This window comes from Coenobita brevimanus, chromosome 97 (genome assembly GCF_032717465.1).
Source record: "Coenobita brevimanus isolate Jiangsu-jjx chromosome 97, ASM3271746v2, whole genome shotgun sequence".
Classification (NCBI taxonomy): domain Eukaryota; kingdom Metazoa; phylum Arthropoda; class Malacostraca; order Decapoda; family Coenobitidae; genus Coenobita; species Coenobita brevimanus.
Window position 1 is genome coordinate 1,542,471 of NC_137050.1, and position 72,089 is coordinate 1,614,559.

Here is a 72,089-nt window from a genome sequence, read left to right on the forward strand (position 1 = left end):
GGCTGACTCACGTTGTCTATATTTACAACAAATTCGGAGACACTGAGTGATAATTTTTAAAAATCATATCTTGTACTGTGGTAATCTTATTGTTTTCTGAAGTGGTATGTGTATCAATGTACTCATACATAAATCAGACATACTTATTCCATACTGCAAAGTTTTTTTTTTTTTTTTTTTTTTGTTCAGCGTAAAAAGTCCGTGGCCATCCAGTGACGAGAGATGATGTGCTGTCTGAAAGGACACGAGTTCGAATCCAGGTTCGAGTAGGGCACAAACTGATGGTCCGCATCCAGTTACAACAGGCATTAATGATTTTCCGCAAGACCCACCGATATGACATAAAAGCACTCCTTCTAATACCATTACACCAGTTGCGAATTAGACAACCCTAACATGAAACATTACGGAAGGTGGGTATAAGCGCCGAAGTGGTAACATGTGGCAATGTGTGACACGTTGGAAGATCGCTGGGTTTAGGGGAATGGATTATTAAGTCAGTATATAGATTCAGACACATAGAATAAGAAATGAACTAATTAGACAGCCCTATATGACATGTATTCAGTGAGGAGGGTGGGTAACAGGACCTAATTAGCGATATGTGAAAATATATGATACGTGGAATTACTGTTGGCACTCAGGGAAGGGCTTATTAAGTCTATGCCAGAGTCTGACACGCACAAAATAAATGAACTAATTAGCATGTATTCAGTATGGACTTTGTGTTTGAGCGCCAGAGTGGTGAGATGTGAAAATATATGGCTTGTGGAATTACTGCTGACCCTCAGGGAAGGGATTATTAAAATCTATATGCGGAGTCGGACAAAAAAAAATCAGACAGCTCTAGCATGTATTCAATATGGGTGATGGGTATGAGAGCCTGAATGGTGAAATGTGAAATTATGTGGCTCGTGGAAGAACTGCTGACACTCAGGGAATGGATTATAAAGTCTATGCAGAGAGCCGGACACATAGAACAATATGTAATAATGACAGGCAAGAGTGTCACCATGCAGATAAATACAAAGGCATGATAAAGACGACAGCGAGATTGAATGATAATGTGGAACCCTCTCGTAAATAATTGATCTCTCTCTCTCTCTCTCTCTCTCTCTCTCTCTCTCTCTCTCTCTCTCTCTCTCTCTCTCTCTCTCTCTCTCTCTCTCTCTCCAATACATAAACAAATTAAATTTACGACAGAAAATCGATTGTACATGTATTTGCGAATCCCACCCATGGATACTGGTTCTAGAGAGGGAGACGCCTTCACACGGTGGCACAAATGACACCGGACAGCGAGTATACAAGTGTCCTTCAGTCTCCTCTCTATTCCCCGATAAGTGGTTGGTAGACTGCAGGAAGAATGACGCCTTCAGCCTGCAGTCTACCGGGTTCATGTTCAAATAAGTCCACAACAACAACCCCTGGATGACGGAAGCTGTGCAGGTGACTCATTAATGCAAAACAAGAGACTGTGATGATAAAAGTCCATATTCTCGTAGGTTGAGGAAGCTCCCTAACACCTTCTCATAACTAAATGATTTTCTTTATTTTTACACCTTACTGCTCTAGTCTGCTTTACATAAATCCTTCCAATATCTCCATACCTTGCTTAAACAACGTACAAATGGATGCTAACCAGACATATCCAAAGATAAATCGCTAAGGAAGAGGTATCAGGGAGCTTCCCTACCCTACAAGAATACGAACCAAAGCTGTTCCCTGCATTAAGCTGTTCCTGGTTGCATCACATCGTTCCTCCTTGCATCATACTCAATCCTGTGCCAGCATAAAGGCGTTGCAGATGAGTCAGATAAGTCTTTGTTAAGGGAAGTCAGGCAATCTATTTCTTTATCTATCTGTTCATTATCCAATCCTTTTTTCTGTCTATCATTCTGTCCATCATCCAGTCCTTTTTGCTTTCTGTCTAACTAGCCATCATCCAGTCCTTCTTGCTTTCTAATCGTTTATCCATCACCTAATCCACTTTGCTTTCTGTCTGTCTATTCATCACCCAATCCTCTTTGCTTTCTATCAGTCTATCTATCACCCAGACCTTTTTGCTTTCTATCCATCTATTTGTCATCCAGTTCTTTTTGCTTTCTATCTGTCTATCATCCATTTCTTTCTGCTTTATCTGGAACGAGAGGACCTGGTGCTACGTAAATCAGTCCAGATATGTAGGGAGACGATAGCCTCGCTTGCCCATGAATGGCATTATGTGAGCAATAGATCCCAACCAGTCCTTGGATATTAACCAATACGGGTCCGATTCTGCCGGAGCGCCTTCACCCACTAAACCACCAGGCGTCAATTAGCTACATGGTTACCACCCAACGTAGTAAAAGAGTTTCCTGGATAAGGTGTAACCATTTGACTTATGGTTCAGTGTTCTTCCTACTGTATTCCCTTATATTACGTTCTTTTTCATTATTTTTTCCTTCTTAGTTTAATCAGAAACATATTTACAAATGATGTAAGCTCTACCATTTATCATTTAGTTGCAGGACTCTTTCTTCAGCGATGGCCAGAAAGATCCACGCATTGTTAATCAGGAATTGCATGTTATCTAATTCCTCCGGTCAGAAAAATCTCTCTTCAGGAAAGCACAGTTGTCTGGAGGTAAAAAGTAAAACAACAATAAATACGTCCGGGTCTGAATGGGTTAATATTGCGTTGTTGTTGAGTACCTGAGAAAGAGAGAGAGAGAGAGAGAGAGATCACGTTCCACAAGTTCCTCTCACAAAAAACTCCCACCAACACCCTAAGAAAAAGAAAAAATGTATATAACTCTGCCTCAGCATCACACCAGCCGACGTTTATGATTATGCTTTCTTTGGTGGTCTGTTCTTTCCACTTTCAGACGATGTATTTAGTTTTAAAAAGATCTCTTACTGAAGAAGTTAATTCCTTCAAGCCGAGGACGTCCCTTTTATTATTGCTGCCAGTAAGACGCATAAGTTTTCACCAAATTCTTTATTAATTTCCATAAATAATCAGGCTGGACTAGGTTGAAATAGGCTACTCTAGGTCTAAGTTAGGTTAGGTTGGTTTTCGTGGGTTTGGCTGGTTTATGTGTGATAGTGTCCTAAAGGTGTGTAAGGTACAGTTGAGAATGCTTAACGGACACCAGCTTGTGAGACCGTCTGTAAACACGTCCCTGCAGGCTTCTAGACGGTTCCATATAAAGTATATATTTTTTCTCTGTTTATTCTTACTTTTCTAAAATGAGTATAAAGTATCTATGTTGCATCTTCTATTAAGATTTATTTTAACGATCGTAAAGACGACAGATGGAATTATGAATCCCAGCTCTGTGGTTTAGAAGTTTCACCATATTTTATTCAGATGACGTGAACACCGTGAATGCGAACAGGGTTGATGAAGGCTAAATCCGACTTTTCCAATCCTAGAAGCCTGATAAAATTTATGAAGTCATCTTAAGATATCAGCAATAAAATAGATTACTACCATCATGAGTCCAAAGAATGCGTGTGTTTGAGTGATGAGAACCCACCAGATGTGTCTGCTGGAGCAGTAATATAGGCTACACATGTACTGTACATTAATAGATACATACATACATACAAACGTACATATTAATACATACATACATGCATACAAACATATACATACATACATACTAATAGATAGATACATACACACATACATTTTAATAGATACATAGAAACAAACATCCATCCATCCATCCATACATACATACATACATATTAATAGATACATACATACATACACATACACATACAGAGAGAGAGAGAGAGAGAGAGAGAGAGAGAGAGAGAGAGAGATCGCAGCAAACACAAACACACAAGGATGGTTCTGTTGAGGCAATTAGATCCGGCCTTGACTGCCTTGTGCTGCCACGCGGCCTTGCCTTGCCTTGCCAGGTCACTGACTCCTTCCTATCTTACCCCCTCATTATCTCCGCCCTCCCCACATTCCACTTTCGTCCCCTTTCCCCTCCTTCACCCCCATCCCCCCCACATCTCACTTCCTTCCCTCTTCACCCGTTCACCCCCACTTCCTCACATCCCATTTACTTCCCCTGCATTGCCTTTCACCCCCACCCTTCCCGCATCCCACTTCCTTCCCGTTTCCCCACAATCCCTACTTCTTTCCCATGCCATTATTTCATCCCTTTCCCTTTCCTCCAATCATCGCTGTCCTTTTCCTCCTTCCATTCCGTTCCCCTTCCTCCTATCTTCCCTGTCCTCATCTTCCTTTCATTTTTCCCCTTGTTCCTATCTTCCCTGTTCGTTTCTCCCTTCTAGCTTCCATCCCCCTACCTCTTCAACTTTTTCCTTCCTTCCCTCCTTTCCACTTCCCCCTGCTCTCGTGTCATCCCTCACCTTCCCCCTTTCCCCTACCCTATATTTCTTCCACTTTCTCTTCTTTCCCCTTTTCCTCTGTCCTGCTTTCTCGTCCTGTTCCTCCCCTCACTCTTCATTCTTTTTTCCTTCCCCACCCACCTTCCTTCCCCTTCCCCCTCCTTCCATCCCCCTTCCCTCCTCCCTCCGTCTCTACCTTCTCCCTTCTCTCCCTTCCTTCCCCCAGTCCTCTCTTCATCCCCTCTGTCTTCCTTTTATTCAACCATTTTCTTTTTCTTCACCTTCTCTTTCATCCCTCTCCCCGCCCATCCCTCTCTCCTCCTTTTCATCTCTTTCACTCCTTTTTCCTTCCCCTCCCGTTCTTTCCTTCCTTCTTCCCTCTCCCCTCGTCTTCCTTCCTTCTCCCTTTCCCCTTGTCCTCCTTCATTCACCCTTGCCTCCCTCTTCTTCCTCCCCTTCTTATGCACGCACACACAATCAGGCTCAAACAAACAAACACTGGCACGCCGACACACACACAAGTGAGTCCTCTCACAAAGCACACACACACACACACACACACACACACACACACACACACACACACACACACACGTTACGACGCACAAATATATTCAACACAGTATTTACGATGAGGTACCAGTTTAGATCCATCTGTGCCTGAGAAATACACTCTTTTTCATATGCATTGCGATTTTTTTTTTTCTTGAGGGGGGAGGTGTACAGTTCCAACTACGCACATTCCCAGCCCCACACCACCCTAACACACACACACACACACACACACACACACACACACACACACACACACACACAATTTTTCTTGGAACCAGATGAAGCTGTATGTACACAGAACATTCATAAATTCTGAGTAATGTATGATGCAACATTAACTGAAGGCTGGACATTGGCCTTGTATTAAAACAGTTAGGTAAGAATTTAAGAACACACACACACACACACACACACACACACACACACACACACAACAGATGCAAGTGACTGACTCGTGCCTTTCATTTGCTTATGTATTTTTTTTTAGAATTAGACAGTCAAATAAAATTTATAATATAGCTTTTATTCCAGGTACCATATGCATAACTTATTTTTAGTTTAATCTCTTTAATCCCATTATTTTTTAGCTTAATCTTGCAACTTCAAACCATTTTTTTTTTTTTGTAAATTTTTGAGGGATATCTAATGGCGACAGGGTTAATGAAGGCTATATCTAAACACCACATTTTGAACAGTCTCTCTTACTCTGAAAAAAAAAAAAAAATCGTCAGAAGTCGACAAAACTAAGCTGGGGGGGAGAAAAATTACCAGTTTGAAGAGGCTAAGTTGTGTAAAGTTCGATAAAATAGCTTGGTTGCAGAATGAATATATAGGTGACGTATTCTGGCTAAAAGGGTTAATGACCTTCCTGTAATCAATAGGCGTTAATCTAAGCCTTCCTTCTTCTTGGCGCAGAGGATTAAGTGTCGCTGCAAAGAGGGAGATGGGGGAGGGGAGGTGGGAGGTAAGGGAGGTGGGGAAGTGAGAGGTTCCTGAAATATAGCCATGGGATCTGCACCACTATAGTCACTCTCATTCACTCACACGTCCCCTCATCTCCACTCTACTCACCCGCCCACTCATTCACTCACTAACATGTCCCTTCTGCAACACTCACTCACTCACATGTCCCATCAGCTACACCCATCATCTGACTCGCTAATTCACTCCCACCTTCTCCTCCGCCACACACACTCACTCGCACGTCTCCTCAGCTACACTCCCAACTGACTCACTCACACAGTCACTCATCTCCTCTGCGTTTAGCTCACTCACTCACTCAGCTACGCTCAACGCATTCACTGGAATTGGCTGATAAATATATCAGAATGGAGTAAATGGGAGACTCCAGCTTGTAGTGGACTGTCTCGGTGTGATGATATATGCATACATAAATATTCGTCAACTCTGGCGCAAGTCATGCGATGTCCACTGTATATTATATTCACACGACACTGGCAATGGTTCAAGGGCGTCGCAAAAATACGCCATAGTTTGTGTAGCCTAACTGCATCACTTTACTACGCATAACCATAAGTTGTCGAGTTAGGAGATAGCAGTGACCAGAGCAATGCCTGTCTTTCTATCTCCACTAGGCCTACTCTCATACGTCTTGTATTACCCATTAACATTTAATTCTTGTAGGGGTGATGTATTCATTGGTATTGCTCGCTGAAGGCAGTCGACTAAACATTTTCTTTGGTAACCTTAGCCCAACGGCAGTTCAACCAAAACTTAAGACCCAGGTATAACTATCACAGCTCTCAGTTTTCTTCTACGAATCACTTTTGTATGTATAATCATATTGACTGACTATTTTCCACGGCGATATTTCTGATAGTAATTAAATACTCAACTACTGCCACTGGCTGAAATACTGAACATTACCTGATGACTAAGACTGATAACCTTTGTGCTGTTATGCCTTACTCGTTCTATTATGACAGCTTTATGACAACCATTCAGTTTCAAATTTCTGTATAGTAACTAACTTACTTTTTTTGTATTTCAGTAAAGATTGTTTTAGCCAGTGTTGAACTGAGGGAAAAATCATATCCATGGAACTTTGGTTTATGGGTAAAATTTCAGCAAGTTATAGGAAAGAAAACAAGAAAAATGAACTGAAAGCACTAAGGTAGTGTTAAGCAATCGCATCCCTCCGTGCACGGAGTGATAGAAGTGCAATTCATGGTTAATATCAGACAGCTGTGTTCCAGGAAAACAGTGCAAGAGGGAGGGGAGGGATAAGCCTTGTTCCTATCTACGTGCACTTCAGCAGGGACGGCAGCACAGTCATCTAAGTGGTGGGCGAGGTGGGTGTGGGGATGCATTTATAATGGCCACTGGGGAAGGCACATTGTGACTTTGATTTCACCGAATTTAACCATCCAAGTAGCTACATGTATAATGTCATTGTATAAACACCAGATATTAAGATCTCTGTCACTTAGGTCCCTCGTGTTAACATTCTGAGGGATAATGCATTACGAACCGCCCACACTCTGTCCGTACCATTGGACATGGTCAGGCCTTTTGTGAACCTATTTATGTATCTTGGTATTACTTCCAGCGACTCGTGGCCACCAAGTGTTTGACACAAGCACAGAACGTGCCCAAATTCTGTCTGTCTGTCTGTCTGTCTCTGTCTCTCTCTCTCTCTCTCTCTCTCTCTCTCTCTCTCTCTCTCTCTCTCTATATATATATATATATATATATATATGTCTATATATATATATATCTATATATATATATATATATATACTGTATATATTATATACATACATACATATCTATCTATCTACCCATCTATCTATCTATCTATCTACCTATCTATCCATCTATCTATCTATCTATCCATATCTTCACTCTCATCTTAAATGCCAGGACCAACTTGCCTAGCCCCGGGCTCCTACGCTCCTCATGGGGCAACGTAGGATTAGATGATATATATATATATATATATATATATATAGAGAGAGAGAGAGAGAGAGAGAGAGAGAGAGAGAGAGAGAGAGAGAGAGAGAGAGAGAGAGAGATAATAGTTTCTCGATTCATAACCGTAATATTATGCCACGTACACGAATAAAATTTTTGACGAAGGAACAGATGCACAGTGTGTTGAATAATGTTAAAACTGAATTAAGCTTATGCACCGGACAAGGATCACCAGTGCAAGTAAAAAAATGAGAGTTTAAGATTTGAAGAGAATAGATTCAGAAATCTACACCTTCTCGTTGACATAGTAAGAGAATTATCAGAGCAGTTGGTCCTTTCGTGACAAAGGTGTGGGTTACGGTGTGAGTATACAGTGAGATAGTCCTTTAGTGGCGGCTGTGGGCTGCCTGACGCCTCAACCCTTCACCCACCACGCCTCCTCATAAACTCTGACCTTTATGCTTTGCTTTCTGTCCCCTTAATCTGACCCTCATCTACGTAAATAAAAGTATTGGTATGCTGAATAACTCGCGACGAAGATATAGTGGACTTTACTGTGTTTCATCCATAAAATACCAGTCGCCTTTGACCAACGATTAATGTTACGCGACAGTGGCGGTCTGTTTCTCCGTTACTTCGTCACCACTCATTCATATCTTCCAAGAACTTCTTGTGCGTCTGCTTCTCATGTGTGAGGTGGAACCAGGATTCCGGGGAGTTTGAATGGTGAATGAGTGGGAGTGTGGCCCATTCAACTGGGCAAACTTTGATTAGTGTCTCATTCCATCAGGCACTTCCTGACTCTGAATCCTGCTTCACCCCCCCAAATGGTGGAAAAGAGGTCTGGATGATGATAATGATCTAACGGTTGCAAGAATGGGGTAAAGAAAAGACGATACGGTACTGACAGAGATGAGGAACCCATAGACTGGGGTGTGTCGTGATGGTAATGATGATTATGAACCACAGTTGCGACAGGTAGTTGATCCTAAATCTATTTGTCTCGACCCAGGTGCGGGAGTAGATACAATTTCTGTGGTGTACAAAATGTAAGACATAATGGAAATATGACTCTTCTTGTTATATTTTTCTATACCTTATTTATAAGCAGGGTCTCCCACCGTTTTACCATCCTCTTGCACTTACCTTTAGTCCTACTCTAATAATTCATTTTCTCTTAATGAGGCAAAATAAAAAACGGCTAAATAACTGTAACTAAATATTTGTAATTAAAACTTTAATATAATTTTTCTGCTCTATTAGTAAAGCAAAGGTTCAATTTAAAAAAATGTGACTTGCACTATAATTTTCTTTTTCTTATATGTTGACCGATGTTTATACAGACTCCTGTATATTGCATAAAATTTGTATTCGTCCAAAAGTTTTTCAGTCTGGCAATACTGCTTGAATGGGTTGGCATCACTTGATGTAAACAACATTAGCGACAGAGGAGCAAGCTTCATGTGAATGATGTGTTATACGTGTTAACATGGAAGAATCTGTAATTGTGGCCGAGAGTAAGGTGAATGAACTCCTTACTGATATCTTGGTAAGTTGATAATTATGTGTGGCGAGAAACACAGTCTTGTCAAGTAGCCAATTTAGGGGCGTCTGTTCTTGTTCTCCCACAGAGGAAGTGTGTTCTGTACTATGCTGGTACTGTTGAATAAACAGTGATCATAACCGATAGGCGTTTGGCTTCACCAGTGTTTGGTAAAACACTGACAAGGCCAAAATTACCATTTCCTTCTTGAAAGTCGTGGCGAGACATAAACTACCGGTAGAAATTAATGCTTTTCAAGAAGTGCTGATTTATTGTAATGATGTAGATCTACTTTATTGTCTTACTCCGTCACTGATATATGTGAAATACGATGCAAAAGGGCAAACATCAGTAAACTTTAACGAGACATAGGTCCATCTCTAAAAATAAGGTAATTTAGGTTAGGTTTGGATGAATGGGCACAGGTAAGGGTAATTCAAAAATGGCATTCTTAGTTGGTGTTCATCTGTCTTCACACACCACAAGATGAGGTCTGTTTGTCTTTTGGTGTCACAAGGAACTGTGAAAAAACATTTCCTTTTTATTTTTTCACTACTTTTAGAATAAATAAATAGCATTGAAACTTGAAAAACACACTCAGAAAATACACAGAGAATCCCATGAAGTGTTAAGAAAAAAAAAAAAAAAACTTTAAAATAAGGTGGTCTTAGGTCCCATTAAAGATTACCCAAACATCTGGGCCAGAATAAAGTAAAACAACTACGGTATATAGCATCATTACAGTATTAAGTGCTGGCAGGGTTGGCACCAAAGTGGGTGACCCGGTTTTGCCAACCTGGGTTTTTTTCAATAAAGCCCACGAATAAAAACACTATTTTGCCCATTTTACTTTTTTTTTTTTCAAAATAATGTTTTTCTATCTATCTATCTATCTATTGCCAGATGCCATAATCCCGTAAGGGGTGGCCATTTGACTTTGAGTTATTTGTTTTACGGGGAGGGGCACTAACCCTCCACCAACCCATTTGACACGTAGGGAGCACGTATGGTCTGGTTATATGGTTACCACCCAGCATTGTAAATGGTTTCTTGGCTTACAGGAAACCGTTTGGCATGTCACTCAATGTAAAGCCACCTGTAAAGGAAAGAAAAGCAATAAGAAGTGACAGGAAAGATGGGAGAAATAGGAAGAGAGGAGGGCAGGCACAGAAAAAGAATGATAAAGGCTAAGGAAGAAGTAGGCAGCACTACATCAAATGGGTGGATGATGGTTGCCACCACCTACCACTAATAATGTATTTAATCACATAATTTCATTGTAATATGAGCAGCTATTAATACGTTAATTGCAACTTTATTTGCATAAATGAATGTAAACATGGATAACTATGCTTAAGATTGGGGAAAACAAATCATAATAATGTATTTTGAATTAAAGGTAAATTTCCTCAGGCAGTTATCCTGTGGTAGGTGGTGGTGACCATCATCCATTCACTTGATGTAGTGCTGCCTACTTCTTCCTTAGTCTTTATCACTCTTTTTCTGTGCCTGCCCTCCTCTCTTCCTATTTCTCCCATCTTTCCTGTCACTTCTTATTGTTTTTTCTTTCCTTTACTGTTGACTTTACATTGAGTGACAAGCCAAATGGTTTCCTGTAAGCCAAGAAACCATTTACAACCCCGGATGGTAACTATATAACCAAACCATTCGTGCTTCCTACGTATCAACAAGTGGGTAGGTGGAGGGTTAGTGCCCCGCCCCATAAAACAAACAACTCAAAGTCAAATGGCCACCCCTTACGGGATTATGGCATCTGGCAATAGATAGATAGATAGATAGTTATCCTGTGAACATGAACTTTATATCCAGCATTAGCTAATTTTGTAACCTTTTAGGATTACCAGTATATAAGTTTGTTTTTTGATATACAGTAAAACCTCGATAACGGACTTTAATAGACCGGAATTTGCTTTCATCGGACTCGAGGAGCTACCGGACTAAATTCCTATACTGTATATCGGAAAAAGTCCGATAAAGCCAGAAGCAGCCCAGACTGCCTGACCACTTCAGCTATGTTCATCACAATAAGGTAAATAAAAGACATGCGTATCGGTGTACAGTAGAGTATTTTATTATATATATTAAACCATGTGATTAATGTAGTGAAGTTATAACAGTACAGTACTGTTCATAATTGAATAGTACAGTATTATTATATCTATTATACAATTTGATTAATGTACTGTAGTGAAGTTATAACACAGTACAGTACCATAATCGTAGCCAAAACAGTTTCAAAACCGTTCATGCGACCCGGACTAATGTTTGATGTATCAGAAAAAGTCCAGATTAGCATGGGGAAGTCCGGATGTCGCTTTTATTGGAATTTCGCAATTTTTGGAATGGTTTGGGCCCCAATTAGTCCGTTATAGTGAGGTCTTACTGTATATCGTTCTTGGTTAGTGAAGATTAAGGTAAATTTTTTATATAATTAGTACCGTACTTAAGTTAGGTCAGGCCTGTGTCAGGTTAGGTTGTCTCATAGTGTTACCAGTTCTCGGTCAGCCAAAGAAATTTATTATAAATATTGCTACGATACTTTTTTAATATAGGTTTGTTTGATAGATTTGTTACACCAGGGCTATTAATACTGTTAAGATGATGTGTCCATTCACTTAAGGAAGTGACTCTTCACTTGTAAGAAGAATGGGAAATGTAAAATTACCAAAGAAAGTTTCAGCAACAAAGGAAATGCGTCCTCCTTCTACTACTGCGTTGTAGCAGCAAAGGAAATGAGTCCTTCTCCTACTACTGTGTAGTGTGCTCTGATCTCTCTGTCAACTCTTAAGGTGTGCTGTCATGTTGAAACATGTTTTACAGTGTAGCAGGCAGCCCAGGGGTAACAGACAAGTCAAACCATGATCATCCCCCTCATTCAGCTCGTTTTGTAAAATTATAATATAATTGCCAACGGCCATGCCACGTTGAGTACACCGCTTCCCGTCCGGTCAGCGAAGTTAAGCAACGTTGGGTCTGGTTAGTACTTGGATGGGTGACCGCCTGGGAACACCAGATGCTGTTGGCGTCCCTACGTGTCAAGTGGGGTTGGTGGAGGATTAGTGCCCCTCCCTGTAAAACAACTCTAAGCCCTTGACCACCCCGTTTGGGACATGGCGTCTGGCAGTGGATGGATGGGATAATATAATTGGGCTGTCCATAATTAGGTATACACATTATTATTTCATTTGTTTTATGGTACACTTTGAAAAAACCCACCTTTGCCTGTTTTTGGGGAGTTATTTTGTGGAAAAAATGAAAAAACCCAGGTGGGTTAAGCTTTATTCAAATAATTTTTTTTTTTTTTTTCTTCCAACCCTGAGTACTGTTGCTTAATGGATTTGGGTTGTCATGAACAGCCATTAATGTTACTTAAACCAGTTATTCTTTTCTTGAGGTCAAAAGGCATTTCGGATGCTGGTATAAATTTAGCCACTCTGGCCCTCTCATTGAGGTATAGTATCTTGGAAAGTTTAAAGGCAGGACACAAGCCCTGTGCCCTGTAGATAGGCACAAACAAGGCAGATCACTTTTCCTTGGATACCATCTCCAGTACATTACCCCCAGATGGAGTCAATAAAGAATCTGCAAGGTCTGGAAGTGGGGTCAGAACTGTATCACATGGACAACAACATCTGCTTGATGCTAGTAGACAACCAGGGTCATTAACCACCCATGGAGGCAATATGTGTGTGAGGCCAGTGCAATATGGCCATGCCTCATTTGTGTAGGAACAACAGCCAAACGTCTCACAGGAAGCACTCACTGGGTAGCCCAGAATGCAACACAGCCCAGGGCTTGGAGTAAGAAGGGAAATGTGGGATTTGAAGTGGCAAAATGGTACAGAATGCTTTTAATGAAATACTTGAAATGAAATCTAATAAAGCAAATCTGAGCCCAGTTTCTGAGAGAGAAATCTGAGAAACTGAAAATTTGAGCCAGGTTTTGCAGTAGCTAGCTACAGGGACTGAGCTACCGATAATGAGGTTAACAGAATAAGGAAATGTGAAATCAGAGCCGTGTTTTATGTAATACTGTACATTTGCATGATTCATAATTACAATAATGGAGGAGGGGGGGAAGAAAATTCCTTTCTCTTTTTTTTATGTACTCACACGATACTGAATATGGTGTAGATTATACTGAATATACTGATATTCTCCAGATTTTAAGTGGCTTATTTATATCATTTCAGAAAGTAGATCCACTTCAGGAAGCATTGGTGAATCTGTTGGTAGTTCCTAAGACAGAAAAAGAAGCAGCACAGTTGACTACTGTATGTAATGACCTCCAGCGTGTCATCTCAGAGGCCTGCACAGAGGCAACAGCTTCTGCAAACACCAGCCAAGATGGACAGAAGGAGGCCAATAAGTAATATCTTAACCCATTGAGACTGAGGATAGCTTTTGTTATTTTATTCTTGCCATCTCTTGCCTGTTTTATATGGCCGTGGATAGACTTTGCAACTGGAGGAGTTAGACAATGCCATAATGTCACTTGAAATGAAGGGGTAGAGAATCGTGGTACCTTACCTGTACAAATCTGAATTTAATTTAACAGTATCATGACTTTATTCTGTCAAAGTATGTTCATGATTAGGCAGACTGAATTTCTGTACAAACTTAGCATTCTGTCAAAGTATGTTCATGATTCGGCAGACTGAATTTCTGTACAAACTTAGCATAACTGAAGCTTTATTTACTGATGTAATTACCTGTAAGAGTTACTTTACATATAATGTCATGGGTGGACAGAAATTTTACCTTCTTAGCATTGAATTTGTTATCATGTTTGATGAAGAGCACTCACCTTGTATTCTGATTGATGTATTGTGGACCAGAACTTTGTAAACGTTCTGTTCTACCAGAAGCTGTATCTTACAGTAAAATTACAGTAACAAGCTGTACAGTAAATCACAATTGAGCATATCATTTATTCTTCTTGAATTCAACAACCACTAACAGTACATATTTTTCATTATTTTTTTTAAAGAGAGAAAGGGCATGAAAAAGTACAGCATGGTTAATCCAATTTTCAATTGCTAATAGTGTATAACTTTCCAGGCCATCAGGAAATGAGATGGTGTTACGTATACAAGAGGCAGGTGTGGTTACCATCGTGTCAATCTTGGCACGACAAAACAATCCCTTCCGGGCCAAGTTTGTGGCTTCAGCCCTTATCCACCTTTCTACCACAAATACAGTTTCTCCCAAGTAAGTCCTGAGTAATTTACCTAGTGTTGTGCATTAAATCATTGTCTCTCAATCGTGCAGTAGGCTACTCTTTTTTTGCTGCTGTGCATCTAGAGGTATTACTTGAGAGCTGGTGCAGAACAAACCAAGGTAGAGGAGTGCTGTCAGGTGAACCAGTCTCACCCATACCGATGGGAAACAGATAAACTGAAAATGATGATGATGATGGATGCACTTACTGTACATACCAGTATATTATTCTCGATAATATCACTCTTGTTAAACATTATTGTAGCGAAGGGGTTAACAGCACAATGATTCAGATTTGTGCCTTTATTGCTGTTTTGTTTGGAGTTACTTTTATGGTAGGAAGTGTTCATACTAACTTTCTTTTTTTCCCTAATACATACCAGACCACCAGGTTGAGTATAATACCATTATAACTGGACTTCAGGTCCAGTACAGAAGTGTCAAACCCGACAGATTTTCATGTGATAATCTGACTTTAATGGTAGTTCACATGCACATGGCACCTTATGACAGGAACCGTTTTAATCGGTGTTTGATGGAAATTAGATTTTTTTTTTTTAATACATTATTCCACATTGATTTTAGCTAAGAGAGCAGTGGAGATGGGACTGCTGAGGAATGTATGCGGAGTACAGAGAGTGGATAGGATACAAAATAGTGTGATTCATGAAAGATGTGGAGTGAGGAAGTCTGTGGACACCAGAATCGAAGAGAGTGTATTGAGATGGTATGGTCATGTGGAGAGAATGGATAACAATAGAGTGGTGAAAAAGATATATCTGAGCAAATTTGAAGGAGAGAGGAGGCAAGGTAGGCCAAGGAGAAGGTGGAGGGATATGGTGGATGAGTGTGTGAGGAAGAGAGGTTTGGAAGTCGATGAGACTAGGGGACTGACAAGAGATGGAGCTGGCTGAATAAAAATTGTGAGAAGCGCTTGATCAGGGATTTGGCACCCCTTTTTTAACGTAACAGCGTCCAGATTGACGGTGTCGGATACGTTTATGTGAAGCTACAGAACATGGTAAATGTTTTTGGCTTATCAGATAGAACTAGGATTCCGGGGACTTGAATGGTGAGCAAATGTAAGCGTGGACCATCGGATTGGGCAAATTTGGGCTGTCTGGACATTGCTACTCCTCACCCTTCCCTAGGGTGGGAAAAGAGGTCCGGATGATGATGGTGATACTGTATTAGCTAAGGCAGATTTTGTGTAATGAATGTTGAAAACATTATTCCAAAATAATTGTATTCAGTGCATATTACTGGTATAATATACTGTAGATCTGATTTGTGTATTTTATCACTTTATCTATTTTGTGTTTCAGAGTAGTGTGTATGTGCCTGCTTGCTGAAGAAAATCTTGTTCCTGACCATGAAATTTTTTGGGTAACTGCATTTAGTATCATAAAAAAAATTATAACGGGAGTAGACTACAAGGGTGTTCGAGAAATAATGAAGGTATGAGTTTCCTTCCTGTTGTAGAACCGTGCTGCTCACAGACATTCAGAAAATTCTGAACCAGACTTAGAAATTCATGTACTCATTCTTTTGTCTTGTTTCTGAACTGTGACTCCTTCCTTATGTTGGTGGTGGTGACTGATATTCATTTTTTTCCTCAAAAGTATTATAGTACTTGGCATAGTTTTTACATGAGGCATTCATAACTTCTGTAACCATAAACGTACTGGCAGTTATAGTTTTATTGTACTGGTATACTGTGTATATGGTATGTACTATATTGTGTATATGATTATTAACAATAGGTTGAATAATATCATAGCATAAAGCACCCTTATCTATGTGGGATTTGAACCCACCACTCCATTACAGATCAGAAGATATGTGGCTGCCATGTAATTATTACATTTTTTTCAAATCAAATCCAGTAGGAAAAACATCATAATTACATGACACCCATACATCTTTTGACCTGCAGTAGCGAGGTGGGTTCGAGCCCTACACATATTAGGAATGATGTTATTCAGTGGCTTAATAGTTACCATTTTTAGGGCAGCTCTTAAAATATAATTTTCCCATTGGTTGTTTACCTTAGAATGGTAGTGCATTAAATATACCTGGTCTCCCCTCAATTAAATTTCAATCCCTCATTCCACCCTAAATCTTTGTTTCTTTGATGCAGAAGGTGTTATCCTAAACCATGCCTTGCTTGATTCTGAAGGCATATTACCAGATTATTCAGTAGCTTACATATTAAATGTACATAGTGTATGCTTGAAATGTGCATTTGGTATTGCAGATATGCCTGGACCGAGCCCGACTACTGCCAACCAATCTTCGTCGCTCACAGCTTCCATTAGCTGATGCCCTGTGTGATGTTATGAGTCTCATCTTTGACCTCAATGCCTCCCTTTTGCCTGGCTACTTTATCGTCAATGAGCTCCTGAAACTGTATCCTGAATACAAGCACTGGCCACACTGGGTGGGTATGGGTGTTGTGCCTCCTCTTGTGTGTAGCAGGAGCAATTATTTAATACAGTCATTCCCAGATAACAGAGATACCATGGGAGACAAGGATTAAGGTTAAGTGGATGTAAGTAATGTCTAATGGCCACAAATTTTACTGCTTATACATAGCTTTGGTACTCTATACTGTATGTCATAAGTGCCTGATGCTGGTAGGTCACCATTATAGCAGAAGAAGTAAGAGTATTAAAACAATATCATATGCAGTTCTGCATTGTTGACATCAAGCAGTTATTTTTGCCACTTCAGATTCCCTTTATCCTGCCTGTACCCCTAGTAACTTACCAGTACTTCAGCTGAAATTCGCTTAAGAGTGTCAAGAAATGTTCAGCTTGGGCTGTAAAAAAATATCCTTTACCATTTGGGGAGATCTCTGTATGCTGCTGTAGTACAGGTTGGAGTGTATAAAAGCATCCCCCACCATTTGGGGAGATCTCTGTAGGCTAATATAATACAGGTTGGAGTGTAAAAAAGTAACCCTCACCATTTAGAGAGATCTCTGTATGCTGCTATAGTACAGGTTGGGGTGTAAAAAAAGTATTCCTCACCATTTGGTGAGGTCTGTGTAGGCTACTGTAGTACAGGTTGGAGTGTAAAAAAAGTATCCCACACAATTTGGGGAGAGCTCTATGTTAGGACTGAGCCGATTAATCGACAGATAATCAATCAGTAATCGGCCTAATTGACCACTTTACCAATTAATCAGTAATTGGCCTTTTGACTGATTAAATGAGGCTGATTGGTTGAAGAAGCTTATTTCTGTCTTTTATACTAACCTACATAACTTATGTCAGTATGTGAGTATATAGTGATGTTATCAAAACTGATACCCAAAAGTTCCATTAATTTGAAGAGAGGGAGCCAACCGTTTGTAGTTTTTCCTTTTGCCGCTAGGAGGAGTCAGCAGCACCCCATGTGCATCAGTGTGGCCCCGGCCGTGTCTGTGAGCGGACATAAAATAATATAATAAATAATTTGGTTTTACGCCAGGTATCCTCGAAGGGCTAAGGCGTTGCCCCTGGGTAGAGGACTTTTGGACTGGAGCGTGTAGCATTTTATGACCAGATGCCCTTCCTGATGTCTACCAATGTTTACTATTGTAACGTGGTGTGTAGGTCGTTTGGCGGTTTTGCAATGGTGGACCTCGTGGAACAAAGAACTGCATGAAGTTCTGCTACAGGATCAACAAGATGACTGCAGAAACTCACTGGTTGCTTCAGCAAGCCTTTGGTGACAATGCCATGTCCCAAAGCCGAACATTTTTCTGGTATAAGAGGTTCAAGGATGGACGAACATCTGTTGAAGACGATGACCGTTCTGGACAACCGTCAATGGCAACAACACCAGAAACGTTGGAAATGTTCGTCAGAATATCCTTGCAGATCATAGACGAACTATCCATGATGTTTGTGATATCATTGGACTGTCGTACGGGAGCGTGCAATGCATTTTGTCGGACGTGTTGGGCGTCAGACGCATCACTGCCAACTTTATGCCAAGACTGCTGAGTGATGAGCAGAAGGCACATCATGTTGCAGTTTGCAGGGAGCTCAAGAATCAGGTCAGAGATGGTGCCACCTTCATTTCCAAGGTCGTAACTGGTAATGAATCATGGGTTTATGGTTATGACCCGGAGACAAAACATCAGTCATCGCAGTGGAAGTCTCCCAATTCACCAAGGCTGAAAAAAGCACGTCAAGTTCACAGCAACATGAAGTTGATGATTGATTTCTTTGATATCCAAGGGATTGTTCACAAGGATTTCGTCCCACCCGGTCAGTCTGTCAACAGAAGGTTTTACTGTGAAGTTTTGCAGTGTCTGAGGGAGAACATCCACCGCAGATGTCCAGAACATTGGAAGAACAAGGACTGGGTCCTGCATCATGACAGTTCCCCTGCCCACACATCATATGTTGTACGGCAGTTCCTGGCTTCCACTAACACGGTAGTTATTCCCCACCCACCCTATTCGCCTGACCTTGCCCCGTGGAACTATTTACTGTTTCCCAGGCTGAAATTACGACCGAAAGGGCGTTGGTGTGACTCAGTTGAGGAGATCCAGACAGAATCACAGAAGGTGCTCAAGACCATCACGTCTGAAGCCTTCCAGGAATGCACGGACTCATGGAAAAAACACTGAGACCACTGTATACATACCCAAGGGGACTACTTTGAAGGCGACAGTGAGAACTTGGAGGTAAGGGAACTTATTTTCCTACAGTATTCAAATTACTGGAACTTTTGGGTAGCACCTGATATAATAGTTACCATACATTCTCTATATTAGTTTTATGTGCTCCTTGTGTTTATTTTTGCCATTTCCCATATTATGGAACAGTTAGGCAGATAATAAAAGTAAAAGAACCAAGTTTTTCATCTTGTTATAGTTCTTCATAAAGATTGATACATTTTCTGTACACTATCATTTCTAGTAGCATTTAGGATCACCACAAGAACAAAAAAATGGCAACTTCTAACAAATTACAACCAGGATGCACAGAATGAGATGTTGCAACAAAGCAAAACTAGACTACAGGAGTGGCAAATGACTAAAACAATTTGCTCTCTGTACAGGAGATGGCAGATGGGCAGTAAATACGGTCAGTAATAACATTAAGGTGATGTCTTTAACCTTGTGCTGCCAATAATTTCATAAAGCTTAATCACATTTAAAATTTCTTAATAATCAGCCGATTAATCAGTATTGGCCAATTATTGACTGCCAATTAATCGGTAATCAACAGAATTGCTTATTGGCCCAGCCCTACTCTATATGCTACTAAAGTACAGGTTGGGGTGTAAGAAAGTATCCCTCACCATTTGGGGAGATCTCTGTGGGCTGCTATTGCCATTTGGGGAGATCTCTAACGGCATTAAGGTGTGATATATTACTAGTATGTTTCAAAATTGACCCTGTCAGATATGTTTATGTGAAGCTCCAGAATGTGGTGAAAGTTTTTTGTGTATCATATAGAGCCAAGATTCCTGGGGCTTGAATGATGAGTGAATGGAAGCATGGCCCATTGGAGTGAGCAAACTTGGGCTGTCTGGACGTTGCTACTCCTCACCCTGCTGTAGGGTGGGAAGGAGGTGCAGATGATGATGATGTCAAAATTTGCACCGAGCAAGCTTGGACACGTTCCACATCTTCAGTATGGACGTCTATTTCGTAGTTACTTTGTCTTTCTTTGCATGGAGACATGCTCTGTTACTTAGGTACAACAACAAAAAAGTGGATACCTATGATACTGTAACTTTCTACACCCAGATTTCAATATGATATTTAAGAGGAGCTAAGGACAGAGTTATAGAATACTGGAATGGGTGGAGGTCTGAATAAAGAGGTTTTATTTATTTTATTGTATTTATTTTTTATTCCCATATCAGAAACTAGCATCACTGCTGACAGACTTTGTTGACAAGTTCCGGAGAGCTGCTCAGATGTTATCCATTATTGCTCGGCCAAAACTGCGACCCATTGTGGAACATACAGGTAAGAGACTTTGCTGTAGCTCACCTTCCTTCCATCTCCTGTTCATCATGTCTTTTCATTTCTTCACATTTTTCATCATTTGGTTATGGTTTTCCGTAAGTCAGAGTTTGCTCTAATACCTTTGTGCTGTGTTTTTCCCAGTAATATTCTTCATTATTTCCATCTTTGATTCCCAGACCTTGAGTTCCTCAGTGTTCAGAAACAAAAATACAGAGAGGGAGACAGGGGGGAATACTTGAAAATAAATGAATCTGAATCAGTACAGTAGTGAATTGATTACTAGCTGTTGTTTATTTATTTGTTTATTTATTTAGTTACATATTTTTATAACTTACCAATGTTGCTACCATATTGTGTCCCATGGTAACCACTACAGGCCACAACAGCCCATCAATCAACTCTTGGAAATTGGACCCACTCACATTGAAATTCCAACTGAAGGGAGCATTGCCATACAATCCTGAGCTGCTTGAACCCCAACCAGGCCTTCTGCGTTATATTCTCAAGCAACCATACTCCCGGGAAATGGTCTGCACACTTATTGATATCCAGAAAAAGGTAAATGATGCTACTTTGCAGAAATGTTGTGTTATTCTCTTTAACCAAAGCATGAAGAATACCAGTATGGTACTTCTGTTTGCCTTGTGTAAAATAGTATACAGTACAGTAATCCACAATGTGATAGAAAAGTTCACAGTACACTATTGCATGAGGAGATCCCTGCATTCTCACAGGTTTCCAGTAGGTCAATGCATGTTGTATTATATCCAGCCAAGAAGCAGCCCATATTTGCCCTTTTTTCAGTGTCATTGGAAAGTTGCTCTAATTATTTATCTCAGTGTGTACCAGGTGTATCAACATTTCAACCTAGATCTCATGCAGTTACAGTGTTGAGTATGATAGCCAACAAGCTGGCAGCATGCCCCACTTTCTCGGCTAATGTGAGATTCCCAGTCTTTGGCACTTGTTTTCTCACACAAGTTTCTGCTTTGTGTGTTTTTTTGCCCCTGGATTTTAGTCTTCATTTAACACTTCATGCACGAATGTACACCACTGAAATACGAGGGGTGATTAGAAAGAAATGACAGTGAGTCCATAAACTTTTATTAGCATGAAGAACTATCAAACTATGACTCACATTCCTTCAAAGTACTCCCCTCCAACCTCTATGCAGCGTTCCATTCTCTTTCTCCACTTCATGAAGCAAGCGTGGTACTCTGAAGACGGTATACTTCGGAGTTCTGAATTGACGGTCCGTGCCAAGTCTTGGATGCGATGAAATTGCTTCCCAGCGATGGCAGATTTAATATTTGGAAACAACCAAAAGGCACAGGGAGCCAGGTCAGGGGAGTAGGGTGGGTGGGGGAGCAGAGTTATACCTTGTTGTTCCAGGTACTGCATAGTGAGGCGAGCTTTGTGGGGTGCAGCATTGTCGTGGTGCAGCAAAAGGCGAGACTGACGGCGGGTTGGTGCGGTGTTGGCCTTGTGTTCCAAGACTTGTGGAAGGACCTGGTCTGTGTAGTATTGGACTGTGATAGTGGACTTTTCAGGCATCACATCCACGCATATTGGTCCTTGAGAATTGAAAAAGATGGTGAAAAGGCGCTTCCGGCTGCGAAATCCTTCCTTCAAAATCTGAGGTCGAGGGTCTTCATCGCCCAACCACACCATGTTTGACTGCTTGTCACGGGTTGTGAAGAATGAAATCCAACACTCATCTCCAGTAGCAACATCTGAGAACCGTTTTGGACCATTTGGTTCAAATTCAGCAAGCCAGACACGACAAATCCTCACCCGTTCAGCCTTTTGCTCATCAGTCAACAAATGGGGTATCCATCGACAACACTTCTTCCTCAGGTGTAATTGTTCATGCACGATGTCATATGCACTCCCATAACTGATATCAAGCTCCAAGGCTAAGAACCTAAGAGTTACAGTTGGATCCTCGTCAATGATGGACCGTGCATGGACAGTTGTTGCTTCGGTCACGGATGTCCGGGGGTGTCCAGAGCGTTGTTCATCTTTCAATTCAGTTTTTCCTGCTGTGAAAGCACGAATCCAGCGGGAAACAGTTTCCAGGGAAGGAGTAGTGTCTGGATAAACTTGTAATAATTCCCCTCGAATCTCTGTTGCTTTCTTTCCCAGTTTCCACCTCGTAAAAATGTAGAACCTGCAGCCTTCTTTCGAGTAATCCATGTTTCTGGCCAGAGAGCAAAAACAAGAGTGAAGCAATCACTCACAACAATCAAACAAGAAAAGTCAGGCATACGGCGACAAGTTCAAACTCGTAAGGACAGGCAACTCTGCACTCTCCTTGCTCCCCTACCTCCCATCATTCAAGGTTTTCATGTTATAGCACGAACTGTCATTACTTTCTGATCACCCTTCGTAGCACAACTTTCATGAAGTTTGCATATTGGCAACAGTTCCCTGCTGTACTGTACCATGACATAGTACCAGTAACTTGGAAAACTATTTAACAGGTAGAAGAAAGGGAATTTTGTGTGGCGTTAATGAGGGCTGTGGTCTTATGTTACGGGAGAGTATTTTGGTTTGCTGAGAGAGAGAGAGAGAGACCAGTAACTTATGTTGACTTTTATATTTTGCAGCAAAAGCAGCGCTGTGTGGCTCTGGAGGAGCAGCTGGTGGACCTTATGGTGTCAGCCCTTGATGACTGTAGCCTGTCATCTGCTACTGCTTCTGCCCCTCCCTCAACTCCCACCACTGCCTCTCCTGCTTCCCCATCTGCTGCTTCTGACCAGAACCCCTGCACATGCGGCCACCTTTCTTCTCTACTTATCTACTTTGTTATTTTCCAGCTGATCAATTTTCCATCCCTTGTCCTCCGGCTCCATGACAAGGTAGTTATCTGGTTTTTGTTTGTGTGTAAGTGTACTGTAGATGTAATTGTGTGTTATATTTACCTGGTATTCTTATGTTAGATACAGTATGTGTTAATCTCATTGAAGGTGTTAAGATGCCACGTGGGATGAAGAGTAAGGTCTTTCCCCTGTTAAGGGGGGTTCTCAGGAGGGAGCAAGGCATCAGAGATGATACCAGTAATTAGTTTGTTGCTGCAGGTTATAAGATGACAGATTCCTTAGGAGCTGGATGAGTTATTTGTTTTAGCATATTTCTGTGTGTGATGAGTTGTTTGCCAGGGGGGAAACTTAAGAATAAGGAATGATACACCGAGTGGCTAATTACTGTATTGGAAGCATTGATATTGCTCTGTTGAAGTCAGTTATGGTCTTACAATGGAGGAAAATGAGTTGCTTTTGAATTTTCCAAATGCTTCTTCTCCTTGTGTGTGAATTCGTCCAGTTGGTATTCAGACAGTACTGTATCAGACTGCTGTGTATAATTGTTTGGAAATAGCAGGAATAAAATCATGAAAACATTTCAGCCTCAAGGGGTTAATAATTAAAGAAGGGAAACAACCTTATACGATAACTAACTGCACCTACTGTACAACCTGTGTTTGTAGCTGAAGATGAGAGGGAGAAGGGATGGGCGAGACCACTTGATGTGGGTGCTGCTGCAGTTCCTCTCAGGCAGCATACAAAAGAACCAGTTTGCTGATTTTCTGCCTGTCCTCAGACTCATTGGTAAGTGACACTGTCATGTCACATGACTCTATCCACTTGTAGGTGCTGGAGTTGTACATCGTGACTTGGTGAATGTAGCTCACTGGTTCTGCTGTCCAGTTATATGTGCATTCCTTAATTCCATCCCCATCCCCTGAAAGGAAGATGTTGAACTGCAGGAGTAGGGCACCTTCAGCCTGCAGTTCACTGGGTGCACATTCAGATGAACCACAAAAACAGCAATGACAACAACTTGCTCATAGTAATTTGACTTTATTATTTCTCTTTCTGCCCATTGGACAGCAGTGGCCTGGAATGAACACCCATGACTTCTGGCATAGATAGCTGACCACAATAACTACCAAACTGTGAGTTGCATTATACTTATGAAAGTATCAAAGCAATATGTACAGAATTTTTCTAAGTAATGTTATCTCTTTTCAGAGCTTTTGTACCCAGAGCAAGAACCACTGCCTATACCTGATTACACAGAGCCCCAGTGTGCTATGCAGATGGCTGCCATTTGTATATTGATGCACATCCTCAAGAAAGCCCAGTCAGATAATATTAAGACACCACGCTCATTACCACTAGTCTTCAAGAATCATCAGGAGTATGTGATGTACCCTTGTAATGTTTAGTACAGCACTTGAATTATCCAGCATAGAGAATTTAAGAGGGTCAGGAAAATGGACTTCATTTACTTTTTAATTTAGTGCCTTAAATTAACCTGACACTTGTTTTTATCCTGGAATTCCAGGAGGAAAGGGGGGCCAAGAAGAAAATTGTTTGATATATTAAGTGAATGTGTAGGAAATTAGGTAAAAAGATGATGAAGCAAAATACTTGATGAAGGTTAGAAGCAGATGGATGAAGTATATATTGTCATGCATGAGAGAAAGTGTAGATTACTATTTTATTTTTAACATAGTAAGGACTCTAACCTGTAAGTGTGGTAAGAAAAGACGTAAGCAAATGGATCTGTATTAAAAAAAAAAAAATCAAATCAAATGGAACCAAAAATTTTAAAGTCTTGTATTGTGACTAAATGGATGCATGATCTGTTTCTTTGGATATTCTTCTTAGCCTAAGTTGTATTCTCAGTGCTTGTTTTTGGATCCCATCCATTCATTTTAGATTAATGGGAATTAAGGTTAAACTGATTGTAATAAAGGTAACTAGGTTTTTCTTTACAGATTCATACAGAACCTGGGTCATAACCCACAGTTGCCTATTATCACAGCTGGTGTCCCATCTGACTACAGGATTGCCCTTCTTCTCAATGCATATTCTACAAACCAGGTAATATTGCATCACTGAGAGCTGTCAAGAGGCTCTTTGTGAAACAGTCTCTTATGCAGTAACATCCAGTTACATTGCTTCAGTCAAGGCAGTAAGCCTTGACTTGACCCCCACTTGCACCTGTCTTACACAGCAGCCAAAATTTTTGTTACAATGTAGAGTATTAATTTATTAATTTATTTATTTATAGTAATGTAAAGAGTTTCATTTTTGGAATGGAATTCTGGTTCATGCAAGATTTATCTAGTGCTTTTCATTTTCTATACATATAACTGATTAAACGCTGGAACTGTCTTTTGACTTTTCTACTGCATGAAACATCCAGACTAATGCAGTGTATCCAGGCATCTTGAAATGAAAGGGACCCTCTTAAGGAACATGACCTTTTTTTGGGTTTACGCTGTAGATTTTTTCACCCCGCCCTGAAATTTAAGATCACAAAACCCGTAACTTTGTGATTTTACATCTTCCAGTAACATGATTTTTTTTTTTTTTTTTTTTTTTTTTTTTTTTTTTGAGATGACATCATTAGTTAATCCTTAGGGATAAGAGAAAGATAATACTACACATATATTGCACTTGCATCATAAAAAGCAGCTGAAAGGAATATGGAATCATGGGGCAGGAAACTCCTCTTGGTTTTTAGGTTGGTTTGTGGCAGTTCTCACTGACCTATATGGTATTTGTGTTATAGGCATTTTTATGCACTGTATGACGGAGGGGAAGGTTGTACTTGAAGCTTCCATAGTGTTATTATCTCCTCACTTCATGTGAACATAGATTTGGTTCAGAATAATGGTAAACAAATTTGTAAGTTTTAGATAAATGTTGCTAAATTATTTTGACTTCGGCAACACATAGCCTCAGAAGAATTAACAGGTAATAATTCTTCATATACTCTGCAGGAATTCTTCCAGCGCCCAATACTGATGCTGTCAGAGAGCATTCAGGGAAACCAGAAGTCAACAGTACCCATGCCAGGAATAAACTGCGTGGCCCTGGGTAGCACATCACCCCTCTCCATCACCTTGCTGGAGACCCTCACAGTTCATGTCAAAATGAGTCTCTTGCACAATATTGGACAGGTCTGCTATTTCCATTATTATTTTTTCATTATGTTGCTTCTTTTGCTTTGCAATAATTCATTGTTTTCGCAATCTAATTGCATATTTTCATTTTTTCATTTACTATATTGTTTTGGTAGCTCCTTACATCCAGTAGATTGACTGAATATAATATGTATTCATAACTGATACATGTAACCGCTGGAGCCTATTGTATTGTGGTACTTTAATTGATATGGATAAGGAACCTATGTAGATCCATAGGCCATGTAATAGAGCTGTATTGTTTTTTATATACAGTAAATATATTCATATTTGTCCTCAGCACATACAAAAACAAACACATCAGAAGTCTGGGGTTGCTCTGGCTCCTGCTCTCATTGAAACTTATGCACGTCTTCTGGTCTACACCGAGATTGAGAGCATTGGCATCAAAACATTCATCAGTAAGTCATATTCATCTGGTTAGAGTCAGATGATATTTTTTGTTCACTGTTTTGCCATGGTGCAACAGAACTGGAATGTAATTAACAGCCATTCATATATTTTTTCCTTTAGTTCAGCGGGGTGTAGGGGAACCATATCACTCTTTGGTATTAAGTTGGAAGAGATGCTGGTGAAGGACACTTCACAGTGAAATAGATATAACCATGCAGGGAAGATGCCTTCTTATACAGAAGTACCTCAGCACCCTCCCTCTCCCCCAAAAGGAGGATGCAGGACTGCAGAAAATGGGCAGCTTCAGCCTTTAGTCCATAAGGCACATGTTCAGATGAGTAATTTATTTATTTGTTTATTTTTATTTATTTATTTTTTTATGCCATGTCCCCTTTTATCATTGAGGGCTGACATGTTGCCCCTGGGTAGGAGACATTGGTTTTTGGAGCATATAGCACTTTATGACCAGATGCCCTTCCTGATGTCTACCAATGACCCTTGGGTGGACTCCAACCTCCGACCCTTCGTTCAGAGTGCTCTAACCCAGTGAGTCATGGCTGCTACAACCAGTTAGGTGACAGGAGAGCTCTACCTCTTCCAGCAGGGTAGCTTACCTGGGCACGGCTCGAATTCACAACTCTGCAGTCACGAGTCGGGTGCTCTACCACAGAGCCACCATGCCCCCATAATGCATACAGTAATATGTTTCCCCAAGAAATATAACAGTAGGAAATCTCTGTTATCAAAAACATTTAGATCTCATAGTTAAAGAGATTTGGCAGTACCAGTAAAGAGGCCAGTAGGCAAACAAACTGTTCACCAACTAGGGTGAAAAATAGGTACACCTTGATGTGCAGTGGCTGGTTGCATCAGGAAATAAAAATGGGGTCAGTGTACGAGTGTAATCCATGACGAAGTTTACGTACTCTTCCTCTGTGTTTCCTTCATACTTGGAGAATGTGTCATTTTTCTTTGTGACATAATATATCAAAGAAAATCATTTATGGACTGAGAAATATACCAAGCATCTCTTGCATTAGAAATCCTATTAGGAAAGGAAGTGAGAAGTGGAAGAGGTGAACTTTTATCCCCATCTGTACTTAATACTAAAAGAATTAAAGATATGGTATAGCAATTAGAAATGCTGCATCTGAAACAGTGGAATACTTAAAATGAAAACCTAGTATAAGGACATCCTCCAGTTTAAATTATCTTTGTACAGACAGTCTACTGCCAGTGGTATACAAAAGTCATGTGTGGAGCATCCTGCATGCCCTTCTGGAGATGTTCATTCACCGCATCCATCATTCTCCACCTCAGTATCGTATCCAGCTCCTGTCAACCATCCACCACATGACTGCAGTGCCTCTCAACACCATGATACAAATGACACAGCTTCATCTCTGGTTTGTATATACATTAGGGTGAATGACAAGGCCTATTTGTAATGCAGTATTTGCTCTGTCATGTCTGATTGTAGCGGTAGTGTAGTTGTTGAAGTGTGATGTGTCGGATCTGGCTCTAAGTTTAATCTCTTGTATTAATGCTCTGTCTGTGTTTAATGTGTGGAAGAACTTATATAATATTGTGGGCTGAGAGTTATTTTGTAAACTATTTAAGTACTATTTATGTGGCTCTGCTGAGGAGCCTACATGTGGTTGCACTGTACTGTATACTGCAGGTGGAGAACAGCTGCAGCATCCGCCTGGGAGCCAAACCTCCTCATATTTCCCTGCACCTCACTGTGGGGAAGAACCCTGGTCCAGCCCTTGCAAGGAGCTGCCTACCACAATGGGGTGCTGGGCTTCTACATGATAGGCTATATGTACTGTATTATACTGTACCTGTAGGACAGCTGCACAGAAGCAGTTGCATATAGGTAGTTGATGGGTCTTCTCATGATAGAGCAATAAGAGATTGGTAATGGATGAAATAGGGTTATGATAATGATAGGTCTTTCCACAGCATGGAAAGTGTGGCCCTTCGTCTGATCACAGGTTTGGGTAATTCCGAGGTAATGCCAAGCTTGAGCCGCTGCACCCTCACTGACACCAAGCCTACCCTCATTAGCACAGACTCAGAGGAGCTCAACAGAGTCTTGGTCCTCACTATGGCTCGTGCTATACATGTCACTGGTAGGTGGATCACATTTCTTCGATAACCCCTATATTCTGATGATTTTTGTTAGTTTATTCTTGGTAGGTGAATTATGCTTCATCTTTCATCCAACATTCTGGTGATATCTGCTGTAGCTAGATTATTCTTTGTAGGTAAATCACATTCAGTCTTTAACCTTTACATTTCTGTGATGTCCATCCATCATCCATCTATCATCCAATATTACATTGCCCCATGAGGAGCATAGGAGACAGGGGCTAGGCAAGTTGGTCCAGACATTTAAGATGAGAGTGACCAACCTTACTCATCCCTGATTGGCATTAAGTGAGCAATAAACCCCAGCCATCCCTTGGATATAAACCTACAACGGTTTCAGTCCGAATGGAGTGCCTTAATTACTCACCAAACCACCATGCGCCATAATTTGGTTATATGGTTATCACCCAGCGTATTAAATGGTTTCTGGTGTACAGGAAACCGTTTGGCTTGTCACTCAGTGTAGAGTCACCCATAAGCAGAAGGAGGAGGAAAGAATGAAGGAAAGAAAGGCGGAAGAGGAAGTGTAAAGTCACTCATAGGCAGAAGGAAATGGAAAGAATGAAGGAAAGACAGAAGAGGAAGGAAGGAAGAGAGGAAAGGGCAGACTCCCAAAGCAGCAATAGTTCAAGTGAGTGGATGGTGAGCAGTGTCCATTTTACTTATTGTTGCTGCTGCCAGACACTTTTATGCAGCTTAATAAAGGCCTCTCATGTTGAAAGGATTCATGCTATATTTAACCCTTCTGATTTGAAAAGTCCATACTAAACTGAATAAAATTGTCAGGAGATGGCAAGAATAAAATGGAAAAGACATCCCAGGCTTAGTGTCCAAGCTCCTTTTTTTTTTTTTTTTTTTTTTTTTTTTTTTTTTTTTTATATAGCCACCACTAGATAATTTTATATGTAGGTGGGGGCACTCACCATCCACTCACTTGATGTAGTGCTGCTGTTGGGTGAGGCAACACAGGATTAGATGATGGATAGATGGATGGAAGAGATAGCTGGTGGGAAAGAGGCTCGAAATAAACTCCAATAACCTTTCTTGCTAGTAAATGTCCATCCTGAGCTTAAGAAAATAATTAGGTGGTAATGAGTAAAATTCAGAATACATTGCCCAGATGAAGGGGTTAGAACATTGTTGTGTGACCATAATTGATAAAGAGAAGCAACAGGTTTGTCCAGTGTAGAAATGGTGACAGTCATTCCATACTTTGAAGTAACTAGCTGTTTTGGCATTTGTTTAAGCTTGCAGTGCATAGAAAACTTGAGCTTTACCATGGCTAACTTCATTCTGGGGGATTCCATGAGAGGAAGCATGGCATCCTCTGAATAGACTGATTGATTGTAATGATTTCTGCAGGTTGTGACAGCTCTGGTGATACTGCCCGGTGGTGTGTTGACTTCTTGAAAACAGTGATGACCCACACACCACACACCTGGGCCAACCACACCCTTCAGTGCTTCCCGTCAGTAATTTCAGAGTTCTACCACCAGTGTGCTGCACCTAGGGAGAACATGAATACTCTTAAGGTATCATTAAGGAAGCATTGTACAATATTCTTCTTTTTGTTATTAACCCTGTTTCAGATAATGTTGCAAAATAATTTTTTTATATTCCTGACTGAACTGGAATTGAAAAGTTCCTTTCACTGTTATGATCTGGCACTTATTTACCTCTCATTCACTAGGTATTGTAGCCTTACCAAGGAGGAAAAATATTTATATCAAATGTTACCTTCCTGTCTTGCTTTGGAATCACTGCTAATGATGTAAACCTGTGTGTTGTGTTACTAAATCCTCCATTTCTTAGCTTCATTCCAATATTTGTTTTTTTTAGTGTTAAGCCCTTAAACATAGTTACAGTAATTAAAATACTTAACTATCCTACAGATAAACAGTTAGTGAAAGATGCTATATTTGTTCACAGAAAGCAGTTGAAGAAGAATATAGGAAGTGGAAATCAATGAGCATTGAGAATGACATCATTGCACACTTCTCCCTGCAACACAACACATCTCCGTTGTTCTTGTGTCTGCTGTTCAAAATGGTGCTGGATACAGACAGAGTCCCACCCATTGCTTACAAGTAGGTTTTGAACATAAATACCATTGAATTTAGTGGATGTTTGTAAATAATCAGTGGCCTTAGAATCTTTAAATATTATAAACTCAAACTTATGCTTAGATACCATACTCACTGGGTTAAACAAGTTATAATTGTACTGTATGTATTGTAGTGTGAGTGGGAAAGGAGGTCCGGATGATGATGATGATGGTGGTGGTGATTATAATAATTATTTGTAGTGCTGGGTAGTGTATTGACTGTACTTTGCAGAGTGCTTGAGCGTGTGGGACCGAGGCAGCTGGCAGCCCACGTTCGGACACTATGTGACTTCTTGGTGCTGGAGTTCTCTAACAGTGCAGGGGGCCAGCATGTCACCAAGTATGTGGAAACAATGAACTCCATCATCTGGGTCTACAACATCGTACCCATCGATAGACTTATGTTATGCTTGGTAAGTTTGTTAGCAGTTTTATCTGTTGCTGAGAAGGATATCCTCACTTTGTGACACTGGTATAGCCAGGGTGTACAGACACCCTGAATTCCCCCTTTATCCCCAGAAAGGAGAATGATGGACTGCAATAGGACAGTTTCAGCCTGTAGTTCACTGGGCTCATGTTTAGATGAGCTTGGGACCACAGCAGTAATAACTGAACCTCAGCACTTTTAGAATGGGGATATTTGTTCTTGTTTATTCTTACTGTTTCTGATTAATCAGAGAGAAACACATGGAATTCCCAGAAAAGAGAGAGAAAAGTGAAGAAGTTCAGGAGCAAATGCTGTTGATGTATAGATACTGTAAAGTACTGAAAGGAGTACAGTATCTGATTTGGCGTGACCACATGAAGCAAATGGAGTGTGAGAGATTGACTAGGAGAGTGTTGGCCCATGTGGAGAGAGGTGATAGGAGGTGAAGATTGAGGATGAAGTGGAGACGTGGGATGGAGAGGTATATGTGTAAGTGGTATGGGATGTAGAGAAAGCCTCCTTATTGCCGAGAATGTGGCGAGATGAAGATAGTTTGTGTGTATGAAACTGACATACAGGTTCTGTTATAAACTCTCCATTCCTGCTCCCCATCTTCTGTAAGTGTTACCAGATACTGCATCACTGCTGTGTAATTTGCCAGCAGTGTTGAACAGCAAAAGCATGTCTAAGATATAAGATTACGTAAAGGTTCATCATCATCATCATCATCATAAAGGTTCACATTTGAAATTACATTTCAGTGTATTTTTATTAGATGTAGTTATCGGTAAATATTTTTCTGCTAAGAAGTGGATATTTCAAAGAATTATAAATAAGTTACTGTATTTAGAAAACATCATTGCTCTAAAAAGAAGAAAAAAAAAAATTACAACAGCCAATTATCTCATCTGGAATAAAACAAACTGTAGTTATAAATGGCAGTAGAGAGGCCTAGAGGTTTGGTTTGTTGTGGCCCCTCCTAGGTGAACTTAAGGATTGAATGTCTTGTAAATATTAAATTGATGTATATCCTCCATCCTTCTTTCCTTCCATCCTCTTCTGTCATTCTTTCCTTCATTCTTTCCTTGTCCTTCTGTCTACGGGTGTCTTTACACTCCCTCTTCTGTCTTTCTTTCCTTCATTCTTTCTTCTTAATTCTGCCTGTGGGTGACTTTACACTGAGTGACAAGCCAAATGGTTTCCTGTACACCAGGAAACCAATTCCTATGCTGGGTGGTAACTAAATAACCAAATTTTGGCGCCTGGTGGCTTAGTGGATAATTACGGCACTCCAGTCAGATTGAGCCGGTGAAGGTTTATATCCAAGGGATGGTTGGGGTTTATTGCTCATGTAATGCCACTCAGGGATGAGTGAGGCTGGTCACTCTCATCTTAAATGTCAGGACCAACTTGCCTAGCCCCGGGCTCCTATGCTTCTCATGGGGCAACGTAGGATTGGATGATGGATGGATGGATATTGTAATAGTTATCTCTACTTGCCAGGCACTGAGGACCCAAGAAGGTAGTGAAGCACATGTTTGTTTCTTCATTATCCAGCTCCTACTGCTTAAACCAGCAGAGCTACGCAATCGTGTGCAAGACTTTTCCAAGGAAAACTCACCTGACCATTGGAGGCAGAATAACTGGTAATTACAACATTAGCACTGATATTTAGTGGTATAGTACTATGGTGTGATTTTTTTTTTTTCCTCCTCAAAGTAAGCCACCCTGTCTTATTCGTTCTGCAAATGTTGTCTGTTTATGAATGTTTGTAAATGACTGTATGGATAGAATATGATTTTCATCTGTATTTTGACACCTGTGATGTTATGGGTTAAGGCACTACAGCAGGATGTGGCCCATCAGGGTTTGTATCCAAGGAATGGTGGAAGTTTGCCCACATAATGCTGTGCTCATGCAAACAATTGATCACTGTCCTCTTAAATATCTGATCTGAATAACCTAGCCCCAGACCCTTATGTTCTTGGAGGATTAGTAGGAATTGGATGATTAATAGAGTAAGTGAGCATAGCATTAGGTAAATCCTAATTTTCCCTCATTTATTTCTGCAACTGCAAGTGTTATATGTGGTAATGCTGAAAGTTTCGTGAATTATTTTGGAAGCTATTATACTGTATGATAATTAACTTTCTTTAATGCTGTTCATTGAGTCAAACTTGCACACTTACTATTTGCAGTTGAAGTTGGATGAAACTGAATAAAGTGATGTTATTGGCAATAATTGCAGGCATGACACATGATGAAAAAAATTTAGGTGTATAGTGGAGTTGTTGCAAATCTGCATGAAACTCAGAGGCTGGGAATTTTGGGAGAGTGAGTGAAGGTCTGAAGTGTTTATCATACTTGTTAGTTACAGTTTTGTTAGAAATCATTATTAAATACTTAATACAGTACCATTTTGATTTGCATTGTTGATAATTTTCATGATCTGCCAGTAATGTGTTTTTTTCCTTCATCCCTACAGGTATGAAAAGCACATGGCATTTCACCAGAAGTATCCTGAAAAGTTTTCTCCGGAAAGTATCTTGGCAGAACAAGGGACACTTACAACTCATTATCAGACATTGCCTATTTACTTCTCAAATGTGTGTCTCAGATTCTTGCCAGTAGGTATCTTAAAGTAGGAGGTATTAAGTAGCAGTGTGGTTGTTGGATGAAAAACATGAGTTTTTTTTTTTTTTTTTTTTTTTTTTTTTTTTTTTTTAGATTGGGAGGGGAAGAGGAAGACAGAGAGGAGGGTGGATAGGCATATGAGTTAGGGGAGGGGGGTTAGAGCAAAGTCAGCCTGATCGGGGGACAGAATAATGGAGGCAATCATTTGTGGCCACCCTTCCCGTGATTAAAGCATCTGGCTGCAGGTAGATAGATTTTCAGCTTGTGTAGTTACTTTATTCACAGCTTTAGGTAGAGGCATGTAAAATATGAAAAAAAAAATGAGCTGAAGTGGAAGTCTTAATGAATCTGAAAGCAGGATGTCTCAAGTTGAATGTTGTATTGCTTTGGTTCACCAGTGTAACTAAAGGATAAGTGCTTTGAGTTATAAAAAATGTTTTGTTTACCAATTAAACCAAAGGTTCCTTGCCTCTGGAGTTAAATAACAGTGTGGTTTGTCAATAAAACTGAGGTGTTTACTTTGTTCACAGCTTTAGGGTGATGCATGTAAAATATGAAAACAATTTTGAGTTAAAAAGGAAGTCTACCAATGAAACTGAAAGCTGAATGTCTCAAGTTAAATATTGTATTGCGGTAGTTCACCAGTGAAACTAAAGAATAAGTGTTTTGACTTATTAGAAATGTTTTGTTTACCAATTAAACTGAAGGTTCCTTGCCTCCTGAGTTCAATAGCAATGTGGTTTGCCAATAAAACTGAAAGGTGAGTGTCTCTTGGGTTACATTGATTAGTTCAGTTGACATATTACTTGCAACTTGTTTTATTTATCCCATCATGGTGTAAAAAATTGGTGTACTTTGTGGTACATTGCTAGGAGGAGGTAATTCACAATTACATGAATGGTATTGATGCAAAATGTTCATGGGATGTGATCTTTTAACATGACATGGTAATGAGATGTTATATGATGATACAGTACATACTCTGCCATATGAATTACTGTACTCCAATTTTTTTTGCTTAGATGTAGGGAAATGATGTGTATTATAGCATCTCCACTCCCCCTGACACTGCTCTTTCTCACATTTATGTGACAGTTCTTTCATGCACCATTATAAGCTGTATATTGATTTACACTGTAAAGTATATGATGAAAATGAATTTTTTAACGTTTGCGGGTTGTCTTGTTCATGATGGTTTTTCTTCCAGGTGTTGGACATCATCATTCATAGATTCTTAGAGCTTCACCAAGTGCACAAGAATTTAGAAACCATCCTGGAGCGACTTGGAATGCTGTACAAGTTTCATGGTGAGGATTTGAGCTTCAAAGTCCCCCCCCCTCCCCCATGAGGGGCTGTGATGGCCAAATGAGGAGAGCATTGGCTTGCCAATGCAGACAGCCTAGGTTCAATTCCCGGGCAGACATTGCAATGTTTTTTCACTCATCTTAAATATCAGGACCAACTTGCCTAGCCCTGGGCTCCTATGCTCCTTATGGGGCAGCATAGGATTGGATGATGGGTGGATGGATTTTTAACGTGATATAAAATATGACCTTGTCAGAAATTTGAGGAATGCTGTAAAGAGGGTGAAGAATGGGAAGATATCAGGTGTTGAGAGAATATATGGAGAAATGATTGCTTATATAGTACAGGTAGCTCAGATTGTGCTTGACCTTAGTTAATGGTAGTAGCTGTTTACACCTAATGCCCACCCATGCGTACACATGAGATAGGGCTAGTGCAGTGGTATGATGAGGTGAGCATTGTCTTTATGCTGTGTAGCTCTGCCGCCACTCACCACGTTTAATTCTGTTCAGATTCCTGGAAAGACTGCTGAAAGAAAATCAAAGTATTTAAGAATACCATTACTTCGGAATCTGATAGTCAGGAATGTTGCTGCACATTAATCAAATTATGCTGGATACAACAGTCTGCGTTGGAATCCAGTACAGTCTTGCAGGTGTTGCTGGTTCATGAAAACTGCAGTCCCTTTAGAATGTAATGTATTTCTATACCTGAAGTATAGTGGCTACTTATATGAACACACGTTATTATTATTATATATATGGTAATTATAGAATTAAAGAGTGATTGTAGAATGTACTGAATTAACTTTGAATACTTTATAATGCATTTAAGTACTGTAGTTATTAACTGGAGAGTTTGGAAATTAATCCTTTTATGTCTGAATACAGTACAGAAGCAGATAAATCAGTTAGTGAGCTGTAAATGTATACTGTACTTTGTGTGTGTGTTCAAATTGTATGGTAATACAGTATTGTAGTGGTAATATACTGTATGACTGCAATGGAATTTTCCCACAGATCGTCCTATCACATATCTTTACAACACATTCCACTACTATGAGAATAAACTGCGAGAACGTCCTAATTTAAAACGGCGTCTGGTGTCAGCAGTCATCATGTCCCAGCAGGAGATCCGCCCAGCAGGTTGGGCACTGACTGAAGCCTATCGGCAGTATCTAGCACGACCTCCAGAGGATATTGCTTGGAATCCTCCCCTCTCATACTACACTGCTCTTGTCAGACGTCTTGTACAAAGTATCCTTACCTTGCATTTTATGAATATACACAGTTTTCACTTGGCAGATAAACATCTGCTGCATAATGTAATTATTGAAGAGGTAAGTGCAAAAGATAGTTCATACCTGTAGATACCTTTTTTTTTTTTTTTTTTTTTTTTTTTTTTAAATCACTGGTGTGTTGTCATTTTATAATCTGAATTTAAGGTACAGTAAGCTAAACAGTAAATTAAGATGTCTTGAAATACCAGGATCATTTGTCTTTATGACATACATGTACTGTTTTATTAGTTAATAATATCTCTGTTGTAGGATACCATATAAGATACACTTAACCTTGTGCATAGTCTGGGTGAATAAGCTTTCATTTCTTTAAGGTTCATTCTGGTGTAGGAGTTTTAATCATGCCACAAGACTGTAAGATTTAGTGTTGCCAGCGTAGGGCAGCCGGGAGATGGAGAGATTGGCTATATGAAAGCAGTCTAAATTCAGTAAATATTTGCTGTGTGTATAATATATGCATCTATCTTTCTATCCATCTATCTGTACCTATAGCCCGATGCCTTAATCCCACGAAGGGTGGCCGCAGACAAATCGTCTCCAAGTCGCTTTGTTACCCACCATTTGACTGCCCTCTCCCCAACTTACTCCCCCGTCCCTCATATACCTCTCAGTTCCATCCCTTCACCTCATCCCCTGTTTCCCCCTCCCTCTCCCTCTCTCCACTTCACCTACATAAACCCTCTTAGTCAGTCTTTCATTCTCCATTTTTTCCATATGTCCAAACCACCTCATTGTAGTTCTCCTAATTTTCTCATTCACATCCACATCCACCCCACAACGTTCTTTCACTTCTTCATGTGTCAACCTGTCCCTCCATGTCACTTCACATGCTCCTCTCAGGTAACTCATTTCCACTGCTCTCACTCTTGAATTGTTCCCCTCTAGCAATGTCCATGCCACACATCTATATGTCAGGGTACAGATCAAAGTACTATCATGCAGTGACCTCTTAACTTCCATACTCACTTTCCTATTTCTCATCACCACTTTCAGTGAACCAACAGCCTTCCTTCCCTGCTGTACCCTCTCAAGCACTTCATCCCCCAAACTTCCATCCTTACGCATCACACTACCCAAATACTTGAATGCACACACATTCTCCATATCCTTACCATCCAACCTAACAATGCATTCTGTGACTTCATTCCTCTCAAACACCATAACTTTACTCTTGTTTACATTAACATTCAGATTGCCCTTCCTACACACTGTCCCAAATTCATTCACCAAACTTTGCAGCTCCCATGCATCTTCACTGAACAGTACTGAATTATCAGCAAACAGTAACACCGGAATCTTTCACACCGCACGCTCATTCATTAGAGCTATCCCCACATCCACTACCTTACCTTGCACCTCTTTTACAACCCCATCCATGAAAATATTAAACAGCCATGGAGACATCACACATCCCTGTTTCAGTCCTCATTTAGATCAAAGTAGATCAAAGAACTCACTCAGCTCACCATCCACTTGCACCGTAGCCCTAGCTCCCTCGTACATACTCTTCACAGCACTCAACAATGTTCCGTCCACTTCATATGTTCTTAATACCTGCCACATACCTTGCCTGTCTACTCTGTCATATGCATTCTCCAAGTCTATGAAGGCAGTGAACACTTTCTTTCCCTTCTCAAGATACTTCACTAAACATCGTGGAACAAATATCTGATCTACACACCCTTTTCCCTTCCTAAATCCCCCTTGTTCTTGTCCAGCTGGGTCCTCCGTTATATGCTTAACCTTATCAATAAATATTCTACCATATATTTTTCCAGTCACACTATTTCCTTTGTATAAAAGAACAGTTATACCTGATTTCCAATTCTCTGGAACCCTTCCTGCTTCCCAGGCCAATCTACACAACTTTCATATCCTCTCCACAACAGTCTCTCACCCCCATACTTCAGCATTTCACCACACACTCCATCAATTCCTGGGGCCTTTCCCATCTTGATCTTCTTCATTGCATCAACTACTTTTGCCCTACTGATCTCTTCCTCTCCCAGCCATTCCACAACCACTTATACTCTCACTCTCTACATTCAACAAGTCCTCAAAGTGCTCCTTCCATCTCCTCATTTCCCCTTTCATACTGACGTACATTCTTTACCCCCTTCCAAAAGTGTTTCTTACTCTCCCACAATTTCACACTCTGATTCCTCCCAAACTCCTCATCCACTCTCTTCTTACTCTGCGTCACCAAACTCTTCACCTCCCTTCTCCTGCTCACATATACCTCTCTCCTCCCTCTCTCATCTTCTTCCTTACCTGTACTCGCAAGACATATATATATACACATATACATATTCATATACAGGGAGCACTCTTGTGGTGTGGGAATGTTGTACCCTGAAGCTCCCACTTTATGTGAATTCTGCATTCTCGGGCCATATGTTTACATGTTAAAAGGTTTCATGATACCTAAGCCAGCCCCAAGTTCAAACTTTGGGACAGTTTTCAGTTTTTTTTTTTTTCCAGGACATTTACCTATCTACTAAGGGTGTCATTACATGCAAACTCTGGAGGATTCTCCACCTTAACTGGAAGAGAATGTGGGCGGGGGGTAGGTGGAGTGGGGTTCCAAGGGAGGGCAGAACTCCTACTGGTCCCCAGCATGCTCGTCCTTCCATGCTGGTTTGTCCTCTACTAAGGAAGAAGATGAGTCCTGTATATCCTGATTCCTTTGTTGCCACTCTTCTGCTTCCTGCACAAGCCCCTTCTAGTCAACAGAAACATCAGACATAGCATATTCCTCTGGCCAGGCTGGGTTAGGTGGCCCCCCAAAAAGAGCAAAAATTACACAGAGCACGTGTGCAAACAGAGCATGACGAGAGGGTAGGCTCAGCTAGGACAGGAATGCTCAGTGGATCGTGAGCAGCTTCCTTCGGCCTCTTTTATCTATTTTTTCCGCGTTGTAACATTTCTGGGACACAAAATGGCACCCCCCGTGTTATGTGAGAATCGCGCTTTGTGATTGCGTGTTATACGAGTGCTTGCTGTATGCTGTGTATATACAGTATATTTATCATCGTCATCAGCCAGACCTCCTTTCCCACCCTAGGGCAGAGTGAGGAGTAGCAACATCCAGACAGCCTGAGTTTGCTCAGTCCAATGGGCCATGCTTTCATTCACTCATCATTCAAGTTCCCGGAATCCTGGCTCTATCTGATGCGCCAAAAACTTTCACCACATTCTGTAGCTTCACATAAACGTATCCAATAGAGTCAGTCTGGACGCTGTCACGTTAAAAAAGGGTGCCAAATCCCTGATCATGCACTTCTTACAATATTCATCCAGCCAGCTCGATTTCTTGTCAGTTCCCTGGCCTCATTGACTTATATACCTCTCCTCCTCACACACTCATCCACCATGGCCCTCCACCTTCTCCTTGGCCTACCTCGCCTCCTTCCTCCTTCAGATTTGCTCAGAGATACCTTTTTCACCACTCTGTTGTTATCCATTCTCTGCACATGGCCATACCATCTCAGTACACTCTCTTCGAATCTGGTGTCCACAGACTTCCTCGTTCTGCATCTTTCATGAATAACATTATTGCATATCCTATCCACTTTCTGTACTCCACATACATTCCTCAGCAGTCCCATCTCCACTGCTCTCACTCTTGACTTTTCATTTTCATGCCATACCATAGTCTAACATCCATATGTTGAAGTTGGCAATAACACTCCTCATTGTAAGCCTCATGCAGCTGCAACACTGAGGCCTCTGTTTCTTATCAAGACCTTCATAGCACCAGCTACGTTTCTTCCTTGTGTCACTCAGCTTTCCACTTCATTTGCATGTTTTCCTCTTTTTTTCTGTCACTGTACCCAGATATTTGAACTCTCTCACCAATTCCAGTCTCTCTCTCCATATACTGTAACATCACCTTCTCTTTCAAGTATATACTGTACTGTATATATATATATATATATATATATATATATTTATGCAAAGAAGAAGGAACCAAAGGCCACAAGCCCGCAATAACTGTTCCTTCCAAAAGAAAAACAAAATACAAGAGAGAGCCAAATTCAAGATCTGTTCATTTCAAGATGCCTGGACACACTGCGTTTGAAAGACTGGAGATTATAGGAAACAGGAAATACAGATGGAGAGAGACAGTTCCAGAGTTGACGTGTTGCATAAATGAAGGACTGGGAGTAACAGTTAACTCTTGCATTAGAGAGTTGGACAGAAAAGGGATGAGAGTTTGTTGCTAGACGAGTGCTATGCACCCAATGAAGAGGTGGAGGAATGCATACAGACAGTTCAGAGGAGCAGTGACCATTGAAGCAGTGATAGAAAAGAGAAAGATGCAACAGTATGTATATTTTAACAGCTGCCAGCATTTTTTCTTTTTTCTCATAACTTAGTTGGTTTGTACTCTGTTGAATGTGATGTTCATACTTTCAGATGTTTTCCTTTCTCTGATATTTTCTTTAACCAAAGTATTCAGCAATCCAAGGGAAGCCAGTGTTTCCATCCATCAAATGGCGATTTAATGAGTTTGCCAACAGCGGAGCCCATGCCATCCATGTGAGCTGTGTGGAACTGATGGCCCTGCCCAGCAACCCCACCATCGTTGCCAACAATCTCTTTGATGTCCTTATAAAGGGGTATGCAGTGCATTCTTTCTGTTTCAGTTTTACAGCTGTCTGTGTCCCTAGTTCTGCTGTGCATAATTAATTGGAAATATGGTAAAATGTAATTATCATCATCATCATCATCCCAACCGCCTTTTTCCCACTTAATTATGGAGTGAGATGGGGTTCTGACAGGAAAGATTAAAAAAAAAAAAAAAATGTTAGAGGGCATACTAGTCAGCAGCATGCCCATTTAAAAGGGCCACAGTCTTATCATCACTTGCTTGGTTGATACGACCCCAGACTCATCTGGATGTGAACCCAGTGAACTGCAGGTTCAAGTTACCATTTCTCTTGCAGTCCACAATCCTCCTACTGAAAGATAGGAAGGGAATGAAGGGATGCACGTGTAACCAGACAGTTGTAGGTGTCCCTCTCCAGCACTTGTCATCATCATCATTATTCTAATCCAGGTACAATCTACTTTCCTGTGCAAAATGTTTGCAGAACAAGTGTCAAGTGATAATTATCTAGGCCATAGTACAATAATATAAAGATTTACCACTCAAGAATTGTGAATAAAGTACCAGTAACATGTTCTGTACCATTAGTTAGTAACCAGTTGTTAATCATTTTCAGGTACTGCGATATTCCATCAGGAGAGGTTGAGGAATGGATAAATGCAATAGGCCTAATCCTCACCTGGCTTCCTGAACCATACTGGATAGTTGTCCATGATCGCATCATAGACCTGCTTCAGGTTAATTTGTTTATTTTGCACTGTCTTTTATTTACTTATTTTTTTTAAAATTGTGGCAGATGGAAGGGTACAAGGAATAAATGTGGTGGGAGAGCTGAATGATTCATTGATCATGATGGAGGAAATGCAGGAGGCAGTAAAGGAAGTAGGGAAAGCTGCAGGTATGGTTGGGTGTGCTGTGGAATGTCTGAAGGGTGGTGGAGCAACTGTTGTTGAGTAGTTAGTAAGATTGCTGAATGTGTTTTGTGAGTGGTATGGTCCGATTGACTGGGCAAGTGCGTGTGTGGTCCGTTGTATAAAGGTAAGGGTAATAAGTATGAATGTACTAGTTTTAAGGTTATAAGTTTGTTGAGTGTTGTAGGTAAGGTATATGGTAGAGTGTTGAGTATGAGAGTTAGAGAGAGTACAGAGGGAGTGATTGGTGATGAGCAGTGTGGCTTTAGGAGAGGGAGGGGATGTGTGAATCAGGTGTTTGCTGTGAGAAAGCGAAAGGTAAGGATGTGTATTGGGCATTCATGGATTTAGAGAAAGTGAATGATAAAATTGATAGGGAGGCTTTGTGGACTTTTGAGATTTTATGGAGTAGGGGGTAGGTTGTTAAAAGGAGTTAAAAGTTTTTATGTAGATAGTAGAGCAATGTAAGAGTGGGAAATACTGTGAGTGTTTCTCGTGAGAGTGGGGCTGCGGCAGGCATGTGTGATGTCACCTTGGTTGTTAAATATTTATATGGATGATGTCGTAAGGGAGGTGAATGCGAGAATGTTAGCTGGAGGTTTGAGTCTGGTTAATGCTGATGGTAGATAGTAGAATCTGATCAGCTGCTGTTTGCGGATGATTCTGCAGTGGTGGCTGATTCGGAGAAGAACTTGAGACAGTTGGTAGAGGAGTTTTGATGGGTGTGTGAAAGGAGGAAATTGAGAATAGAGTAAAGTGATGAAGTGTACGAGGTTGGTAGATAGTAGGAGGATGAATGTAGTTTTGAATGGTGAGTTGCTTGAGGAGATTGAGTGTTTCAAGTATTTAGGGTCACATGTTGCTGTGAATGGAAGAATAGATGTAGAGGTGAAGTTTAGAATGAATGAAGTAGGAAAGGTTCTAGGAGGAATGAAAATGGTGTTTAGATGTTGTTCGCATAGGATGGGTGTAAAGAGAAGGCTGTATGAGGATGTAGTGGTACCGAGTACGTTATATGGGGCTGAAACATTGAATATGAGTGTAGCAGAGAGGAAGAGTTTGAATGTAAGGGAGATTGAGGTGTCTGAGGAATATGTGTGGAGTAACGCACATGGATCGAGTGAGAAACAATGAAGGAGAACTGGAGTTATGCTAGAGATGGCTGAACAAGTTGAACAGAGTGTTGCAGTGGTTTGGGCATATCAGGAGAATGGATGAAAAGCGATTGGTGAAGAAAAATAACTGGATTGGATGTGAGAGGTGTAAGGCTGAGAAGAAGACCACAAATAGGCTGGATGGAATGTGTGAAGAGTGCTTTAGATGTGAGAGGGATGTCTGTAGAGCAAGGAAGAGTGGCTGTGCACGATAGGGATGACTGGAGAGAAATTGTAAATGAACAAATGGTGACGTGGCCCTGAGGGGATATTCTCCCACATTTGGTCTGGTCAGGTGTGTGTAAGGGGATGGGTCCATTATGATGTGGCAGGGGAGAACTACCTCTCCTGTCAGGCCCTGCTGCAGATGTTGCTGATTGCATTACGCAGTTGACCCTCGGTTGGTGTGATGCGACGAGGATCTGTCCCTTTTCCCCTTGGGGCTAAGATACGAGAAAATGTTTGTGTGTGTGTGTGAATGAGTAAATTGGGAGTGTCATCCTGTCTCGGCTACCCCTCTGTTTTAGGGGGAAGCAGCCTAAGTGTATAGATAGATAGATAGAGATTTATTATTATTATTATTATTTTTTTTTGTACTGCAGTAGAATTATGAGTATGGAGACAAAAAATTCATTGCTTAATAATATGGTGTAAGTGATGATGCTGACTCAAATAATTCTGAAACAACACCAGATGCAAGTTGAACAATGGAAATGTGATACTGTCAAGAGACATGGTGAGTCACTTTCCTGGGTAGGCAGAGTAATTATTATTTGATCTGTTTTCTCTTGTAGTAGCTAACTGTCTACCACTGAATTTGTGAGATACTGACATAAGCACCCAGTTATTTATTCTTAGGCAGGGAACTTTGCCACTTGTATCAGGACACAAAATTAGTGTCCGTTTGGAAATTATTCCTACCGTGAAGCTACTTTTTTGTGCATATACAAGCATGTTGAGTGAATTGACAAGTTGCAAATAATTATTCACCTGTCATGTATGTTTGTACAAGCTCACACCATGTTTGGTTGGGAGAAGAGGTCATTATGATAATAGCTATACTGCTATACTGTACTTAGTGGATTTTTTCACTATCAGCATCATCCTGACTTTTTTTCTCTCTCTCTCTCTCTCTCTCTTCCTCTTTCTCCTAAGTATGGGATGAAGCAGAACCTGGAGGGGGAAAAAAAAAAAAGAAAGAAAAAAAAAAAAAGAGCTTATGTAGAACTATCAAAGCGCATGCCCTCTGAATGGGGCCACATACTTATTCACACATTATTCAGGATCTCAGAATCCTGGTTTCACCTCACAAGCAAAACCATGTATTACCTGTACTGATGTGTGTATGTTTAGAAGATTTAAAGAGAGTAACATCTGGTAACTGCTATAATGTTACAGAGCCCAATCCTTTCATGCCCTGGAGGAGGAACATTGGATCCATTCACCTTACTGAATCTTGAGCAGCTGCAGCCATCCCTTTGTGACCTCACTCCTGCTCTTACTCTGGCACTTGCTCACTCATTCTGGCACCATGCATCCTATGGACAAGTGGGTCGGATCCCACAGTAAGTTAATCTGTGCCTGCATAGATGTACCTTGTATCTCAATATATGATTTCTTCCAGTTATACAGAGTTCTTACTGCGTGTAAAAACACGAGTAATGGAGAGGGGGATGGTGTTGGTAATGAATGGTGATGGATGGAATATCTTAAATTTGTTGTATGCCGATGATGCAGTACTACTTGCAAATACTGGACAAGAACTTGGTAGGCTAGTGCAGAGTTTTGCTGATGTCTAGAGCATCAAGCTTTGAGAGTAAATGTAGAAAAGAGTAAAGTGATGGTTATTGAGAGGGAAGGTGACTCCCAGTGCGATGTTACAGTCAATGGAGTGAGACTGGAATTGGTGAGAGTTCAAATACCTGGGTACAGTGATAGAAAAGAGAGGAAAATGTGCAAAAGAAGTGGAAAGAAGAGTGATGCATGGAAGGGAAGTAGTTGGTGCGATGAAGGCCATGATAAGAAACAGAGGCTTGAGCTGCACGAGGCTTACATGAAGGAGAGTTAGCGCCAGCTTTAACATATGGATGTGAAACTATGGTGTGGCATGAAAATTAAAAGCCAAGAGTGAGAACAGTGGAGATGGGACTGCTGAGGAATGTATGTTGAGTACAGAGAGTGGATAGGATATGAAATGATGTGATTTGTGAAAGATGTGGAGTGAGGAAGTCTGTGGACACCAGAATTGCAGAGAGCATACTGAGGTGATATGATCATGTTTAGAGAATGGATAACAATAGAGTGGTAAAAGAGGTATCTCGGAGTGAATTTGAAGGAGGGAGGAGGTGAGGTAGGCCAAGGAGAAGGTGGAGGGATATGGTGGATGAGTGTGTGAGGAAGAGAGCTTTGGAAGTCGGTGAGGCTAGGAAAGTGACAAGAGCCGAGCTGGCTGGTTGAATATTGTGAGAAGCATGTGATCAGGGATTTGGCACCCCTTTCTAACGTGACCGCATCCGGACTGATTCTATCAGATACGTTTATGCGAAGCTACAAAATGTGGTGAATGTTTTTGGCATATCAGATAGAGCCAGGATTCTGGAGGCTTGAATGGTGAATGAATGTAAGCGTGGCTCATTGGATTGGGCATATTTGAACTGTCCAGACATTGCTACTCCTCACCCTGCTGTAGGGTGGGAAAGGAGGTCCGGATGATGATGAATGATTATGAAATTAATACTGTGTTGTTAACAAGACTGCCCATCATCTGTGAGCCAGATAGACTGTAATAATACTGTTAGATGAAATCTTGACTCTTCTGTATCCATCCTGGATGACTTCCAATGCTGGTTGAGTGACATGTGAACTCAGGTTGTGACTCTAAAAAACTTTTATTAATAACTTTTCCGTCTACAGTCAGGACTTTCTGATATTTGAGTTTTTGACATAGACAGACAGACACAGATACATTTCATACAAAAATAATGACCATTGACTTCGGGTACCAGGCTTAGTAATTACAAAATGTAGAAACCAAATGTTTACTCTTATAAGAGGTTTGTATTTCACCATGAATAAGTGCTGCAAAGTAGAACATCTGGTTCGAGCATTTTAATTCACTAGACCACCTGGCAGCTGAAAGGCTTAAATCTAATGCTTCTTCTTGAGGTTGATGCGTGAGCGGATTCGGCCAGTGTTGGCAACAGAGGAGCAGCTGGTGGTGGTGTGTCACCTAGTGGGACCCTTCCTCCAGCGCTTCAACACAGAGCTGGCACGCAAAGTTTTTGATGTCACCATTGAACTTTATGAAGCACTTGCTAAGGTATGTACTAGTTACCATGTGCTTCTTAACAATGTTTTTTGTGCATCTCAGTTTTTTTTAAGATGGTCATTGTTAACTATATTGTCTGTTGGGCATGTTTTCAGTGCTTATTATTTTGGCAGGTGGATTGCAGTGTGAAGTGCTGAAATATCTGGACCCAGTGTATATACTGTGTCACATCAGGTACATGATGAAAAAGTATTTCAGTACATTACCAGATTGAAAAGTACATGTCAACATGTTCTTTTTTCAGGTGGATCGCAGTGTAGGAGAGCTGAAATACTTGGACCCAGTGTGTGATATGCTGTACCACATCAAGTACATGTTCACTGGAGACTCCATCAAGACTGACTTAGAGGGTATCATCCGAGGGCTACGCCCAGCTCTCCAGCGCCGCCTTCGCTTCATTACACACCTCAACTTGGATACGATTGAGGTTATTATATTTTATTTTATTTATTTTTTATTTATTTATTTTTTTTTTATGTGTCCGACTCTGGGCAAAGGCTTCAGGGCCTATATCTCGGGGGCAGTAGCCTATCCCAAGGCCCAGTAGTCCTCCTACACCTCCACATGTCACCACTTCGGCGCTAACACCCACCATCCATATTGAATACATGCTAGGGCTGTCTCATACAGGACTGGTGTATTGGTATTAGTGGGGGTATTTTTGCGACATGTCGGCGGGTCATCTGGTAGATCAGGAAAGTCTGCTTTTAATGAAATTCAAATCCTTAAACTGTTCCCTGCCCCAGCCGGGATTCGAACCTGGGTCCATCAGGACTGCAGACCGCCTCTCTACCGATTCAGCCACCGCCTCCCCCATCTATACTTGATGGAACTGGGCCACTCCCACAGCTGGAATACTAAGTTGATGTTGCTTTAGATTGGAAGAGCCTTAACATATTCAGAGTGGCTTTGAAAATTTTGTAATATGTTCTTGAGGGATATATATTGCTGTACACTGCAGTGTCCTTGTTTATGTTGCTGATGCAAACTGTGCCGATATTTAAATAATATGAATAACATACACCTGAAGATTAAGATGTACAGAAGTATGGAAAATATATTACCAAGGAATTGGTGCATTGAAGCTTCCAGTGCCACTTAGAATATGGTCTTTAGTTATGAGGTAGGAATGAGCTTTAGTGGTTACTAGTCAAAATCAATCCACCAGTTTGACTATACTTGGACATCAGCTAAGCTTAAAGGGGTTGGGGATCTTTGTCAGGTGAGAGTAAACATGTTAAAGTCCTGTGGTACAGTACCATATATAGCTACAGTACTTATGTTTTTCTTTACCATTTTACAGTGATGTTTTTTCCATTTTGATCAGACTAATGGCAACTATTTTTATTCAGCAATTGTATTCAGCTCCAGTAAAGAAAGGGTTAATGGAGGCTTTATCTAACCCTTCCAGTTTAAAAGTATAGCAAGAAATTACTGTACATGGTAACACACTGAGAGCTGTGGCTGTCTGTATATACTTCATTACACATTGTCAATGAGGCTGTTTTGGTATGTAAAATTTTCTTTACTTTTTTCAGAATAATGCAAGTAATACTCCAGGAGGCAACAGCACCCCTGGAGTGAGCAGCAGCTCTTCAGTAAGCACTGCTACCACAAGCAGTACTACCACTACAACCAGCACTGCCACCACCAGCAATACTAACAACAACACACCTACCACCAACAGCACTAATAGCACTGCAGGTCAAAGTGGAACTGGAGCTGGGGAAGCACCAGTCCTGGGGTCATCTGGGTCAGGCATAAGCAGTCTGGGGCCTGGTGTGAGCCTGACTGGAGTGGGTGGAACAGGGGCAGTGGGGGCTGTAGCAGCATCGCCAAGCCATGGCACCATTGGGGCAGCATCCAGTCTGGCATCACTCCTTCGAGATGCCTCGCCTGTCAGCACATCTTGAACGTTATATGATCTTGTTGTTTTGGCCCCAGACACATCTGGATGTGAACCCTGTGGAGTACAAGCCCACATTACCCTTCTGCAGTCCAGCATCCTTCTTTTTAGGGGATAAGGAGGAAGTTGAAGGACATTTATATTACAGAGCAGCAGAGCCACCTAGTTGTACAAGCTCGACCTCTTGAAGGTGTCTCTCTCTAGCACCTTTATGTTGTGTACACCACATCATACTATTTTTTAGTAATTCAGTTGTTATTTTTGAATGTTATTTTTGAATTCTTTCATTTAGCAGGGATTTAACTTTATTTTTGATGAAGTCAGTAAGGCTAGCACAAAGCCCACACTGGTGACTCTGAGTAGTTGTTGATATGGCCCGAAGTTCATCTGGATGTGGACCCAGTGGACAGCAGGGTGAAATTGTCCTTTTCCAACAGTCCACCATCCTCTTTTGGGGGTACAGGGAGCGAGTTTAGGGACACTTGTATAATGAGACCTGCTCAGATACAACAGTGCCACCACCTGAAGGCATCCTTCTCCATTACCTGACTGTGAGCTAGAGGCCACTTGTTGTTCTCGGCCTCTTATGGCGTTGTCACACTAGTCTCTCATTTCTCTGGCAGGAATCATTTCAGATGCATGTTCTCTGGAACCAGGGACAGACCTCATTACACTACACTGTGCCTTGCACCTGCAGTGCTTGACAGAGATGCATCATCTTCTTCTCCATTGACTTCGCCCCCAGTCTCCTGCTCAACGTCACACTTGCAGGTAGCTTTCTTTACCATCCCTATCATTGTAGAAGCTGCCTAGTATGAACAAATCAGCCTACAGCAGTTATTTTTTGTTCCTATATTCTGATGTACGAGTTCCCTCTAAATTAGTGGTATACTATAATGCATACATTTCCTTGTCGACGGTGACTTGGGGGGGGGGGGTGAAAGAAATTGGTATTTTGCACAGTGGAACATTGAGCAATTTTGATGGCATCACATAAATTGTTAACTCAGGAAAGTACATCTGGATGGGACTACCCTATCTAGTTTTGAAATATCAAAAAATTACCCAAATTATATGCCAATTCTTCTCTCATTAGATTTAATAAAGAAGAAGAAGCATATCACTTTCCAGTGTAAACAATGTTCCAGGTTTCTCAGGCAGAAACTCTAACAGTCTTGGCCTGAGTCTGTCAAGCTTTACGTTGGCAAAATTACTCTCTTTTTTCCCAGGGAAATCTAATTCCTGGAGCTAGTGTGATAACCCTTTAAGTCTGTAATATAAGAGTATATTCAGAATGACTTGAACCAGTGATGTTGACATTTGACTCAAAGCATAAATTCTTGGGATGGATACTGTACTTCTGTTGACTTAACAGAATTCATGGTAAGACATCAAGAGTCTAATATTACCATATTTATCATATTCTTTGCAAATTTATGTTCAGCAAGAACTTGTTGAATGCATATATTGTTAACTTCATGTTTTAATTTTTATGATATCTGCCAGTAGATGTGTCCTGACTTTCTACTCAGCTCTGGCATAAATTCGTTAGGATAGCTTAAGGTCAGATACAGTATGTTTAGAAAATTCATATAGTTCTGTACATTATTTTTGTCATAATGATTTTAATAATAAAATATCCATATCGCAGCTTTGTGAAAATTATGAGGCCAGCAATGCATTCCACAGAAGAGCTGTCTTCTCAGTGAGGAGGACAACCAGCCATAACTTAATAATTTAAAAGATTCGCTCCTTCTCGTTTCATTGGTCGTTATCACCATTATCGTCTCCATCATCAGGCTACTTCCCATAACAAATGGATTAGTAGGAAAAATGTCAGCAGAGCACCCAAACCAAGAAAGTGAAATAGGGAAAACATACATGCATTCACAATTCAGGCCTTTGAAAGACAAAGAGAGACAAAGTTGCAAGGAAAAGTTAATATCTCAGACTTCAGGTCCATACTGAAGAGATACTTCATATTTGCTTGGGAATGCATATTCAGTTCACACTCATTGTAGTGTGAGGAAGGTCTTATTATGGTTTCTTTTAAACTGCTCTTCTGTAGTGCTGTTAGTAACATCCATGGGTAGTTTGTTTTAGGTGGAGCAGATCTCGATGAAAGAGTTTTCATGTAAGCAAGTGTAAAATCTTTTAAATTCCAGCTTCCAGCCATGGTTGCATGTTGAATTGGTGTTGAGATCACTTTCTGTGGCCAGGATTATCAGACCTATTCAGTATTTTAAATCCTGCAATGACCTGACCTTGTAGTAGTACGAGTTTCTATTGAAAACAGTCCCAGAGCCCTCAGGTGATCTTAATAATCCAGTCTTGTGATGAATGGAATAAATTTTGTGGTTCAAGCAAGAAATCAACTATACAGCGTACTCTGTAAGTGGCCCTATTAAGGTGTTATAAAGAGTGTAAACTTTGGACGTAGTCTAGCAGTTACTGGGCCTTTTTCTGTTGTTCAGTGCAGTGCGTGGAAATTTTAGGTCACTACATCTCAGTACACCAAAGTCCTCATCATCCCCCAGATCTCCTTTCCCACTCTAGGGCAGGGTGAGGAGTAGCAACGTCCAGACAGCCCAAGTTTGCCCAATCCAATGGGCCACGCTTCTGTTCACTCATCACCCAAGCCCCCAGAATCCTGGCTGTATCTGATATGCCAAAAACTTTCACCACATTCTGTAACTTCACATAAATGTATCCAATTTTCCAAATTAGGCCTAGTCATGCTGAAAGATTTCCCCATAAGTGATAGGTTTGACCAAGGATTTACATGGCCAGTATGCACCATCTTGCATTTCTTCAAGTTAAATAGTATTTGTCATGTCTCAGACCATTCCTCTAGCCTAGACAAGTCTGCCGGGAGTTTTTAATCCTTACAAGACTGCTCACATTTGCTCCAAGTTTGATGTCATCTACAGTACAAATTTTGAGATCACACTTAACAGACCAACATCTTTATCATTGATATAAATGATAATAAACAGGAGTGGACCAAGGACTGACCCTTGTGGAACTCCAAAAGTGACTGAAGCCCAACCAGAAATTCTGTTGATCATTACTTGCTGTTTACTGTCTGTTAACCGTTACTGTCCTCCTTTGCTTTTCTGTGCTACCTCTCCTTGATATATCTGTGTTTCTTCAGCCTTTATATTCCCTCTGTTCCTACAGTGCCATAGAGCTTAGTGGGAAAGGAACAAAACGAAGAATTAAAGATTGAATGAAGCTGAGGTCGAGGAGTCGTGGGGAGGGAAAGACGAGGGGGATTAGTGATGGAGTCAGGGAGGGGAGACGAGAGGCAAAAGTGAGGTGGGGAGATGGACAGGGTTAGAGGAGAGGATCTGGATCACTGCTGTTAACGATGGCAGTATGACGGACCTCCGTGGCAGACAGGCATATCAACCTACGTAGTGTTCTGAGTTAATTATGGGTTTGAGCTTGAGCAGATTTCCCTAACCTTAATCTGCAAATTTTTGGCCCAGAATAATTGGATACAAGACAAAACAGCACGCATTTTAATGCCATAGAGATACCTCTACATAAACCATCTCCACAAGGGTAAAGGCACACCAGAACCATTCAGTGGTCAGTGAGTGGTGAACCCCTCAGCTCAGCCAGTGAGAGTGCAGTGCGGCTGTCTCCAGGGCTGTCATCACTATGTCAATCTACCTGTGATCAGCATCCTCGTTATCTGTGACTTGCTCTGCAAGTTTACCATTATTATGGTGCATTCTGACCACTTCATCCTCCAGTGACAATGCATGAATACCCAAGCGTACAAAAGATCCCTCCTGGTGGCTAAAGAAAAACGTAATGGTGGTGAGGTTTGTGTATGTGTACATGTTGTGACCTGGAAGCTGGGCAATATGATCAAAGATTACTGGTGGCGCAACAGCTGGGGATTGTCCTGCTGGAACTGGGCAAGAGCTGTAGGTTGTGAGTAGAAGCGTGATTGCCTTACTGAAGTAGGTCGTGATAATGTCAAGTTTATTTTTGGTGAGTTTTTTACTAGAAAATTATGAAAAGCAAAGTGAATATATTGGAAACATTGTGAGGTGTGTTCCTTGTGTTGATCAACAGTGTAAGGGCATTATGGCGAACGAGCTCCATGGTCCGATGTTTGTGTACTGGTAAGAGTGAATTATGTTGATTACAGTGTGTGTGCAATGGATTTCTTTCAATCCATGGATTAAAGTTGAAGAGGATACACACTGGTGTGAGGAATTTTGAGGGGGATAGAAAGGGGTCCAGTTGAGTGAGTTGAGCTAGTGATGAACGACATGAATTTGTGAAGCAGCACACTGTTTCCATGCTCTCCTTGACAGCTGGGGGCAGGGTAGTTCAGTGGTATAGCATCAGACTTGGGACCGGGGGGTTGTGAGTTTGAGCCACACCCGGTATAGCTGCCATGCCAGTATGGGTAGCACCCTCCTGTCACCTAGCAGGGCTATATGATCGAATAAGGTCTAGCTCGGGGGAACATTTCCCTTTTTTTCCCCTTTACAGCCACTGCAGTATTAATAATGACCTTAAGTCTATAGTAGATTGTATAAGAGGCTTTCGTAGTACCATTTTCGTGGCCATTTGTTTTGCATATTTCACCTCTAGTGTGTTACAGTTTTAAAGCAACAAATTTTGCACCAATAGCATAGAAGACATTGAGGTATAATGTGCAAAATAAAGCACCTGGGAAGAAGTAGGATGAAGCCTCATGTACCACCTAGAGCACAACCCTAAGAATCCTACTTATCGCCATCATGGTATCATGGTGTACATCTCACAAGATCATTGACTCAAATCGTTGAGTGCAATGCGGCCCTCCCATCACTAGCTCCTCCCTTCAACACAGCTTCAGGGCTGGTGAGTGTTACTGGCATTGTTTAATATTAATCCATTTACTCCGATGACATTTTCCGTTTTATTCTTGCTGCCTTTAGACTATCTTCACCTTAGACTAATGTCTTCTAGAATTGGACGCAATATAACCTTCATAAACGTCTTCACTACAAGAATGCATTTCTCAGGGTAAAATCATCCGGTAGTCGCAAGAAGTAAATTGTATATGAAATCCTCAGAATAAAGGGGTAAATAATACAGTAAGTCCTCATTTGCTACTGATGTTTAGGAATATCTTAAATTTTTCCATACAGCTGGTACAGTACTGTAATTTTAGGAGAAGTGGTAGATCAGCTTTAATCATCTCTCCATACACCTTATCAAGCTGCTTTGTACTAATTTTACTGTAGTCTTTATACATATCTCCCTCATATCACCCCTAAAGAAGAAAGTTTATGTTCATGGCAAGTTCTTTCTGGCAGCCCCACACTGGGCAGGTGTCTATAACTCTTGTTCAGGTACTATGATTACCAACACTGACTGAAATTATTATATTGTTTCTTGAATAACTACCCAGTAACTGGAAAGCTTTGGAAATCATTTAATATTTTAATCAAATAATATAGTGCTGCTCTTGGATGACTACCCTTTCCCCTCTTCCTTCTTTCTCTCCTGCCTTCCTCTTGTCTTTCCTTCCTTCATTCTTTCCCCTTGCTTCTGTCTACAGGTGACTCTACACTGAGTGACAAGCCAAATGGTTTCCTGTACACCAGAAAACCATTTACTATGCTGGTTGGTAACCATATAACCAATTTATGGCACCTGGAGGTTTAGTGGGTAATTTAGGCGCTCCAGTCGGATTGAGCCGGTGCAAGTTTATATCCAAGGGGTGGTTGGGGTTTACTGTTCACGTAATGCCACTCAGGGATAAGTGAGGCATGTTACTCTCGTCTTAAATGTCAGAACCAACTTGCCTAGCCCCTGGCTCCTGTGCTCCTCTTGAGGCAACACAGGATCAGATGATGTATATACGTATGTATGCTCAAATAACCATTACCAGTAACAATAATGATACAGAACTGGGTAAGTAAAACTATCAGACCAGATTTCCTGGATATTGTTTAAGGAGTACAGCCTCTTATGAGATAAGTACATCCCTACAGTAACTAAAGATCAAGTTCTATGATCTGCTGATTTGAACGGATGAGTATAATCAATAGTAGAATTTCACTTGAACATCCTATATTTCCATGGATTTTCTGTTTAAACATGAAGAATATGGAAAGTAACTTTTTCTTTTTTTTATTTATGCCAGTGGAATGTTTACTTAATGATATATTGTTGATATGAATCTTAAGTTTTCACTTTCAACATGCAGATTCTTATGTCCAGTTGTTCAAATGCTTCAGCTTGTTTCCATAGCACCCTCAGCTCCTGAAAATAAGAAAAATATGGAAATTAAAATGGGATGGCAACTAAGACATATGGTTCAATAAGGAAGTTGTGCATAGTACCTCATAATTCAAACTCAAAGAAAATACACTGTACCATGAAAACACAATTATGAAACACTTTGGTGATAGTTGAAAGTAGCCTGATTGATTGTGTTTATTGAAAAAAGGATGCCTTTGAGTGTTACTGGCATGAGAAAGGTGAGAGGACAGTACACAGGTTTGTTGGACCTTATGACTGGTATACAGGGTGAAAATGAGAGGACCCTGCAGGATTAAGGATGAGAATGGTAATTAGAGACTAAAAATAATGCTGAAAGACCGAGCAATGGTATCTCTATATGAATGAGGTAGTGGAAGAGTTTTATGATAAATAAAGTGGAACCAAACTGATTATCTGTAGAATGTAATGTTAATCAAATTTATCATTTCATTGTAGCAGCCGTGGTTCAGTGGGTTAAAGCACTCCGCTCTGGCCGAAAGGTCAGAAGTATGAGTTCAACCAAGAGTCACTGACACAGACATCAGGATGGGCATCTGGTCATAAAGTGCTACACACTTCAAACTTAAGTCCTCTATCCAGAAGCAATGCCTTAGAGCTTATCAAAATAAAGGGGACACGGTGTGAAAAAAATAAATAAATATAATAATAATAATAATTTGGCAATAATTTTCATCCAGATACAAAAAATTTGAAAACAACACAGTATGTACAGTAATCCCTCGATCATCCGATGTAACAGAGCCAAGGGCATGTCCAGGTAATGGCTCTGTCCAGATAATGGACTCTTCCCCTATCCCCCCTTTGTACATAACCTAACTTTGAAAGCCAGTGTAAAAGGCCACTACAGTACATCGTACAACACTTGTTCCTGTTGTTTGACACTACTCCATCTGGTCAAGCAGACCTATAAACCACAGCCAAGCAATTACAATGGACAAGCAGACCCATTAACCACAGACAAGCAATTACCACTCCAGGGTCATACCCTGCAGTAACATGAATCATGAAAAAAAAAAAGGCTACTCAAGAAAAATGCAGTGGGCACACAAAACATAATGGTAGAATGGAATAAAATCACGGTACAGTACAGTAAGCTCGAATAAAATCACAATTAGGCCATCCCTCATCAATCTTACCCAGGATCTTGTGCTTCTCCAGTCATCACTACCCTCTTCCTTTTCCCTGGTGAAGGGGCCATCACACATACCATAGGAAGAGACATGCAAGGAACAGCAAGGCTTGCAGCAGGTAAGAAACAACCACAAAAGCCACCACGTGCACTGCCATAACAACTGTTCGCGAGGATATGTTTACTACACCAACGCTGCGCAGGAACTGTGAATGACTAATGGAGTCTCTAGCGGTTGCTGGGTGAATTACCTAGCCGGACAGAGCACTACAACAAGGTTATTCCCACCCAGCCGTGCGTGAAAATGTTTGTGTGGCCATAATTTCTGCCCAGACTCAAGCATTTTGTCTGGATATTATGGGGGGGGGCAAAGTACGAATAATGGTTTCAAACAGACAAATCACAGCGTCCAGGTAATGGCCGTCTGGATAATAGAGGGATTACTCACCAACGAAAGATATACCATCATCGTTGTCATCATCATCATCATCCGGACCTCTTTTCCCAACCCAAGTTTGGGTGAGGGGGAATTGATATTCCCTCACCAAGCTATAAATGTATATAATAGTTCTAAACAAATTAGGGAAGTGAATTTGTTTGAACTCATATAATCCTGTTCACAATTTCTTAGTTCACAGCCACAGAAACCTGTATGCATCTCACTATTCTGGAATTATCCAAACCAAATTTTATAAAAGGAACTAATTCTGGTATATCTGTCTTTAGCAGCTAATGTTCATGTTGCATTAAGAATATGATTTTCAATGCTTGCAGTCTTCGTTTCTGAAATCATGTCACCTCAAGCTTTGTTTGTAATGAAAACACTGTACATTAAGCAAGATTAAAGTCTGAAATGTGTGTTATGAAGGTAGGCAATGAAACCCTTCATACTGTTTCCATCCTTACAAAATATACTGGAAAGCATGTACATGCCAAAATGTGTGACCATGGTGATGAAAGATTGAGTGTGCTCCTTTGGATACTTAATGTTAACTTGCACATTACATCAAATCATTATCATCATGTCAAATACATCAACAAAAGATGATCACTCACCTTCATCAAACATGAACTCATCTTCATACTCTTTCAAGAACTTCTGAGATCGACTTTCATCAATGAAGAGTTGATATACTTTCTTCACATCACTGATGCCGATCTGAGGAATGCAAGGGTATGTAGTATTTAATTTATTTCAGTTCCCCTACATCCAATCCTATATGTTCTCTGAATATGATGTATTAAAACATCAAGGTCAATTTTATCAATTTATAAAACATAATATAAAAGTAAAATACTGTAATAATAATAATAATAATGAATAAATAATCCATCCATCCATCCATCATCCAATCCTATGCCGCTCCATGAGAAGCATAGAAGCCTGGGGCTAGGCAAGTTGGTCCTGACATTTAAGATGAGAGAAATCAGCCTCACTCATCCCTGAGTGGTATTACATGAGCAATAAACCCCAACCACCCCTTGAATATGAACCTACACAGGCTCAATCCAACTGGTGTGCCTTAACAACCCACTAAACCACCAGGCACCATAATTTGGTTATATGGTTACCACCAAAAGGAGTAAATGGTTTCCTGTGTACAGGAAACCATTTGGCTTGTCAATCAGTGTAGAATCACCCTTAGGTAGAGGGAATAGGAAAGAGTGAAGGAGAGAAGAAGAGGGAGTGTAGTCACCTGTGGGCAGATGGAAGAGGAAAGAAAGAAGAGGAAGGGGCAGACACCAAAAGCAGCACTACATTGAGTGGATGGTGAGCATCCCCACCTACCATCCACCCATCCATCATCCAATCCTACGTTGCCCCATGAGGAGCGTAGGAGCCCGGGGCTAGGCAGTTGGTCCTGACATTTAAGATGAAAGTGACCAGCCTCACTCATCCCTGAGTGGCACTACATGAGCAATAAACCCCAACCACCCCTTGGATATAAACCTTCACCGGCTTAATCTGACTGGAGCACAATAATTACCCACTAAACCACCACGTGCCAAGATTTGGTTATATAGTTACCACCCAGCGTAGTAAATGGTTTCCTGGTGTACAGGAAACCATTTGGCTTGTCACTCAGTGTAGAGTCATCCACAGGCACAAGGAAGAGGAAAGAATGAAGGAATGAAAGACAGAAGAGGGAGTGCAAAGTCATCCGTAGGCAGAAAGACGAAGAAAGAATGAAGGAGAATGAAGGAAAGACAGAAGAAGATGGAAGGAAAGAAGGATGGAGGTGAGGACAGGGCAGACACCGAGAGCAGCACAACATTGAGTGAGTGGATGGTGAGCATCCCCACCTACCATACTATAATAATAACAAAATAAAAAGGGAGGTGAGAGGTAATGTGTAAGAGGATTACAGATATAAATTGAGTTTATGTTGGGAAGGATGATAGGGCTGGAATAATAATCTCAAGGATAAAATAAAGACTGGAGATATCTGACACAATCACACCAAATGGTACCTCATTTGGCATTAGACTGCCGAGTGAGCAGTTCTATGCTTCATCATTTCTCCACTGTGTGTAAGAAGTCATATATTCTTCAAGCTATTCAACAATTCAGCAGACAAATACCTGTCAAAATTTACACCTGCTTGTGAATAACAATATTAAAGCTAACATAGTTGCCCATCACACGACTTTTAACTGAAATGTGAATATTTCTTAAACCTTATAATACTATGTTACACACAAATTTATGCACCTACCACCCTGATAACTGAAAATCAAAGTGGGCTGATTACAGCAATGTGCCTCTTAGTATCCATGATACGTTTTCAAAAATAGGACGTTAAGCAATCTGGATGTTATGCAACCACCGTAACTTATGCACTGTACTGTATACTGTATATTGTACTATGTATACAGGTACATGGTAAATAATGTACTGTCTATTACTTTTAATGTACAGTACAGTATAAAAAGCCCAAATTAAGACAATAATACACAGCCTGTAAAATACATAGCTTAACAATCACTTGGACTCATACTGCTACATTTGGGAGTCATGATAAACCCTTGGGCAATGCAGATTGCTATGTAAACCTGATGCAAAGGTAGACAAGAACACTTTAAAGCAGCGGTGAACATGCAACTGGATGCAGCTGCCTGCAGCTGGTGTTGATGACACTGTTACACGATAAACTTCTTACTGCTTGTTAGTAAACTTTTTATGGCTTTTTGGTATATTTTTTACTGCTTTTATGTAAGTGCAGAAAAAAAGTAAAAATATGAAGACATATGAACAGTATTACAGCATACCTGTATAGGTTATACATGTACAGTACTGCGTATCATAGGGCTGGCAGCATAGCCACTTTGTTTTCAAATGCTGGCTGGCTATCAGGCAGCAACACTGCTTTGTGCCTGCATACACTCGGTACGTCCAGTTCTTCGGATGGGTTTTTAAATTTCTATTATACATGTATTTTTATGGGTCCCCAGACATCAATGTATTCTTATGGGTCCTTGGGCATTAAAGCAAACAGACGTTGTGAGGAAGGATGTTAAGGGGCGCATGAATATTATACAGCACTGTGTTGTCCAGATCCCTAACAAATAGAAGATTCTGCACGGTACGTCAATCTCTCTCCAACAAAAGAATAAATGAGTTGTTAGAGGGAGTAGACTGTGGCACCAGTCAAGCAGGGTGGTACTCCCACGTGGATGGAAAGCTGGTGACAGGGAGAGCTGGAGCTCCCGTTTCATCAGCCTTCGGGACTAGTTCCAGACCATCCTCCTTTGCTGAACTTTTTCAGTGTTTCAGTAACACAGAGGGTAGGCCAGCATATTCTCCAATACAAGTTTCTCTAGCTGTCAACACCAAACTACATTCACATTATACACTACACTTCCTATTCAAAATTCAACCAATATGGCATTATTTAACCAAGCCTCAGAGTCCCGGGGGGGGGGGGGACCATAAATGCCCCCACCATCCACTCCTCTCCTGATGATGACCCAACGAGATGCCTGGAACCACTGTCTGACTCACTTCTTCATTTCTGCAACATTTGTGGCCTTTCCTCTAACTTTCTCTCTGTTGAGCACTGCCTCTCCTCCTCTAAACCTCACTTTCTCTTCCTAACTGAGACTCAGCTGTCTGAGGCAACTGAGAGCAAACCCTTCTCTGTATCCTCCTCCTTGGAGGGGGGGAAAAAAAAAAAAAAAAAAAAAAAAAAAAAGTTACACCTATTTTTCTCACCTGATTTTCTGTTCTTGTCTGTCTTTCTTTCCTTACCTGCTTTTCTTTCCTCTTTATAGCTACGAGGTTGGCCAGGGTGATGAGTTGGATGGCATACCGTAGAGACGACTCTAAACCAATCTTTGTTAATACCACCAAGGCATCATCGTGTATATCACAGTCTTCTTCTTCACATCTGACGGGGTAGAAAGGATTACAGTACTGTGTCTCAGTTTTGCTGTCATGTGTGGATATTACTGCTGTACAGTAATATTTGATTTTATAAGTGAAGCATAGTGCCATGAAATTCATAAAGTATACTGTATATGAATTTTCTTTCGCTTGCACCAAGTTACAAAGTGCCATTATTAAAATTATAGGTTTAAAATATTCTGAATTCATCTTCATCCAAACCTGTTTCCACCAAGTTATGATAACATACAATAAGCACAAGACAAATGCATGTAGTCAAAGCATAATCAACTGCTTGGCTATATAATGTGATCTGCTATCACTCTATCATCCTGATCTTTTTTACTCACCTATCAATCAGGTGAAGTAGCAACAAAAAAGAAAGAAGGAAAAAGTCCAAAAGTGGGAAAACTAACAACAGTGTGAACAGTAATATGGGCCACATGATCATTCAAGTCTCCAGAATCCTGGCTTCATCTAAACCTAACAATCTACACATAAATATTCTTTACAGAGATGCCCTTGACAAACACCTGATAGTCAATCCATATATAGCCAAGATACAATAAAGGTAGGGCAGCCATCATGAAGACAGAGAACATACGTCACAATGAGAGCATGGGGGACAGATACAAACAGCCACTGGCATGCAACAGTAAGACGTGCACTTTTTAATTTTGTATTTTTTTTCTTTTTCTACATTTTGGTGATGCTTAAGTACCCATTTGTTGTCACAGGTTGCAGCTTTACTTAATCATTTTAAAATTCTGGCCACATTCACATAAGCATCTTGTCACTTGCACAAGACTGACACTTCTGTGGACTTTTTGAGGGTAAGAAATTACCAACTATATGCTACATAATGTCACTTGGAGTCCAAACCGTCTTTAAATGCATCCCTTATTCCTAATGTCCTGAAGTACCATACTGTACAAACCTTATTTTCAAAATTTCTCTGATTTCAGTGTCTGCATAAGGTGATGTTTTGATGATGATCATTCTATCCAGCATATCAATGGGGAGGCCATGTGGGGACATATTCTGTGTGCCTCTTATGCGTGTAATGCCTCGATTGGTGGCCACAATCACTACAGGTGCCATATCATCCTCCAGAGCTCGGTTAAGGAATGAGAAGCATTCAATGTCTAACATGTGCACCTGTAAAGGAATGAATGCATTACTACACTCTTCTCAGATTATAGCAGTATGAGTAAATATACAGTAAAACCTCGATATAACGAACTTCAGTAGACCGGAATTCACTTTTATCGGAATCAAGGAGCCAACTGGACTAAATTCTTATATACCAGAATAAGTCCAATAAAGCCAGTTGGTCCAGACGCTTGACCACTTCAGCTATGTTCACCACAATAAGGTAAATAAAATATATGTTTATCAGTGTACAGTATGGCATTATTATATATATTACACCATCATTTGATTATTGTAGTGAATGTACAATACAGTACAGCACTGCAACAGTAGTGAAAACAGTTTAAAAACTGTTGGTGCGATCTGGATTAATGTCTGATATATCACATAAAGTCCGGGTTAGCAGAAGGAAGTCCGGATGTCGCTTTTTTCAGAATGGCTTGGGCCTCAATTACTCCGTTACAGTGAGGTTTTACTGTATTGTATAGTATTTCTTACTTCCTTTTCAATACTATATCATTCTACTGCTTGAGGTCAGAAGTTATTTTTGGTAATGTTTATTATAGCACTGCCAAATTTTCCCTGCAAGGGGTATGTCAGCCAACCCCCCACCTGGGAAGCATGAGTAATAAACACACACACACACACATATATATATATATATATATATATATATATATATATATATATATATGATCATCATCATCATCCAGACCTCCTTTCCCAAATGACAGGATCACAATAAAGTGATTACATGCCTTACAGCAGTCCTCACCTCATCTATAAACAGAACTCCTGGCACAAGCTCAGCCTTCCCCTCCTCCCGCCATTCAGCAACCTTGGCATTGATCTGTTGCCTAACCTCACCTTTAATTTCACCAGTGTCACCTGAAATAATTAATTAATCCACTGACCAAATAATAAATCATTCAATCTATTAATAAATTATCCAATCCTATGCTCTCCAATCATTAGCACTATGAGGTCAAGGTTAGGCTACTTAGTCTAAACTTTTAAGGCGAAAGTTACTGGGATGTAACCTGCCCCCAAACAGAATTATGTGAGCCACAAATCCCAACTACCCCTCTGAAATACACTCAAGTGGAGTTTCATTACCAACTAACCCATCAGGCATCCATCTGGTTATATGGCTGCCACTCAATGAGGTACCATAAATAGATTCCTGGGCTACAAGAAACAAGCTGGCTTGCCATTCAGTGTACCGTATGTGAAAGAAGCAATGCATTAGTGGATGGTGGAGACCCCCTTCCACTATTTACCAATTAACAGTAACTGCCATGGCATCAAAAGAATAGCTGGAAGTCATCAAGGTTTTTCTTCTCTCATATGTCATCTCATTTTAACATTCACGATAATCAGAACTTAACTGTACAATGCAAGCTTGAATCCATCCACCCATCCATCCATCATCCAATCCTATGTCGCTCCAAGAGGAGCGTAGGAGCCCTGGGCTAGGCAATTTGGTCCTGACATTTAAGATGAGAGTGACAACAATTTAATTTGTTGTACCAGGTACATAACTTCCCTTACCCCTTGATTATCACATACAGTATATTCATGCAATGTAGTACCAAGTGCTAAGCTATAACGTTAGTGCTGAATATTGTGATGGCACATACTAGTTACTAATATGAACTGTAAATATCATACCTGAAAACAAAGCAAGGAAGCCTTGTGTGCGATTGTTGATAACATCAATTTCATGAAGAGTGACAGTGTGTACCACTTCTTTCCTCTTCTGAAGCTCACCCTCTGGACACTGTACAAATCTGAAAGAGAACTAGCAACTCAACTGAAGACCTGATAATTAAGTCACTGCATGACAGTTCAGTATTGTGAACCTAACCCTAATGTATGGCAATGAAGTGTGGACTCAGCTGGAAGACAAGTCTGTAAGTCAGTTAAGTTGAAAACAGTTATGAAAAGGACATGTGAACTTGTATGAAAAGACAGACAGACAAATGAGGAAGTCAAGGAGTTCTGGTGTTGACGTGTTAGGAGTACTGTACAGTATCTTGAAATGGTTTAGCCATGTAGACAGAAGGGAAAATAAGAGACCGACTACAAGAGTGTATCTGAGTAGGATCGAAAGGGGAGACCGAGGTTGAAAAGGAGGGATGGGTTAGAAAGGCACATTAATGAGCCAGGTGTGACCTGGAGAAAGGGCAGCCTGATGAAAGAGGACAAGGTGATGTGAATGCAATTTACTTGTAGCCATCCCTTCCCGGATTAAGGATTCTGGCTATCGATATACAGAATGCCTTAGTAAATACAAAAGGAAACAAGACAGAGATAAGGAAAATCCACTGATATGGTATAAAAGTGCTAAATCAACCTGAAGCTATATCTGAGGTTACTGGCAAACCAGCTTTAGAAGTTGCAATGAGATATTCATTAGCACTCTTCCCTGTAATGTACTGTTAACAGCAAAAATAGTGGAGAGAGAGAAAAAAAAAAGGGGGAGGGGGGAGGAGGGTGACTTACTATGAGAACTTACTGCAGCTATGGAAGGTCTCCCATTTCCCTAGTCGCAAGTAACAAAATCTAATAAACATTAACTCAGTGACAGAGGAGAAGAACAAAGTCAGTGACTTGAAAAGCATAAGCAACACAGAGAATTTATTCAGTGGATGAGTCTGCCACAGGCACAGTACCCTGCGAAGTTATGTTCCTCCTCATTACCTTCAGTAACCCATAACGTCTCGGTAAAGTTGCAGGCAGTCATTACAGTCTGTTTGGTTTGTTAAATGGTAACTTTTAAGTAACTGTTACTTTTAACTATGGTACCAAAACTAATATAATGTTATGAGCTACTGATGGTAAGGAAGAGAAATGGAATTCTTGCATGCAATTGTACCTCTCCTTGGGGCTTCCTATGATGACATACCGTAATGTGTCTGAGATGATGATTAGAATATTAGTCTTACAGAAGAAGGGGAGTGGCCATGTGCAATTTACCACAAGGGTGTGGGAAGTAATTCCAACTTGTGCTGCGTTTGTGATAGGTGCGTGCGTAAGTGACGTAGTGGTATTAGAGGTAGACTGCGAGATAATGCTGTTTTCATATGTGCAATGTGTCGGGGTGAGCATGTGGGGATTGCCAGGCGTGAATGGACTGAACTTGCTGGTGAGTGTCTTGAGTGTGTGGAAGAGTTTTGTTCAGTTGGAGACATGTTATTTGCTGGAGGTGGGGCAGGAGCTAGCTCTGTGGCTAGAATGAGGTGTGGTTGGAAAGTTCAGAGAGCTGTTGCCTCTCCTGACACCAAAAGGCCCTCCCTCCATGGTAACAGATCTTTGTAGGCAACATGTGTTAGGTGTAATGCTGTATGGTAACGAGACCTGGGCAGTATAGGAAGAGGATATTCGCAAGCTCAGATGTACAGAAATGACAATGATTTGGTGGATGCACAGTGTTTCCCTGAGTCCGAGGCCTCGAGGGCTAGGTTTACAATGGAGGAGTTGAGAAGTAGATGTGACTGGTGCATATTGATGTTGTGATAAGGAGGGGTAGACTGAGATGGTTTGGGTATGTGGAGAGGACAGGGGATGATAACTGGGTGCAGAAAGTGAAAATGTTAATATTAGGGGTAGGGTAACAAGAGGTAGACCAAAAAAGACCTGGGACGTGGTCATCGAGTGTGACCTCAGTGATAAGGGACAAAATAGTGAAGCTGCCAGAGATAAGCAGCATGGAAAGCTGCCATTAGGTGACCAAGGCCAATGCATGCAAACATGTTAGAGCCTTCAAAAACAAAATGAAATGAAATGAAACAAAATGAGAGAAACCATGATACAAATTAAAGACACATGCATTAATTAAACATTTAAATATCAATGTTCTATTTCAAGAATCTCTGCATCTCACCTGGTTTGTGGACCTGTGGCATCATAGTCTCGTGCTCTTGTAAATGACCGACCCAATTTGGTTATTTTTCCCGTTGCTTTGTCAATTGTTATCACATCACCAGCTTGTACCTACAAAAAAATCAGAGGAATGATTTCTTCATTCATTCATCATCAAATCCAGTGTTCCCCCATTAGGAGCATTCATCAGTCTAATTCTCTCTTACTATCTAAGTGTGAGGGACTTACTGTATCTTCAGTAGAAAGACATGGGGAAAAATAAATCTTAAAGATGGCAAATAAAATGCAAGGACCAGAGCAGCTCAAATGCTGGTATTTTACAGCCAAGCAATACTCTTTTAACTCGGCTGCCATGACCAACATTATATAACAACAGCTATATGACCCGAAACATGGTGTGGCGATGTACCATAAGTGAATGGCAATGATTATACCTCACCTTTTCTTTTGTAAGTGCCTCTATGAGCTTATTTCCAAGGTCATAGATTGTCTCCATTTCTGTAGTCTTGAGGGTAAGCTTGCCAATCTTAGCTCCTGTGCCAGTGGCTGGGCGGTCAATCTGAACCTCCACCACTTCACCTTCAATAATCTCCGTCTCCTCCTTGATGCGAACACCAATAGACCGACGGAATGCCTGTGTCAGCACCTCAGTCTTGGACATACCCAAACTGCAAAGTATTTATTGTCATGGTCCCAGATATCGGAAAAACCTGTACACTGTAATTCTGTAAAAGTGAAGATATCACAAAAACCTGCTTAGAACTAAATTCTTTTATCATTCCTCTGTGTACTCGGTATTTATGGTTACCAAAATAATCACTGTGAGATGCTTACTACCTACTTTTCCATAAGCAGACAATGAAATTCTGCCAGCAAAAAGGAATCTCCAAACGGAGATAACTCAGTTTCAGTGACTGTAAATGAAAAGAAAAGTGAAAGTAATAAATACAGGTACAGTACTTGCACTTACATCAAATGAATGAGCTCTTACTGCACACTGAAAGCATACCAAGAAATCCAGTACAATTCCCAGTGACAGTATATATAATTTGAAAAGATCTTTCTATCTATTGCTAGACGCCTTAATCCCGTCAGGGGTGGCCACAAATAAATCGTCTCCTAGTTGCCCTGTCCTCCACCATTTCACTGCCCTACCCCTCAGCTCACACCCCCCTCTCTAATATACCTCTCCACTCCATCCCTCCATCTCATCCTCAGCCTCCACCTTACTCACATACACTCTCCTTGTTAGTCTCTCACTCTCCATCCTCTCCATATGGCCAAACCACCTCAATGTATTTCTCGTAACACTTTCTATCACATCCACACCACAATGTTCCTTCACTTCCTCATTTGTCAGTCTGTCTCTCCATGTAACTCCACATGCTGCTCACAAATAACTCATTCATTCATTCATCTAATACAGTGTTGCCCCATGAGGAGCGTAGGAACCCGGGGCTAGGCAAGTTGGTCCTGACATTTAAGATGACAGAGACCAATCTCACTCATCCCTAAATGGGATTACAAGAGCAATAAACCCCAACCACCCTTGGATATATACCTGCACAAGCTCAATCCAATTGGAGTGCCTTAACCGCCCACTAAACCATCAGGTCCCATAATCTGGTTACATGGTTACCACCCGGCATAGTAAATGGTTTCCTGGTGTACAGGAAACAATTTGACTGATCACTCAGTGTAGAGTCACCCATAGACAGGAGGAGGAGGAAAGAATGAAGGAAAGAAAGACAAGAAAAGATGGAAAGAAGGAAGAAAGGAAAAGGTAGGCACTGGCAAGCAGCACTACATCGCGTGAGTGGATGATAAGCGCCCACACCAACCACTTAACCTACTGGTAATAATTCATGTTGAATCAACTTACAGGAGCAAAATTTAATCATCATGCAACAACATACATATTACTCAGTACTTTGTGAGGAAATGTTAAGCAGTTCTGTACAGTCATCAATGACTTGGGTGATGAAATGGAACACTGGATGTGACACTATCACATTTTCATCCCTCAGATATACAATCCCCTTCTCATGTACACTCACATTACTTTAGTGAACATATTGACGTCGAAATCATATATTTCCTCTGCTGGAAAAAAATGTACCTATAAATTTCTGAAGCCGAGATGGATGTGAATGGTGTGTCAGGGCCAAGTGACTGAGCCAAGCCAAGTGCTATGGCAGTCTTCCCTGTTCCTGGCTGGCCTGCTATCAGTACTGCCTGCCCAGCCAGCTTTCCCTCCTTGATCATGTTCTGCACCACACCTGCTGCCCGCCGTGCCTGCAAATACAAATAATTGAATGGTGTAGCCAAGTGGGGACCAATAGCAAGGAACAGAAAAAGTTTACGCCAAAATCAACAGTACTTAAATGCACACCTTCACCCATGAGGCAACATGCAAACCTATTACACTACAGCAGCACAAAAGGCTAAGTAACAACTGTATTAAACTGGCATGCAAAGCTACATGTACTTTTGCCTCTATTGTACTCTCAACCTTTTTGGTTTAATATCTTCCCAAACTGATTAGGTACTGTACAAAATGTTTGGTTTAAGCTTCAACAGAAACTCTGTAGCTATGATAATATACTGCCAACCTTGCTAATAAAACAAGATGAAACTAAATATACAGTGGAATCTCCTAAATCGCTGTCTTATGAGACTGGGCACATGCTGTGATTTGGGAATTTTGCGATTTAATAATATCTTACGGGAGAAGTTACTTATGAGTCTTTCATTTTGGAAAAGTTGTCCCCCTTACCCTAGAACCTACATCAAACTGGTCACCAATGAACACCTGCAATCTGGAAAAGAAATTAATAAAGCATTTAATGGAACTGAACAATAGTTATCGTAAGATTCTTACAACATTGCTTGAATGGAGGGGGGAGGGGTTCCAAGGCTTGAGGCGGATTACGGCCTCACAGTCTGGGTGCTGGCTGACTGCAGATTCGTCTAACAATACATCTTGTCACCTACTGTGATACATGATTGGTTGAATAAAATAATGCTTGAATTTCAGCAGATTTTGTTAATCTAAGCTACCGAAGATTTCCGTTTTAAACACCAACACTACGTAATTATGTAAACACCGAGAAAATAGCCAAATTGTAATGCTGCCAGACCAAACTGTTTGTAGCGGAAAATGGAGGGGGGGCGGAGGTGCTGCGTTCATTTATTGGTGAGTTTTTGCCCATAATAATGGTTTGCTTGTGCTGCATTTGGGTGCAATAACACTGACGGACTTTCTATACGACTTTTCTGACTCCTTTGTGATCCCCCAAGAAGGAAATTACAAGATATTAAGGTGAACAGAGGAAGCTGGTCTGGGACTGAGTGTTGTCAGCTTTGCTAGGCAGGTTTCATGCACAGCATCTGCGCCACATCCACACAGGAAGGTAAGCCTAAATAATATCCTGATGGAAACCACTTTACCACAATTACAGATATCAAGAAAACGACAATGTCTAAATTCCACCAAACTTCCATGAAACTTAAAAACTGCAGATAAAATAAGTAAACACTGCTATTGTTAATCATTCTAGCATCATCTGGCAACTCATCCCAATCTTTTTATGCTTCAAAATTTGCCTCCCTGATACAAAGAGGAAAATCTCATTATCATACAGCTTTACTTACTAAGAAACCACCATTTGTGCAAACATAGCATAAAGTATGTTCAAAAACGCATCGGAAAACTTTAACTTTTGAGGCTGCAATCGCAAATTTTGTTTAGTTTCCGTGAATTACTGACACTGCGAACTGCTGCTATATATTATGAATTCAGTTTAGAAACACGCAATTCAGGAGATCCCACTGTGATCACCAATAATTCCTACATATTTTTTAATACAGTACTGGTAGATCACAAAGAGTAAAACACAAACAACAACAGTAACTTACTTTAACCTGACCAACCATTCCCTGGGCTGACGGCTTGGGAGTGAGATCGTCTGTTAGTCCCAGGCCTCGAATATGGGAATGAGCCCCAATGCGCTCAATCCTGGTCACCTCGTGCTCTTCACTTGTTAAGCTTACCTGAAATATAAAAGTGACAAGTACGTGAATTTGTATTTCTGACCACAACAATTTACACATGAAATGTTGTTTTTTCCCCTAATATTTTTGGTGAGATTTGTTTGATCCTGATATCTATTTCTGGTGTAGCACATTTTTCATTTACTGTAATATGAACCTCTGACCTCAATAAACGATTTATTTTTATTGGAATGGATAACAAAATTCAACTTATCACACCAAAAACCATGTAAAATACCTGTATCTCTATATTAACCTCAAAACCTTGGAATCTGAGGCAACTTTTCACCAATCTAACTTAAATGATGCATTATGTTAATTATGGAATTTATGTCAAGGTCAGACCCAAAGGATATTGTTTTCACAGATAGGTTACAACCCACTACTTTCTTTGTGTAATGCTCATAAGTAACTCTTTGAACCATACAAGGGCTATAACTGAAGACTGCCCAGGTTAGGACCAAATTATGATTTCTCATACCAATCAGACAAACAGAAAGCTTGAAAATCAAGAGATAAATTTCACTAAAATTTAGCTAGGATTTTTTTCCCCCCAACATTCCTTACATTTTAAAAGAGGTTTTTCTATAACTGTGTCAATTATAACCCCAAAATTCCCTTTGCCTTTTCTGGCCTGTTGAGAGTATTGAGGTAGAAATATGTTACTGAAAATTACAATTTGTACAATAAATTGACAACACAATAATTCAAATAATCAAAACATCCAAAAAACATTTTTTTAAAAACTTGGGTCCTCTGTTTTCATAAATAAATAATTATTCATTCATTACTGATTAGATTACAAGCCTTTACCGTACACCAAGCCTAACCTAATCAACACTGATCCACACATCAAAGGAATGCATATGCAGGTTCTTTTGCATTAGGTATACCGATTTCTGGAACTCCCTGCCTGTTGAGGCTGTCAGTACTAGCTCTATCGACTCTTTCAAAAGATATCTACACTTGTTACTAGCAGTCACTCTGTTCACATATGTTGACTGATGCCCTCTATAAAAATTCCAATTACTGCAGCTGTAAAACCATCTGGCATATAGCATACAACTCAGCCCTTCCTGGTAGGCTATCAGTCTACCAAGCATATGGTATAAACAATAGGGCTGGCTTGCCAGCAGATATGGGATACCCTATTCACCTAGTAAATTTCTGCCAACTGTTAAATCACAGGGTTAGCCAACCAGGTGAGTAAACCCACACAAGGAAAAGACTAAGTGTAAGAAAATCAAACAAATTATTAAGAAAAGAGAAGGGATCTGGCCTGTCCATATCTATATATGCTGAACAATAAAAATACAAGATTTTACTATACTGGGTAAAATTAACTCTCAACAAAGGAGAAAAAAGGCCAGTAAAACATCCAATACTGAGCTTTCTGCTGCTTCCAGATAACATAAAATTTATTTTTTCAGTTGATATCCTGGGCATCATGGCTTATATTAAATTAACTGTCATATTCACCAGACGACTTCGATTAGCTTGCCTGCACCAAGGCTACCGTAAATTGTTACGTTAACCTTCCTGTTTGGCAAAATATCTCCTGAGCTTAATAAAATTGTTATGCACTTGCAAGAACACAATAATATGTAACTGGACTGAATGAACTAACTGTAATCTATCTCTGTCCACTATATAACGTAGAGACCAAAGGGCTGTGTTGATTCAATTGTTATTGGGCAACGAAAACCATGCGCTGGTATAGAATCATAAGCTAGTACGATGATTTTACGCTTATCTGGTCGAACACATATACTGAATTATCCTACATTGCTCGGTAAACTATACAACATTTCCAAGACAGTAAATTATTTGATAAATCCATGATTTTATATCATATTACTTACTGCAGCCATGACTCCAGAAATGTGTTGGTGCCGCTGTAGACGCAGAAGGCAACAACGCTACGATTGGTTGAGCTCAAAGTAGAGGTTCATAAAATTTCTTGAGTAATGGCATGTATTGTCGTTTGTTTATGACGTTATCCTAACTCAGTGAAGCATTCAGAGACTTCAGTACCAAACTAGAGCGAATAACAACATGAAAAATACAACAAATAAAGCATTTCTGGCAATGAATCACTGATATGGAGGACTGTGTACCGCAGTGGGTGTTTAAGATATTTTATGAAATTCGTCTCAGAACAACATACTGAGCTGGGATTGGCTTACAGTGGTTGCCATGGCAATCGCAGATAGACGCTTTAAACCATATGACGCCTTTTATTATTTCATTGTCGTGTCCAGTCTGTTTTATTCTATTTTGAAAATCACTCTTATTGAACGGGTTATGGGAAGCTTTAATACAGGGTCAATAGCCTCTTCCAGGAGAAATCTGTAAATAT

The 72,089-nt window shown here is 40.6% G+C and overlaps 2 protein-coding genes and 1 non-coding gene across 3 annotated transcripts; 2 read left to right on the forward strand and 1 right to left on the reverse strand.

The window, feature by feature from the left end:
* Positions 1-9,322: 9,322 nt before the first annotated feature.
* On the forward strand, positions 9,323-48,973 carry MED23 (mediator complex subunit 23). The gene is made up of 28 exons (XM_080283367.1): positions 9,323-9,390; positions 13,598-13,773; positions 14,466-14,615; positions 15,950-16,082; positions 16,882-17,064; positions 20,496-20,601; positions 20,978-21,159; positions 23,211-23,462; positions 24,089-24,209; positions 24,633-24,801; positions 25,385-25,490; positions 26,396-26,575; positions 26,880-27,000; positions 28,215-28,398; positions 28,958-29,127; positions 30,509-30,678; positions 31,076-31,233; positions 31,483-31,663; positions 33,181-33,323; positions 34,163-34,304; positions 35,519-35,618; positions 36,636-36,872; positions 41,379-41,538; positions 42,145-42,265; positions 44,992-45,158; positions 46,759-46,912; positions 47,166-47,348; positions 48,460-48,973. The coding sequence occupies exons 1-28, from the start codon at positions 9,331-9,333 to the stop codon at positions 48,832-48,834; spliced, it is 4,584 nt and encodes a 1,527-aa protein (XP_080139493.1). The 5' UTR covers positions 9,323-9,330; the 3' UTR covers positions 48,835-48,973.
* On the forward strand, positions 12,312-12,430 carry LOC145413904 (5S ribosomal RNA). Its single transcript, XR_013899782.1, has one exon. It is a non-coding gene; the product is annotated as a 5S ribosomal RNA (ribosomal RNA).
* A 4,972-nt stretch (positions 48,974-53,945) lies between the features above and the next one.
* Positions 53,946-71,613, reverse strand: rept (RuvB-like helicase 2 rept). Its single transcript, XM_080283505.1, has 11 exons — positions 71,593-71,613; positions 69,596-69,730; positions 67,797-67,972; positions 66,117-66,345; positions 65,679-65,788; positions 63,464-63,582; positions 62,568-62,680; positions 61,578-61,798; positions 60,506-60,644; positions 57,313-57,415; positions 53,946-55,106 (listed from the first exon to the last, which is right to left on the reverse strand). Exons 1-11 carry the CDS (start codon positions 71,599-71,601, stop codon positions 55,078-55,080), a joined length of 1,383 nt encoding a protein of 460 aa, XP_080139631.1. The 5' UTR covers positions 71,602-71,613; the 3' UTR covers positions 53,946-55,077.
* Positions 71,614-72,089: the final 476 nt, after the last annotated feature.

Bases quoted from the DNA above. Each gene is read 5' to 3' on its own strand.
- MED23 (XM_080283367.1), top strand. From the start codon at position 9,331: ATGGAAGAATCTGTAATTGTGGCCGAGAGTAAGGTGAATGAACTCCTT. The intron at 13,774-14,465 runs GTAATATCTTAA...ATAACTTTCCAG, and splicing joins GGACAGAAGGAGGCCAATAA to GCCATCAGGAAATGAGATGG. The intron at 34,305-35,518 runs GTAGGTATCTTA...TTTTTCTTCCAG, and splicing joins TGTGTCTCAGATTCTTGCCA to GTGTTGGACATCATCATTCA.
- rept (XM_080283505.1), bottom strand. The intron at 66,346-67,796 runs GTACATTTTTTT...AATACTTTGCAG, and splicing joins TCGGCTTCAGAAATTTATAG to TTTGGGTATGTCCAAGACTG. The intron at 63,583-65,678 runs GTGAGATGCAGA...GTTCTCTTTCAG, and splicing joins GCCACAGGTCCACAAACCAG to ATTTGTACAGTGTCCAGAGG.